At 43.7% G+C, this 71,872-nt stretch overlaps 1 protein-coding gene and 1 non-coding gene across 2 annotated transcripts; one reads left to right on the top strand and one right to left on the bottom strand.

Moving 5' to 3' along the window:
- Positions 1 to 16,849: 16,849 nt before the first annotated feature.
- PASD1 (PAS domain containing repressor 1) lies at positions 16,850 to 57,022 on the top strand. Its single transcript, XM_041000036.1, has 14 exons — positions 16,850 to 16,897; positions 17,790 to 17,876; positions 27,971 to 28,070; positions 28,430 to 28,549; positions 29,822 to 29,952; positions 31,280 to 31,473; positions 42,966 to 43,038; positions 45,101 to 45,278; positions 48,510 to 48,742; positions 52,149 to 52,325; positions 52,661 to 52,786; positions 53,183 to 53,466; positions 54,564 to 54,726; positions 56,897 to 57,022. The coding sequence occupies exons 1-14, from the start codon at positions 16,850 to 16,852 to the stop codon at positions 57,020 to 57,022; spliced, it is 2,040 nt and encodes a 679-aa protein (XP_040855970.1).
- LOC121169556 lies at positions 51,246 to 51,352 on the bottom strand. Its single transcript, XR_005885861.1, has one exon. It is a non-coding gene; the product is annotated as a U6 spliceosomal RNA (small nuclear RNA).
- Positions 57,023 to 71,872: the final 14,850 nt, after the last annotated feature.

Below are 71,872 nucleotides of genomic sequence, written 5' to 3'. Positions count from 1 at the left end.
GTGCTGTTATTACCGCCTTGTATGTAATCTCCCACCGAGAGAATGGAAGATATTTACTGAAGGTCAAGATGTGAATGAGAGCAAAGGGAAGTGGGTCCTGGTATCTTTGCTCCACAATGGAACACTGCAGTTGAGGAGTTAAGCTAAACAACTTTTTGCTTTATCACTTCCCAATTGCTTTCATATGTAATCTCATGCTGAAACTTTTACACTTCAATAATTAGAGTTTGTGATGCACGAAGGTTGGTGACAGAACTACAAATCAGAATGGCTATTTCAAATGACATTGATTTATTTGCTTGAAAGGCAGAATGGCATAGAGAGGGAAAGATAGAGAAAGAGGCATCTTTCATCTGCTGGTTCACTTCTCAAGCAGGTGCAGCTACCAGGACTAAGTCAGGATGAAGCCAGGAGTCTTGAATTCCATTTGGGTCACCCAAATGGGTGACAGGGAGTCAAACACTTGAACCGTTCTCTGAAGCTTTCCCAAGCCACAAGCAGAGAGCTGGATGTGATGTGGAGTGGCTGGGACACGAACCAATGCTCAGATGGGATGTTGGTGCCACAGGCCGAAACTTGAGTTACTGCCCAGCAACACCAGTCCCAGTTTCCAATTTTGACATGGAGAAAATAATATATTCAAAGCCTACCTTCAGAGTGGTCCAATTTTCAGTCTCAAGGACTGAGTAGGAGATTCAAAAGGTTAGGACTCTTTCTTCTGTATTCCCTCCTTGGCTGAGCAGGAAAGGCTTTTCACTGCTGTGAACCAAGCTTAACATTAAAGATATTAATATTTAGGTTTTTTATTTTGCCTTACATTTAGTGCTGGGGCATAACTAAATCAGTTTTGAATGTTTCAACTCTTTGAAGGTCTTTTCAATTTGTCACAAAATTGATCAGGTTGAGAAGCAACCTGTCCATTACATTTATTGCTCCCTGAGGATGCTTTACCTTGGGAATGATGGCTGAAGAAAGCTGGGAAGTAATTTGCCCATAAACCGTTGGAAGAGACTGGCAAAGTCGCGACGTGTATAATATAAGTAGCCAAGCGTAGCAACGTGTTTCCCGGAAAGGCAAGGTGGGGCAGTAGACGTGAGTGGCAGCTCTGGCCACTGGTTTTCTGTAATGGCCCTTCAGGGGCGCTTTGCGGTTGCCCTCCGCCCAAGGCTGGGGCTTCAGACACAACAGGACCCTGAGGGACAGGTTCCTGAACCAGCCCCCACCGCCCCATTCCCCAAGGCTGCCATGACCCTTTCAATGCGAAGTCCTTTGCCAGTTTCTTTCTCTCCTCAATAGAGACCAATTAGGACTCAAAAACAGTCCCATCTTGAGGGCGCCATACTATGCATCCTGTGCTGAGCAGACGGAGCTATTAGGCCTGGGGCCCAAGCCCGGAGGGAAGTGTAACTTTCTGCCTCTTACGGAGGCCTTTTTGTCACTCTCCTCTTCGTCCCCGGGCTGCAGCCCCCCCCCCCTTCGCCCCTTGGGCAATGCACGCTGGGAGTTGAGTTGCCAGACATTGCCTCTCAAGTCTTCCACAGGGGTCTGAGGAATCGGCAGCTTCAGGCTTCTTACACTCCCCCCGCCCCCTTCCCCAAGCCATCCTTGCTCACCCCCACCCTTAGTTTTCCCTGAAACTCCCGCTAAGGCTCACGTGAGAACTGCTGTGTTCCAGGCTGGTACGCGTCTGTGGACAACTCTTCTGAGGTAAAGGCCCATTAACGCAGGTTAGACCTTTGAGGTAAAGGTCTTTGGGTGACCACCGAGAACCCCTTTGCCTCTTCACGGGAGGCGTCCCAGGAGCCAGAGCTGGCGGAGGGCGGGGGGAGTCCGGTAACTGGTAAGTGTGAGGTGGACTGCCCTGGCATTTTGGAGGTCCTTGTTGGGAGCCATGAGGAGGTGCGCAGGAGGCACCGTTGACTCTTCTTGGGCAACTTCTAAATGTCCTGAGCTCTGTGTGGCCGGAGTTGGAAGCCAGGCAGGCAGCCATGGACGAGGCCAAGCACAGTGCATCCTGTGGCTGGCGTGCCTGCGGGGGTGGGGGTGGGAACGTTTTTTTCAGTGTTTAACGAATTGAACCGTTTGTACATGTTAAAATTCGAAATGTTGAAATTTTGAAATTCACTCCCCAATTAGATTTTGAGGTCTGCGCTTAATGTTTTCAGAATATTCATCGCCGTGAACTTCTCATAAACCCCATGTATTTGGCGGGTTTCAAAAAATTTCACACCAAGATAAACTCATCTTCCCATTCTGTTTTTGCCTGCGAACGCAGACAGATTCCCCGGGATGACTCCCAAGTTACCTCAAGAGAACTGCCAAAGGCAGCTGTTGAAGCGGCCCAGGGGCTGGCCTTTTGGAAAAGAGCTTTTTACGGCTGGTAGGGCACCTTACGGTTCCAGAAGCGATTGGGACACTGTTCTTTGAAGAACAGAAATATGGAGAGAAGGGAGGGGTGCGGTGTGGGCTTGTTGGGCAACGCGCCACGCATGGACTCTTCTGGACTTGGTTGGAGGGGTGCAGCGGCTGGCGTGGGCGAGGCGCGAGGGGCGGCCTTCGCAGACCCCGCCGTAGTTAACCGGGAGAGTTTGCTTGCACTACTTAGAACTCTGTTCAGCGAGGGAAATTTAGCGAATTGTTTTGCCAGCACTCCCCAGCGCTGCTTTGTTTCAGACAAGTATGTGCTGGCATTAATTTTCTATGTTATTTTTGCTTGGAAAGAGTTACGCAGTTGGGTCTCAGAAAAAACAGTTGCGAAGCCAGGTGCTCTAGGGGGCAAATGAAAACAGGGAAACGTGAATTCTGAAGTATTTTCAAATGTGGATGCTACTGTTACTACTGTGGTGAAGGTTAGTGGTAGCAAACTGAAAGACGACAAAAGACACCCAGGGATTGCAAGCTTGTGGGAGCAGTAGGAAAAGTCACTCTGTGTTTTTTTAATTACAAGGCATTTTCCTCCTTATTGAAAAGGAAAGAGCACAAATAGCCTTGGAAATGTTGCTCAGGTGGGAGCAGAACCTAAAAGGGCAAGCACGCGTGGCCAGGTCGCGTGGCATCCCCACACCTTTGTCTGGGTGGCTGGGGCGACGCTACTTGGCTCCTTTTCTGACCCCATTCGCGAGGAAGGGAATAGCAGGACAGCAATTTATTATTTAAGCAGGGGAAATTTGCATTTCTGTTTAATGAATTTTCTCTGAAATAAAATGGAGTGGTTCAAGTTTTCATATAGGGGCCTAGATAGTTTGAGAGGAAATAAAATGAAAGGGTAAAGCTTGCAATTACCAAAAAAGATAGGACCTTCCTCTGCTTTTGAAGCCCCTTGTGTGGAGATGAGCTCTCCAAGGGGTCGGAGTTTTCCTGTTTCTAGTTCAAGTAGCAGATGGGGAGCTCTCTGCTCACTCTCGTTGCAGTGTGAGCGGCCCGACCATTCAATCGCTGTGCTTTCTGGTCTGGCTGGAGAATTTGGTGCTACTACCTATGAAATCCACTTAGAATTAGGATGGCCTATACTAAGGCCCACAGTGGCTTTATATCTTCATAGATTATGCAGCACAATAATAAATTTGTCTTTGTGGAGTGAACTCCCACTTCAGCCCATAGTTATTATTTTCCCATATTTGACATCAGTTGCCCAGTTCTAAACAGAAAGACACGGACATTCCCAGGCGGCAGCTTAATCCACACAGGTGGAAGGGTCTCCTTTTCGCACACATGCTGTGAATGTATAAAGGGATCAGTTGATTTTCTGAGTAATCATCATCTGCTTTTGTTTTTAAAAAGTAAGCAGCTGCGGCCCGGTGCAGTGGCCCAGCAGCTTAAGTCCTCACCTTGCATGCGCTGGGTTCCCTTATGGCCGCCAGTTCTAACCCGGCGGCCCCGCTTCCCGTCCAGCTCCCTGCCTGTGGCCTGGGAAAGCAGTGGAGGACGGCCCAAAGGGACCCTGCACCCGTGTGGGAGACCTGGAAGAGCTCCCGGCTCCTGGCTTTGGAGTGGTGCAACTCCAGCTGTTGTGGCTGCTTGGGAGTGAATCAGTGAACGAAAGATCTTCCTTCTCTCTGTCTTTCCTCCTCTCTGTATCTGTGACTTTCCAATAAAAATAAAAATAAATCTTAAAAAAAAGTAAGCAGATAAGTAGGCAGTTTGTTTGAATTTCCCCAGAAGTCATTAGCATCCTTCTCTTTCAGAAAACTAAAATGTTTTCTCTAGGGGGGCAGCAAAAGCCCAACTGTGTCTGAAGTATAGGTCTGTTTTTTTTTTTTTTTCTAGTCTTAAAGAAAAGGGAGTGTTATAGGCGTTACAGCACTGAGACAGCAAAAGAAACACTTTTCTACTACAATTTGGGGGTTTCTGACAGTATCTAAGCCGGTGTGGGCACTGGGCTTAGTGGTAAGCCTTGTCCCTCATCTCAGTCCTTAAAGAGATTGGTGTGTATGCGCTTGGCTGAACACTTCACTGTGATGGAAGTGGGTGATGGAGGGGAGGCCACTGAAACCTTCCAACATCACCAGAGAACCCGTGTGGGGATTGTTCCTCCTCCCTTCCCACCGAGGCAGGAGGCAGCCTGGGGCGTGCGGAGTGGCCTTTTAACGGTTGACCTTTTTGTGAACTCTTGTTAGTGAAGCATTTTACGGGTGTTTAGACTTAAAAAAATATTGGCAAAGGCAGATATACAGAGAAGAAGAGAGACAGAGAGGAAGATCTTGCATGCATTGATTAATTCCCCAAGTGAGCCCAACGGCTGGAGATGAAATGTACTAGAAATCCTCCTACTCCACAATTAGCTTCAAGTTGATAATTGGAATTATGGGAGAGAAGTTGGGTAACGGCAGTAAAACACATCTGGGGTGAAAGTATAGTGTAATTTCTGGTTTTAGTCTCGGCATCTCATTCAACATGCGTTCACATCCGTTATAGGTGTGTCTGAGCTCACGTGGGGAAAAGCAGAGTACAATAAAGGAACGGGCAGGTGGAGATAAGTAGAATACAAGATTTAAACTTTTAGATCTCAGAGGCTCGTGCTGTGGCATAACAGGTTAAGTAAGCTTCCGCCTGTGGCATCCGCATCCCCTATGGGTGCAGGTTCGTGTCCCTGCTGCTCCCTGCTAATGGCCTGCAAAAAGCAGAAGATGGCGCAAGTGTGTGGGCACTTTTTACCCACGTGGGAGACCAGGAGGTAGCACCTGGCTCCCGGCTTCAGACCAGCCCAGCTCTGCCCACAGAGGCCATTTGAGAAGTGAAGCAGAAGATGAAAATGCTGTGAGTGTGTGTCCTTCTCTCTGTGTTCTGCTTTTCAAACAAAGAAGAAATCTTAAAATTTTGACTCCGTAAGAAAGTTACACACAAAGGGTTGTGGAAGTTAAAGGAAAGGCATAAAGCTGAGGAGCACAGCGGAACAAGAGCAGAGAGGCACAGGAGGCAGAATGTGGTGCTGCACACGGTGGGAGAGCACAAGCTGAAGTTACACGTTCTCTGTTTTAAGCTCTGAAGTCGGCCACAGTGGAGTTCAGGGCTCTCTGGCCAGTAGAAAGCTCGAGCTGTCTGGAATCATCGAAAAACAGTCACTGAACTACCGAGGGAAGGAAAGCAAACGTTCATAAAAGGCAGATTTTAGCTTTAATTAAATGTAGTTTAATATATAATTTCATTTAATAACATTTCCATTTCAATCCAGTGATGAAAACCAATGTGTGAAACCTTAGCTGTAATTAAAACTAACATGAAGTACTAAGAGTTTTCAACACTCTAGAATACTTTCAGCCAGTGGGGCGGGTGGGGGCAGGAAGTGTTTCAGGTAGTGCATGCCGCTGGAGATGCCTGGCGTGCGCAGCAGAGTTCCTGGATTCAGTCCCCAGCCCTGCCTCCCACTACCTTCCAGCTCTCCCATGTGGGAGCGGGGCCGTCAGCAAGGAACCAGACCGGAACTGGGACAGCTACAACATGTACTGGGACCCGTTAAGGATATTGGGACCGCAGGCAGAGGACTAGCCTCCTTTGCTACTGTGACAGCCCCGGTTCTCTCGTCATGTCTCAGCTGTTTCTTCTATCATAGCCTCCTCTGGGAAAAGTGCATCCTGCTCATAGTCCTTCACACTGTGTATTGCTATGACTAAGCTAAAGGCGAAGTATTAAGCCATTTACAGGCGATGATGTAACTGTCACAAACCTTTATAGTTGAAATAATTGAGACTCACAAGTTAAGGGATTCACCAAAGTTCACACAACTTGTGTCCATATTACTTTTTAATTTTGAATTTGCTAATTCTGACAAACCTTTTGGAAAGGGAGAAAAACAGTTTAATCTTGGATAGTTATATCAGCGAACTGTGAGCATTTTGCTTTGTTTCCAGTACTGTTTTCTGCACAGTAATTCATTTGTTCTTTGGTTTGTCATGATTTTCATGATTAGGCTTCTGTGGCATATTCAACATTGTAACTTTGTGTTTCCCTAACTGTGACAACAAGTACTTTTCATAGTACAGTTTTTCCCAAACGTGCCTTTAGGAAGTGTCTGCATGTCCTAAGACGCATATGAAAATCCGCTGAGGAGTGTCACAAATGCTGACACTTCACATGAAGTAGCAAGTGTAGTCTAGAGGGGCAGTGCAGAGGGGCATGGAGTTTGGGTCCCGGGGGGAGTGTTACTCTCGCAAACTGGACAATGCTGCAAGTGGACTTCGTGTGGAACGGCGGCAAATCCGACTTCACATGTCAAGCAGAGCAGCCAAAGGTGTTTAGCAGACTTTGCAGAGGAGCTGTTGGGAGGGGCATCAGCCCTGAGATCCGTGAGTAAGTTCCTTGAATGTCTCTTTCCTGTTCCTCCGGGTTTGCGTTTGGAGCAGCTTGCTCTTGCACAGCTGCTGAGTGTGGTAACTGCCTGGCACACTAACGTAGTCTAGCTAAAAGGGAAGATGTGGCAGTCTGGGCCTAACTGCTTTGTGAATGAGTCCCGTGCACACACAGACACAAACAGTACACTGTCTTTTTCCAGAGCCATATCCCCTACTATCTTCCAAACAGAGCAAGTCTTTCTGCGTCGGACTCTCTTAACCTTCATCTTCAGTGATAAAATCTGTTCAGATTTTAGATTATTTCCCACTGAATTTGGAAAGTGGCAGCACATAACTGCTATTCTCACAAACCTTGTTCGCACAGCAAGGCTGGCCGATCTCGACCTGCGAGCTTGACATTAGTCTTGTGGCCTTTATTCTTTTCATGTTCTTTTGTTCATCTGATTTCAAGTGTGTTACCTTAGACCAGGCTCCTTTACGCCTGTCTTGGAGCATGAGTGGGCATAAGGCTCAGCTCATCAGCACTGCGCTGCCGGCTCTGTGCAGGACCGGGGCTGTTGGAGGTGCCGGCGCCTGGAAGACCTGCCTGCTGTTTTTAAAAGCTTGGAAAGTAATTTCTCCAAAGTCCAGAAAGGTTGTATGAAACACACACACACACACACACACACACACACACACTCTTCCTGGTAATGACTTGAAATTAACAATGTCTCTTATGTCATAAACCAAACCGCGTTCTATACAGACATGTGTCTGGTGTCGTTTCTTTTGCCCTGGTAGTCTGTATGCATGTCTTACTGCAATTTTATAATGTTTTCAGTTTTAGTAGGAACATCCTTTTATACTGTTCCTCCAAATCATTGTAAATGTTTCTGGATCCTTACACACAGATTTTATAATGCATTTATAAAGTTTACATAGAAAAAAAGCAAAACAAAAGCCTACAAGTTGTCACTAGAATTAAATTACTGGGCCCGCTGTGGTAGCCTAGTGGCTTAAGTCCTCGCCTTACACACACTGGGATCCCAAATGGGCACAGATTCATGTCCTGGCTGCTCCACTTCCTTCCTTGACTGCTTTCCCCGGCCACATGCATGGAGCTAACATATGAGTACCAGTTCTAATCCCGGCAGCCCCACTCCCCATCCAGCTCCCTGCCTGTGGCCTGGGAAAGCAGTGGAGGACGGCCCAAAGCCTTGGGACCCTGCACCCGCGTGGGAGACCCGGACGAGCTCCTGGCAACTACCTGGGGAGTGAACCAGTGGATCTTTCTCTACATCTCCTTCTACCTGTATATCTGCCTTTCAAATAAAAATAATAAATCTTTAAACAAGGAATTACATTACTTTGTGCATTGATTTGGGGAATCTGACAAGTTTCTGATATTGGCAATTCCTATAGCTATTACATATATTTCTACTTATTTAGGCCCTGTTCTATGTATTCCAGGAAATCCTTATTGCTTCCCATTATGTTTCTGTACATCTATGTTAAATTAATTGCTAAGCAATGTACAGTTTCTCTATGTAGAAATCTCTGAATGTTGCAGAAGAACTTGAGGAAGATATTTGAATAGTTGGATACAGATTATCTTAATGGAACTAAATAAAACTGTAAAGCTATATGAAGCAATCGTAATAAGCTAAAATCAGACGATTTAAGTTTGGAGGTTTAAAAGAAATTTTCGTAAACATTGGAACTATTCTGTAATTTTCTTTGGAGTTTCTTCTTTGGCTCAGAAATTACTCAGTGGTCTATTTAATTTCCAAATATTTGGAGTTTTTTTGATATTTGTTTATTGATTTCAAATTTAATTCTGGAATGGTCAGAGAACATAATCTGTATGATTTTGATATTTTAAATTTATTGAAAGTGCTGTTTCGGTTCAGTGTCCATTGAGTCCTCAATGAGCGTTCCATGTTCTACAGTTGCCTGGCTGTCTTCTAGAAGCAGATATGGAGCCAAGCTGGTGGTGGTGTAAGTCTCCAGTGTCCTCCCTTATTTTTTGCTTGTTTCATCTGTTAATTACTGAGAGAGGAGTGTTGAACTCTCCACTCTTAATTAGGGGGTTTGTTGATTTATTCTTTGAGTTCTGTCAGTTTCCAACTCATTGTAAAGCTGTGTAATTAAGCTTGTAAGGTCTTCCTGATGGACTGGCCTCCTCCTTAAGAAGTAGCTCTTCTTTGCCTCCAGTAATGGTCTTTATCTGCTGACGGACACAGAGCCCTTATCATCAGAGCCATCTGGCCTATTTTTAACTGTTTTTGAATCATTTCTCGTAGACACATGTAGTTGGACCTCTATTTTTAAACTTAATCTCAACAATCCCATACTTTAAATGGCTTTAATGAGTCTGTTGACAGTCAATGTAATTATTAACCTTCTTGGTTTTAAGTCTCCTGGTTCTGTTTGATCTCTGTTCCCCTTGTCACCCCACCCCCTTTTTTGCCTTCTTTTGGGTTAAATGAGTATTTAATTAGTATATCTCTTCTTTTGATTTATAATCTGTGTCTCTGTCTTTTATTTGTTGCTCAAAGCAGTTTATAGCTTGCATTTTTAATTTATTAGTCTGTGATGAATTAATGCTGTGCCACTTCATGTATAATGTAACAGTCTTACCACAGTAGGTCATTTCCCACTGTTCTGTTGTTGTCACAGGTTTTGCTTCAGTTTATACTGTAAATCTTGTAGCATAAATTCAATTTATGATGGGGTCATGTCCTGATAGGCCCAGTGTGAACCACATATGCATTTATATAAACCTAATCGATCAAATACCATAGTAGAGCTTGCTTGCTCAGAACACTTACATTGTAAAGTCTAGCCAAAGCATCTGAAGTGTTGACTAGCTCATGTAATGCATAGAATACTGCACTGCCGATGAAATGGTCTCTGTTGGGTATGTGTCATTTTTGCAGCGTTATGAAGTAAACATTCTGATTCAAACTAGCCTAAGTCAAGCTTGGTTTTTGCACCAGTCATCATTTACACAGATTAGAGGAGAAATTCTTTTGTATTTGCCTACATAAATGCTGTTGCCTTCCATTCCTCCTTGCAGGTCTGAGTTCCTGCCTGCTCTTCCTTTCCAGCCTGAGCACCTGTTAGCATCTCTGCTACGTTAGCATGCGCTAATGCCTTCCTTCCAATTTTGTTCACCTGAAGATGTCTACCTCTTCTTCCTTCAGAAGGAGCTCTCGGTGGATTCCTTCACCTTTCTCTTAGCACCTTAAGGCCTTTGTTCTGATGAGAATCTTAGACGACAGTTTCTACTTACATTAAGTGTTCCTTTTACTTGCTTACTTTTAAGAATTTAAACAATTTGCTTTCAGCACTTTGTGTTTTCTTTTCCGTTTGTTTCTTGAGTTCATTGAGCTTCTTGAATATATAAGTATAGTCATTCCAGCAGAAAAACATAACTAGTGGATACCATTCATTTGCATTTTAAAGATTTATTTATTTTTATTGCAAAGTCAGATATATAGAGAGAGGAGGAGAGACAGAAGTATCTTCCATCTGATGGTTCACTCTCCAAATGGTCGCAATGGCCGGAACTGAGCTGATCCGAAGCCAGGAGCCAGGAGCCTCTTCTGGGTGTCCCATGCAGTTGCAGGGTCCCAAGGCTTTGGGCAGTCCTCGACTGCTTTCCCAGGCCACAAGCAGGGAGCTGGATGGGAAGTGGGGCTGCTGGGATTAGAACCGGTGCCCATATGGGATCCTGGTATGTGCAAAGTGAGGACTTTAGCCACTGCACTATTTGCATATTTTTGTTTACTACTTTTCAGAAGCAAGTTAAATATGGTTCATTTATGGGCACGTCCCTTTTGTTCCAAATGTGTGCCTTTACACGTTTATTTTTGTAATACTGCTTTCTTTTACTAGTTCTTTTTTGAGAAGTGGATTTTTAGCTAATACTTTTTTTTTTAATCAGAGTTTTTGATTCAGTCTTTGTTATCTTGCTTCTTTCTCTAGTTTTATTCTTACTTTAACTATTCTGTTGATTGCTTAGCTCATATATTGCATTTTCCCAATATGCATTTAAGGCTGTAAATCCTTCAGCACTGTCTTAGTGTCATAGATTGTATTGTGTAGTGTTCTTTTGAAAAATGTATTAGGGGACATAGGGGGACAGATAGGGGGACAGAGATATCTTCATTCTCTGAGTTACTTCCCCAATGGGTGCAATGTCTAAAGCTGGGCCAGGGAAAAGCCAGGAGACAGAAACTCCACCCAGGTATCAGATGTTTGGAGCATCTTCTGGTGCATCCCCAGGCGCATTGGCGGGGGCTGGAGCGGAAGTGGAACAGCCAGGACTATCGCTGGCGTGTTGATTTGGAATGTTGGAGTTGCAAGCAGCGGCTTAACTTGCTGGACACAATGCAAGACTGTGTAGTATTATTAAAATACTTTAGTTTTGAATTCTAAATATTTGATTCTGCATGGTTTTGTAATTTTTTTCCTGATTTCTAATTAAATTGCATTAGGGCCAGAGAATATATGTGATAAAATCCTTTGTATTTTTTGTGGTCTAGAATGACATAGCTGTATAATTTGTTTAAAATTTTTCACTATTTCTAGATGAGATTGGGTCACATTTTTCATTCTGAGAAAGTTCAGTTATCATTTCCTTAGTCCCCATCACTCCCTTTTGCTATCATTTTGTCCTTCATGTCTCAGTTCCTTTTCTGCATTTCCTATCTAATTTTCTCTCTGTAAAGAGAATGTGGTGCAATTATTCATGTCTCTAAGAGAACATTTGAGAAAGTTTGTGTGGAAAAATATTAGCAAAAGGGAATGTGTACTCTCCATGAACATTGTAGGCCCTGCCTATTCCACTTCATATTTTTCCCATCTCATATTTCTGATACATTGCCTAATGCACCATTTGAAATTGCTGTACTTGAGCATATCTTTACTTCTACAATGTCTAATTTGTTTGTTTTCACATCTGCCTAGTCTTTTCTCAAGGCTGCAGTCTCAAACATGCATTTTACACAAATGTTGTGAAGTTCTTTGTGTATGAGGGTCTCATATGTTAGGGGCTGCGATATGTCCCTTATCTCAAGCATATGCTGGATTACGCTCATATATTTCCTAAATCCTCAGTTGTGTCTTGCCTGTGTGGAAGCTGATTTAGAGAATGAGTTTGTCTTTGCTTCTCCCAGAGCTGCAAGGTTATTCAATGTGGTGACATTCCCCACAAACTCCAGAGCACACGCTAAGGCGGAGGAGCTTCCTATTTTTTCCCCACGGCTGGTGGGAAGAGTTTTCGTTGAGATGGCATCCTGTGGGAGTCCTAGCTATAATCAGATGGTAGGGAGCTATGAGTTTGAGTCCGTTTCTCTGCCTGGTTCTCCTTCACCCAAGAAGGCAAAGCTGCTTTGTTACACAGTTGGGCGTCACAGGTTCATGTTTTGGTTGTGGTATCTTTCTGTTATTTGGAACTTGAAACCATTTAAAATGGCATTTGCTCTGTTTTGATTTTTTTTTTTTCTTAGCACATGTATTCTAAAGTCACTGACTTCTACTTTGAGGCCTTGACCTTGATATGCTGTGTGAGTCATATTACAGATTCTACACAGACAACTAATGGCTTCAGTGCCACTGATTTATATGCCCAACATTTTGGTGATATAAATAGTAAATACAGTTTGTTTTTTTGTGGTGAACACATGCTGTGTGTGAAGTTTTCAGCCTGCTTGGTTTGCTTCCGTAAGTGTCCTGAGGCTACTGAAAATTAATTGAATTTAAGAGTATGGCCTTAAATTGGCAAATACTTGACTTTTGGCTTTAGTTGCGAAACTTAACATAGTATTTTTGTGACCTTTTCAAGTGTCACAATAATAACCTTTTCAATAATATTTACAATAATAACCTTTATTATAATAATATAACCTTTATTATTTACAATAATAACCTTTTCAATAATATTTACAATATTATTGTCAAAAATATTCATTGGTGATCACACCACAATGCAAAGTCTTCCACATCTACATAATATATTGGAACTTAATCAAATCCTGCCTTTAAAGGTACTTATTCCTTGAGGGAAATGTGTTATGCAAGTGAGAATTCTGATTAATCTTCCTGCTTTACCATGATTCACCATATGCTGATTTAATAAAATGTTGCTCTTTTGTTTCAGAGTTCTATGTTATTTGCTGAATAATGAATGAGGAAGAGAGAGAAGGAGATAACAGGTATGAATTCATAACTGGCTGATGTTTTTGTCGAAGGCTTCTCTCTGGTCTTTTTCTCTTATTTCGCATCTTGAAAAATCCTATTACCTTAGGCACGCCTCACTCACGCAGGAAAATTTGATTTCCCCAGTGAGTTTTTCCTAACCCCAGGCTCAGTTCTGTTGTATTACTAAACACATGAGTCATGTACCTGACATTCCCCTTCATCAAGCTCTGTCTTCCATGCCCAGGGCTGACACTAAATAAACAGTCAACTTCATTCACATTTCAAAACACAAGTCAACCTCTTTTCCAGAATCAAGCATCCAAAACATTTACCATGTTCTGTGGTTTTCAGAAGTTAAAAAAACTCAATTAGCAGGAGCTGGTGCCATAGTTTAACCGGTTAATCCTTTGCCTGTGGTGCCAGCATCCCATATGGGTGGCATTTCAAGTCCTGGCTGTTCCATCTCTACTGCACCTCCTTGTTTGTGGCCTGGGGAAGCAGCAGAGAATGGCCCGCGTTCTTGGGACCCTGCATCCATATGGGAACGTGGAAGAAGTTCCAGGCTCCTGGCTTTGGATCAGGCCAGCTCCACCATTTGCAGCATGAACCAGGAGACAGAAGATCTCTCTTTCTCTCTGTAACTTCGCCTTCCAAATAAAAATAAATCTTTAAGAAGCTCAATTAGCATTTCATTATGCTGTTTCTCTCGAAGATGCAGTATTGGCTTCAAGAGACTGTTAATAATTATAGACCACTTAAAATGAGTTTTCTTTAAATAAAAGCAAGACTGTGTTTGTATTTAAAGATACAATGGAACAAAGACTCACTAGTAAAGTCAAATTAATCAGATTTAATCTGTTTATTCAATTCCTAGGTCACTGGGCCAGGTCTTCTGCTGGCCTTTGCTCTAGAACATGTGGTGACAGATAGTCTCTACTCTTTAAAGCCTTGTGGTCTAATGGTGAAGTTGATGTTCGTTTCCTTATTTTAATAAAGATAGTTATTGTGCTGTGGGTAATCAAAGAACTGGATTTTTCTCAAATATTGATACTAATGTTTCTCTCTTCTTATCTCCCCATTTTATTGCTCTGCTGTTTGAATTCCTAATCCCATCTTTACCATTTACCATTAGTAATTCTACCTTTTTGTTCACCCAGTGATGCGCCTGGTAAATCCAGAAAGAAAGAGGGGTTTGGTTCCTTGTTTAGTGAACTACGTGCAATGCTGAAGAATCACGGCTATCCTGTAAAAGGTGACAAGTCTAGAGGGTACAAAATGAAGAGTGATACTACTGCCATGTCACAGAATAAAGGTGTGATTCATGCAACCTCATCTGTTTTTAGAATTGTTTGCTAAGCATGTTGCAAATTAGCTGTGCGTAGGACAGTGGAATCCCTCACTTTGCCTCAAAAACACTCTTCAGGAGGGATTAAGGATTAGAGGAGCTTGCTTATGATTGGGGCTTAAAATGCTACTGAGGTTCATGCAAAAGTGGAACAAAGAATGAAAATAGAAGCACATATGAGGAGTAATAATGCAGATTTTGGTATCTTAGGCACCTCTTTGTTGAAACAAAGTTCCTTCCTGTTGTACCTTGTAGCCACTGCGGTCTGCCTGGGGCGCTTTCCTCCTGTGTCTCCACCTTACTGTTACTGAGATTCTGCCTCAGATGTGTGCTTCTCAGGAAGACTTTCTTTGATCATCTTGTCTCAGGCATTCTACATGCAGGGATGTGGAGCAATCTGTTAGACTGTCCGCGTGTTCCCTAGCTGGACGTCTTGTCCCATCAGTTTGTAAGATACAAAGGGACCATGTTTTAGTCTGTTTTCTTTTGTTGCAAGAGAACACCTGATATTTAGTAATTTATAAGGAAAAGAAGTTCGTTTCAGCTCACAGTTCTTGGATGTCCAAGAGCATGGTGCTGGCCTCTGCCTGGCTTCTGTTGAGGGCCTTGTGCTACTCCAGCCTGGGCCGAAGAGGACTCGGTGGATTGTGCAGAGAAAAGGGAGACAAATTTCTACACTGCTTATCTATTCCTTAGAAAAACATTGGTTTATTCAGAAGGCAGGTCCCTCATGACCCTACATGCCTGTTAAGGGCCCTATCGCCTCCTGAGCCTATCAAATTGAGCATGAAACCTTAAAGTCAGTTTCAGCGAACATGAAGCACGGCAGAGACGCAGCTCATACTGCGTCTGGAGCCTCTGAAGTAGTCTGACACTTTACAGTTATATAAGTGTTTGTTAAATAAATGAAAAATAAAGTTTAATAAGAATGAAATAGTTACTACTGTGACTTAAGCATACGGTAGAGATTGGGGATTTAAGAGTTTGCTGTGGTGTACAAAATCAAGCTCATGGGTAACATCAGGTAGACAGGTCCTTTGTGATTTGTTGGCAAAATGTTTTGGCTTTCTTTTCTTAGAAACCTGTTGGTTCTTCTATGTATCTTTTGTAGTTTTTTTTTCTTCTTTGAGAAGTGTAGGTGATAGAAATCATAGGAGGAACTTGCAGGCAATGAGGAAGTAACCTTGGAAATTAATTGTGGAAGAATGTTGTGGATGTTTCTTGAGTTGAAGGAGCTGCGCCCAGAATTATTGAGCTATACCCAGAATTCAATTTCTTTACTGGGAGGCTGGTCTGGAACAAGCTCTTGAGGCAGTTGTGTAATTAGTGTGGCTTAACTGCCATGTGATTCCTACTTCCTCCCTAGCTGCACACCACTATGTCTTTCTCCCTTTTTGGGAGGACTGTGAAGCTCTTCTATTGATGTGTGACTTTTCTCGGACTAATGTATTCCTGGGGCAGGGTCTGAGGCTCATGCTCACTAACAAAATAACAGCTGCTGTCGGGATTGTGCCCAATTAGGGCCAAACTGATTACTGACATCAGCCATTAATATCACATGAGATTGGAGGCTTTTCTTGGCGAGTTCCCTGTTGCTAGTGGAGTAGGTGAGGTTGGAGGAGGTGGAGGGAGCAGATGCTGCTGGGAAAGGCTCTGAGTAAAGCAGAACAGCAGAACCACTGCCCTTTGGGGAAACCAGAAAACCTTGCAGAATGGACCGGGATGGATAGCAGATAGAACAGGTCAGCAGCTATGACAAGATATGAGATCATCTCAGTTAAGGACCTTTGCTTAAAACTTAATTAGATGGGCCCAGCACGGTAGCCTAGCGGCTAAAGTCCTCCCCTTGCATGCACTGGGATACCAAATGGTCAGTGGTTCTAATCTTGGCATCCCTGCTTCCCATCCTGTTCCCTGCTTGTGGCCTGGGAAAGCGGTCAAAGATGGCCCAAGGCCTCGGGACCCTGCATCTGTGTGGGAGACCTGGAGGAGGCTCCTGGCTTCTGGCTTCGGATCAGCTCAGCTCTGGTTGTTGCTGCTGCTTGGGGAGTAAATCAGCAGATGGAAGATCTTCCTCTCTGTCTTTCCTCCTTTCTGTATAGCTCACTTTCCAATAAATAAAAAATTAAATTTAAGAATGACATTCTATACTTTGAGCAGGAATTGGAAAATTTTTGGAGAAGGTTCTATTTAGAACCTGTGACCTTCTTTACCATTATTGTTGTCACTAGATTGACGAAAGAGTCAGAAAGCACTGAATGTTGAAAATTGTGAAGCCGTTGGAGTAGAAATTGAGTTGGATGAACTTCAAAATCTTCAACTTGCAAACATTTCTGTGATCGTGGTGATTTCGCTTCTATCCGACCCTTCATCAGCACACTATTTTCTCCAGAGAATCTTTCCTATAGGATTAATTTTAACTTGTAGAAATCTGGTATTTATGTCTAATCGCTTTAAGGTGACTTTGTCTTGTCTTACTTTTTCTAAAATTATGAACAAATGCAATCCAGAACATGCAAAACCAAGTTGGATGCCGAGATTCCGTGACTATGATGACTTCAACCAACTGTCGCTAACAGTAAGAGGGCTTTTGTTCTTTATCTCATGTGTAGAAAAAGTGGAGTTGAAGCTGAAGAGTAGTGTTCTTCACAAGGTGCCTAGGAGACCACGTTGATCAGAGTTGGTCAAAGAGCTTGCTGCTGAATGTACTTTCCTGAGCTTGAATTGCACCACGTGCAGCTGAGTCTCCTGTCCTGGCACTAGACGGCTGCCCTTCTCTCAGGCTCGAGCTGTCAGCTGAGTTTGAAGAAGCTCCGATCGCGGCAGGGGTTTAGCATGGTAGTGAAAACACTGCTTGTGGCTCCCACACCCCAAGCTGCTGTGCCTGGGTTCTGTCCTCGCTTCACTTTCCATTCTGTCAGCCCCAGTGAGTTCCCTGAGACCTGCTGAAGTGTGGCTTGCACCGAAGTTGTCCTGCAGCATCTCCTACTGTAGGTGTTGCTGGTGTGTGTTGAAGTTTGTCTTACAGCGAAAGGTTTCTCCACTCCTATTACATTCCCCTTATTGTACCAAGTAAGCTTGGTTCTGTTTTTAAAAAGAAGGTTTATATAATTTATTTTTATTCATCATTTTAGATATTTCATTCTGGTATATAGCCAGTGATGACAATATTCATATTTATAACTAAATGACCAAACTAAGCAGATATGAAAGTACTCTTAACATATTTCTAGCATCTTTGAAGTTAAGTGTATTTCAAGGGAGATAACTACACACAGAAAGGAGCCTCTTAGCTTGTGCTTGTGCTAATTGGGTGTACATTGAAACTTGTCAAAGTGACATGTGACATTATGTGATAAACATCCAGGCTTGAAGGACTGCAGTATGTTTTCAGTGTCCTATTATGATTCTATATGGAGTCATGAGTAAAACTCTCATCTCCCTGTTTCATTCTGTCCTTTCTCCGGTAGTCGTTGGATGGCTTCATGATTATACTGAGCACCGACGGCCTGATGATTTACATAGACGAAAACATCTCTCTCCTCGGATATGCACCTGTAAGTCCTGCCGGCTTTGGGAAAGTGGGCCATCCTCGCTTATTGCTTAGGGGTTCATTGTTACTATCATTGGGATCAAGTATTTCCAAAGAGAAGATGTTTTCTGTGTTACCAAAGTGTGCCCCTGTTTCATCTTCATCTCTAACACCTTCCCTTTTAAATCTCTACAAAACATTCTGATACGAGGTAATGAAACAGCTTTTTTCGTTTCTGGTTTCATAACTGCCCGGGAGACAAATGCTGAAGAACATGCACTTTTGCAAATGGCCGTCTCCTTGGAATCGGCAGACAGTCTCCAAGGTGACCGCTTTCCTGTGGGGATGCTGTTGCTAGGATAGACTGAGAGGGGATGAGTGTTTGATTTTGTACATTTCTTCAGAGTCAGTTTCATACTGATTAAACAAACTCATAACTTGTTTATGGCATCCACTCCGTGTACGATCTTTATTTATATTGAAGAACAACTTATGATCTAATTTACAAACAGAAGCATTTGTGTGGATTATTGGAATCAAAAGTTTTTTAAAATTAAAGATTTATTTTTATTGCAAAGGCAGATCTGCAGAGAGAAGGAAAGAGAGACAAAGATCTTGCATCCGCTCTTTCACTCCCTAAGTGGCCACAACAGATGGAGCTAAGCTGTTTCTAAGCCAGGAGCCTCTTCCAGGCCTCCCACGCGTGTGCCGGGTCCCAAGGCTTTGGGCCATCCTCTACTGCTTTCCCAGGCCACAGGCGGGGGAGCTGCATGGGAAGTGGAGCAGCTGAGACACAAACCAATGCCCACATGGGATCCCAATGCATGCAAGGCGAGGGCATTAACCATTAGGCTGTTGCATCAGGCCCAGAGCACAAGTTTTATTGGGAACAACTGCACATTGGTTTTGTTTAAGATCTCTGGTGTCCAAAATTTGCTCATTCCCAACTCTTTTGATGGAACTGTGCTTCTTTCAGGAAAGTTGCTACATGTTAATATTACTGGCAACTTGGAAGATATAATTTCCTAATGCTTTTTCGGCATTTTCAGGTTGCACATCTAAAAACTATTATTTAAACCCCAAAGTAGTGTGTCTTGGTACATTCAGACTGCTGTAACAGAGTGTCATAGACCGAGTGACTTCTAAGCAACAGAAGTTATTGCCTAGTTTTCAGGAGCTGCCGTTCTGACTCTGCCAAGCTCTTTGGGCCATCTTTCTGCTGTTTTTCCCAGCCCATTAAGAGGGCGTTTACTTGTATGTGTGGTAGCTGGGATATCCCAGACGGGATGCCACTGTCACAGACAATAACTACTCAGTCACAGTGCTGCAGCCTTCTCAGAGTTCACTTTGAAGAGGGTCTTTCATGTGTTAGCCATCTTACAGGCTGTCATCCCTGAGCTGTGGGCATGCTTACGTTGGTAACTGGAGCCAGTGCCATGACAAAGTAGGTTAAGCCTCTGCCTGTGGTGTCTACATTGCACATGGACTCCCATTTGAGTTCTGACTGCTCTGTTTCTAATTGAGCCCCCTGTTAATATTCCAGTGAAAGCATTGAAAGATGGGTCCCTGCAGCCACGTGGAAGACCCACAAGAAGCTTCTGGCTCCTGGACTGGGAACAGCCCAGCTCAGGCTGTTGTGGCCATGTGGGGATTCAGCCAGTGGATAGAAAGTTTATTTTTCTGTCTTTCCTTCTCTATATATCTGCCCTTTAAATAACAATAAGCACATCTTTTAAAAAAATAAAGTACTAACTTCTATCTATGTAAACATACAATGTGAGGGAAGCTTATTCATTTTTATGAGAATGTTGAAGAGGACTGTACATACAGCACAGTTTCACACATTCTCAAAAACTCAACTGCCCTTCATTTTTTTTACAATTATTTTCTAGGTTTTGCTTAAATTTTTATTGTATAAAGCACTCGTCTTAAATTGCTATTGAGAAAAAACATTTTAACATATTGGTGTGACTGCAGGAGTTTGCAGTTTGACTGTCAGGGTCCCTCTGTCTGCGGGCAACTCTAAGCCAAAAGCACCGTGGGTGGAAAGAACTTGGCCTTTAGAGTCAAATAGTCTGGAGGTAAAAATTTACCTTTTTCAAAAGATGGAATTCAAAATGCTGGTAGACACATGAAAAAGTGCTCAGGTTCCCTAGCTGTTAGGGAAATACGGATAAAAAGCACAATGAGGTTTCACCTCACTCTGCTTAAAATGTCTATGACACAGAAATCAGAGAATGATTGCTGACAAGGCTGCGGGGAAAGGTACCCTAAGCACTGTAGGTGGCCCTTGTAACTAGTACAGGCACTATGCTCAGACATTGAGAATGCCATCCCGTTCCTGGGAATGTGTCGAAGTGAAATCTGCATTCAAGAGAGCCACCTGCAACCCTATGCGTTTACCAGCATAAGGCACAGTAGCAGTAAAATGGAAACAGCCCAGGTGCCTATCAACAGATGAATGGATAAATACCACTCAGCCATAAATGAGTGAAATCTTAAGTCTTGCAACAAAATGCTTCCAACTGGAAACCATTATGCTTAGTGGAGTATGCCAGTCCCTCGAGGACAGATACTCTGTTCTCTGATGTAAGACAGCCAAAATGCAGAGAAAAAAATGTGTGTGTAAACAGGTATATATATATATATATATACATGTATATATGTATTTGCAACTGCCTATCTATACACACACAGATATATATGAACTGTATATGGAAGACTGCTATAGCAGGAAGTAAAGGTATTATGCATAATTCACATCTGCTCCCAAATAAAGCTTATACCCCCAATGAAAACTTGTACTCCCAATGAAACCTATACCTTCACAGTACATTACTTTGTCACCTTTGTATATAGTTGCATGTCATAATACATTTAAATGTCAGAAAGCTAAGCTTGTAACTTGTACTAAGGGACTGCTCCATTGTGATAACAAAGGGACAAATGTGGGGGAGGCGAGATGGGAAGGAGAAGAGGAGGGGGTAGGAGGAATCCCTATACATACAAAACGGTATCATGGAAAACAATTTAAAAAAAACATCAAACTTTTCCTTCATTAGCTGGAAGTCCTTTAGTTTCTTGTAACTGGGAAAGAGTACCACAGAGTGCCAGGAGGTGAGCTATGATAGTGTGGTTAGTGAAGGTCTGCCTGAACAGGTGACTTTTGGACAGAAACCAGGGTGCTCCAGCCAGCAGAGCCAGTAACGTGGACAGGGAGAGGGTCTGGGGATGAAGCACTGATCAGAGACCAGTGATGGTGGAAGTCTCTGCGAAGTCTCGCTCTATTGCTCCTTCACCTCTCTTTATATACTCTCCCCTCACACACACATCCTAATTTAGCCAGGATGTTGGATACAGTTGAATCCAGTTAGTCTAGCTCTTTTTAGCCACAAGCCCAGTTCCTGTCCAGACCAGTGAGCGCTAATCAACTCCTTAGCCCACAACAGGTCCCCTTTTTTTGTTTTAAAGCAGACTTGAATCACCTGTCTTAGGTTGTAGACTCTCAGGTTATCAGCCTTACCCGTCATCGGGAATCTCCGTAGCATGACGGAGCCCCTGTCTTAGGTTGGTCAGTGCCCGGTCCATCTTACCCGTCACTGGCTGCCATTCAACGCGCTGCCTGTTGCAGCTGTACAAACCATACTTGGGGAGGCTGGTAACCCTGTTCCATGGCTAGGAATATCTTTAGCTCGGTAGCAATAAGCAGACAGCAGTTCCCGGGCTTGGGAAAACATAGCACTACACAGGTGTAACACACATGAAGACATACAATGGGGAACAAGAGGCCTAGGCAACATCCCACAGCATCTGCTGCTCCTCTGCCAACAAACCAACCTGCTGTTACAGTGTAAGCATGCCCACCTGCACATGTTCATCAATAGAGTTCTGTTCCACAACTCAGGCAGTGAGTTCTGTGAGTTTGTTCACAGGCTCCGCAATTGCTGTAGGGTGTCCTAGGGTCACTGCTGATGTGGTGGTAGCTGCCAACGTCAGGGCAATGCTGGCTATGATGGTCAATGTTATGCCCAAGTCTCTTTTACACCTTATCAGGCCAACAGAGGCCTCTCGGTTAGCCCCGGCAGGCACAGGCAGGATTCCAGGCAGCTGCATGACAACAGCAGCATCACCATTGCCATTCCAACATGCTGTTAGGGTGCAGCTGACCTCGGTGCAATTCACTTCAGAGACATTTTCTGTATGTAAGAGAAAAACAGGGAGATAACACAGGCAGACACGGGCTTAAAATTGAAGGAACTGAGGTTCATCCACATGAGTGAGTCCTCAAATCCAGGAGTGATTGAACTAATAATTTCCATGGGAATAATTGCCTCCCTTAATAAGGAAAAATGGGGGCACATGCCAGTGCATGTCCATTCCCCACAAAGCTGCCACATAGAAAAGGCAGGAAATATCAGGACCTCGGTGCTCATAGGAGGAAGGAAAAAAGGGGGGGTACTTAACAAAATTCTAATATACTTATAATATATATAAAGGCCTAATATACTTGCTTGTCCCGTCGATCTTCTGACTCAAATGCCATCACCATGTACCCGAGCTTTCACAAGACTCCGCAGCAGGAGCTTGCCGGACAAGCCTCTCAGGAATCCACCTGGGACCATTTTCGTTTTCTGGGAAAACAAACTGATCCTCGCCCCCATATGAGGATGGGATCTTGGCCTTGCCACTGACCAGTCAGGGGATCCTTCCACATCATGTAACCCTTCTGCTACCGACACGAATTCCAATGACGATCTGCAGCAGACCGTCCTTCAGCATCCAATGTTAGTAGATTTAAGATAAATAATAAAAGGCTCAAATGATCTCGGGGAGTGCTATACTCCCCCCTTTTTTGTTTTAGTAAGATAATCCTTAATAGTACGGTTGGCACGTTCCATGATACCTTGTCCTTGAGGATTATAAGGAACGCCTGTAATTAGTTGTATATGGTGGGAAGCAGCAAAATCACAAAACTTATTGCTGATATAGCAGGGGCCATTATCAGTTTCAAGGAGACCAACCATGGGAATACTTCACGGACAGTTTCAATGCATTTCTGCGAGGCCTTAAGCTTAGTGCCGGTGCTTTGTGACTGGAGCAGATCTCAGATTCCCTTAAGCATCTGCACTTTAGCGAGTTCTTGCCCCATGATAAATTTTACTTATGCCTCTGCGAAATATTTAATGCTAAGCTTGCCTCCGGATTTCTGGGGTCCCTCAGATTGTCCCTTGTGCCCCAGAACAGGGAGAGGGTCTCGTGATGAAATCATTTATGCCCCTGCAAAGTTTTTAATTCTAAACTTACCTTTGTAGGTCCAGGGGTCCCTCAGATTGTCCCTTGTGCCGTGCCCCGCGTTAGGCACCATTTGCTCTGACCAGCAGAGACAGTAACGTGGATAGGGAGAGGGTCTGGGGATGAAGCACCAACAGGAGACCAGTGATGGTAGATGTCTCTGCGAAGTCTCTATTGCTCCTTCACCTCTCCTTATATACTCTTCCCCCCCATCCTAATTTAGCCAGGATATTGGATACAGATGAGTCCAATTAGTCTAGGTGTTTTTAGCCACAAGCCCAGTTCCTGTTCCTGCCCAGACCAGCGAGCGCTAATCAACTCCTTAGCCCACAACACCAGGGTGGGCACAAGGAAGCATGGGTAAAATCCTTAAGACAGGAATGTGTTTCATGTAAAAACCTGTAGCTGAGGCCTGTATGGCTGAAGTGCTGAGAGCAAAAGAAAAAGACAGTGATGCGGTTAAGAGCAGCAATAGGATTGCACACAGTTCAGGACTTTGCCTTTGCTCTGAGTCCTTTATCAGGACTTTGCCTTTTGCACTGAGGTTTGGAGCAGATGAGAACAATTATCTGAGCAACAATTATCTGACATCATTTGGGTGGCTTTTGCCATAGTCCAGGAAACACGTGGTGGTAAGTTCAACTAAATGCAAAGTGGAAATGTAACAGAAATTTTGCTGGGGCATTGGGAGCTGGGGCAGAAACCTGGGGCATGGACAGCCAAGCTACTATGCTGTAACACATGCCATGGGTGAGATTATATATTATCATCATCATGGAATTAGCTGGAAATCTGAACTCGGCCTTCATGTATTCTCAGTTGTTGCAAAGTCAGTGCCCTGTGCTCATAGCACCCTATTCCATCAGCTCTCCCCGCCAAAAGCTGAGGATTTCTGAAACCTGCAATTCCTCATGGAAGCTTTCTCAGCAGTGCATTTTTATAACAAGAAAATTTAATGGATTCTGAACACAGGTATATGGTTATTTTGTGTTAACTGCATTAAGATTTGCTCTATTCTTCCTGAATTCTCAGCCCACAAGAGAATTCTTACTGTGAAGTCTCATTTGATGTTGTTGGCAGCTGGAATCACTTGCAGAGGTTCTTACCCTATGACTAGCCTGGAGTTGAACGGCTTTCCAATGCATGTTTAATGTGAATGCTCTGGCTGGGAAAAAAAGGAACACTTCTTGACTATATGTGTCATGGAGCGGGGTAAATTCATTTATGCTTTTTTTGGCATGACTGAAACTATATTAATATTGGTGTGACAAATAATAGGTACTCAAACTTGGCTTTTGAAAGATTTCATTCATTATGTTTTGCTTCATTAAGCCTAATGTACCTTGATTGTTCTTGCTTGTGTGACAAGAGCAAATGCCAAAGATCTGTCTACAAAAGTTCCATGAGGTTGATAAGCTTTCAGGTTTCTGCCCTTGTTTGGTTTTATGACTTGAATCCATGTCACTAGGTGAATTTGTTGCTTCATTGTTTAATTGATGATTAATTAAGTCTCACTAGCAACATTCTCATCCCTGGAGAATCAATAAGAAACAAATGGGAATGTGAATTCCTTTAAGTGACTGTGATAGCCTTCATTCTGCTACGGATGAGAGAACTTACGAGATATAGCTCTTTGTATTTCTGATGGTACTTTTTATAGTTTGCTTTGTAATTGTGCATGTCCTATCTGTTTCACTGGGCTGTCAGCTTAATGGAATTAGAATTGTCAAGTTCATCTTTTTTGGGCCCTTATAAATATTCAGTATAAGCATAATTAAATTATTTCACCTGGGCTATCCAAAACTCAGGTCTGGACCTGATGCAGGTTGGACTTCAGGCACTCACAAGCAAGAAGCGATGCATGTGGAGTTGGATAGAGTTTTAATTTAAATCTTACATCTTTATTTCTAAATTGCCAACAATTGAGCAGATTTTAATTTCTCTGTAAAACAGAGGATACTTCTTTCCGTCACAGGATTAATGAGGTAGCCCATATAAACATATTGACAGCAATGTCTGGCGTGAAGGAATTGTTTGCTATGCGCTAGGTGAAGGAATGAGTGGTTCCCACTTATCCGAGATAACTTTGATATGTAAGTTGCATTTAGAATGAAACCAATGAAATGATTTTTATTAAAAAATAAACTTAAGTTTACTGACTAGAAACCTGCATCCTTTTGGAAGGCAGTATTTTGCTGTGTGAGTTTTACTGTCAAAATGTATTGCCTGATAACTGGTTTCTGTAAGTTAAGCCTTTTCAAGACCGAGACCCATCTGCTAAATTTGAGCATTGGCCAACTCAGAGACTGCTTATATAAATGGGCCATAAAGATGTATTTCTAAACATTTCTAAATACTGAATATTTTAATATTAATTAACTAAAAATCATCTGAGTTTGTAGTTCATCATCCACAGCCATTATTTTAACTATAAAAATATTTTGTTTATTGCTTTTTTCTTATCTCATTATAAACTCATTATTTCTTTGTCACACAATTTTTCCATTTGTCACCATGTTTCAGCTACATGATAGAGCATTGTTCATTCATTTGAATAATGCTTATTAGTCCTCATTTAGACCAAATTCTGTTCTGCATATTGAAGGCATAGTGTTGACTAAGACGGACAAGGGAGGGAAGATATATGCACAGACACCAGGAAGGACGGGGAGGGTGAGGGTGTTGGTGCTGCTTAGAATTTACGGCTGTTAGAAACCTGGATGAAGTAGGGGAATCAGCCGTATGGATTTCTGGAGATGAGTGTTTCACGTGGAATGAGGATTGAGTATCCATTTCATGTGGAGAATCAACGGTGGCAAAAGTGTGATAAGAGTCGCTGAAGGGATAGCAGTTAAGACAGAAAGGAGAGTGGAGAGCCGTGGAGCAGTTCTGTACAGATGTCTGAAGGCAGAGAGCGATGGCGTTTTCTGGCGGGCTGGATGCGGAGTCTGAGAGGTGGCAGTCGAGTCAGGGTAAATGACAGTACTCTTTACTGCAATGAGAGTCTGGGGGAGGAATATTTCTTTTCCTCAGGAGAAATAGTTGGAGCTCTGTTTAGTATGTCTTTTGAAATGGAAATATTTTTACTTAGCCTTCTGGATCCTAAGTCTAGAAGAATTCAGGGAGATGTCAGGACTACAAATGACAGTTTGGGAGTCATTAGCAAGAAGTTGGACCTAATGAGATGGAGCTGGAAGAGAGCAACTATGAAGAGAATAAGTAAGAGTTCCAGTCATTAGCCCAGGGGAACACCAATACTTTATCACTTCCTAAAGTCATGAATAAAAATGTAAGATTCAGCAAAGAAAATTGTAGAGTTAAGCATTAAGGTAAAAGTATATCTGTATGTGTGTCTAAGAAACTAAGTATGGGAAGTCTTTCAAGGAAGAAGGAAGAATCAACTGCATAAAATGTTGAAATGTTAAATAATGGGCTGGTGCTATGGCGGAGTAAGTCCAACTTCAACCTGTGGTTCCAGCAACCCATAGGGGCACAGCTTTGAGTTCCGGCTGCTGTCCTTTTGATCTAGCTCCCTGCTGATTTGCCTGGGAAAGCAGTGGAAAATGGCCCAAGTCTTTGGATTCCTGAACCCATGTGTGAAACTTTGAAGAAGCGCCTGGCATCGGACTGGCCCCATTAAGCCATTGCTGCTGCTTGGGGAATGAATCAATGGATGGAAGATCTCTTTTTCTCTCTCCTTTTCTCTCTTTAAATCTTTCAATTAAAAAAAAAACTTAAAAAAGAGAGAAACATGTAAAATGAGGGCTGAGACCTCCCTATTGGATTTGGCAATATAGTGGTTATTGGTGACTTCTTTTATTTAGTGAAGTTAGTTTTAAATGAGATTAAGAAGTGAAGATAAGGGAGACATCAAGCATAGTTAATTTCAAGCAATTTCGCCCCAAATTTGACCCTAGTAATAGAGTTACAGCTGAAACAGAGGAGATAGCACCAGGGAAGGTTTTGCAATGTTAGTATGTTATCATCTTCAAATCTCAAAAAAAATCTATGGGGTATTTGAGACAGCATTTGCGTGCTTATGGGAAGATTTAGTAGGGACACAGAGATGCGTGAGTAGGGGAGAGTTTTTAGAATGCTGCTTTTGAGAAGTCAAGAGAAAATAGGAAGCAGTGCATAAGGAAGGGAGTTCAACAGGTGGAGGAGACGGAGCTGGGAGCAAGCAGGGAGATTGTTTTTCAGTGAAATAAGAAATCAGGTCAGCTGGAAAAGGGATCTGTGGGTTTGGAGATTTGAAGGAGGAAGAAAAGTTAAACAAAAAAGCAAAAAAGAAAAAAAAATAGTCACATTGAAGAATAGCAGCTGTCTGAGAAGAGCTGAGTACCCATTTCAAATAGTATACTGCCTGACTGTGGGTTTTTTTCCCATCCACATTTGATTATTTAGATAAACATGTAGGATGGATGAAGAACTAGAAGTAACAGAGTTGAGATTTTCCCAGGAAAGCTTCGCAGAAGGCCGGAGCACATGAGGATGATTATGAAGTGACCGTGGAATCTGAGCTTGGTTTTCAGGGAGCTAATGCAGAGTAGAAACGCCTTAGAAATGGAGCACAGGTCTCAGTGGGTGGAATAATTGGTGGAGAGGTGGAGTGCTTGCAGGAGGGTAGTAGAGAGGGGAACATAATGGTCATAGAATGGGGTGGTGGTAACTGTGGTTTAAAAGGTGTGGCAAACGAAGCCATGCATGACTGAGTTTGAACAGAGGATTAGCTCTTGGGAGACAAGGAAGTCAAGGAACTGAAGCGTGCTACCACAGCTAACAAAGTTGTCTCCTTTCTCCTACCTGTTTCATCTCCTTCCTCCCCAGGATGAGGTTCGGGGCAAAAAATTACTGATGCTTCTCCCTGATGAAGAAAAGAATGAAGTCTACCAGAAGATAACTCTCAGACAACCCTTTTCAAACTCAGGTACATAAAAAGAAAGTCCTTGGGTTTTAAGAGACAAGAGGCAATCAGTAAAGAAAGTTCATAATATCAAACATTATTGTGTTAGAAAATCTCTCCTCCACTAAATCTTGTTTCTTTCATCCACAAACCCCAGTCATTCAGTAAATGCATGAGATTAGTAGTATAAAAATAGGGGAGTTTGTGCATAAGCCATCTGCTTGTGCCTTACCCTGCATATACAGTATAAACAGCCATGTAGGTACTAACATTCATGCAAAGAAAACACTTGAAACGTGATGTAAGACATGTCATATGAAATAATACAATAGAATATGGGAAAGAGAAAATAGAAACTTGTTTTTTGTATGTTCTCCTTGCAGTAGGAAGACATGTGGAATTTGGCTGTCATTTAAAGAGAGGCGATGCTGAACAAAATGGTAACCCTGCTTATGAATATGCAAAATTTCTTCTGAACATAAAAGATATTACTTTACAAAATGGTAAGGCACTCATGATATCTGGATGGTGTTGTTGAGTTATGCAGCCCTCTCATTACTAGCATTTAAGGATGTTAATTGGCATTTTTTTAAGTAATAGTAAAATTTACATGGTAAGGTCTTGGAAAAAATACGAGCTGATAACGATGCATTTCTCCTTTTCTGAAACAAGGAAATTATTGCTAAACTGTACTAAAAGTAGCTTAATGTGTAACAGAACTTGAAAGAAATGGAATTCTGGGACCACCTCTGTAACATAAAGAGTAAAACTGCCATTTGCAGTGTCAGCATTCCGTGTGGGCACGTGTTGTCTGCTGCTGCACTTCCCATACAGCTTCTTGCTGAGTGCCTCGGAAAGCAGCAGAGGATGGCCCCAGTACTTGAGAGACCCAGAAGAAGCTCTTGGCTCCTGACATAGGACAGGTCGCAGATAGGGCTGTTGCAGCCATTTGGGGAGCAACCCAGCAGGTAGAAAGCCTCTCTTGTCTTTTCCTCTTTCTCAGTCACTCCACTTTTCAAATAAATAAATCATTAAATGAAAGTAAAACAGTATCACAGTGGTAAAGAAGAAGCTGGTGTTTTGGTGTCCTAGGTGGATTTTAAATCAGGCATAGACAAAATTAGAAGTGTAATTAGTAACAAAATGTAAAGATATGAGAAACGAATAAATAAGTAAATAAGAGAACTAGCTCCTGGAAGATCAGTATTTATCATGTTTCTTGGAAATCAAGAGTCAGAAAAATTTCCCAAACTCTTGACTGTGTGCAAATACATATGAATGTATATGCAAACTATACACATACACGCACTTGATACCCATATATTGTTTATAAAAGAGAGGAACTCCTTTCCTTTGGAAGATTAGAACAGCCACCCGCAGGGTTGTGTTAGTGTACACAAACAAGGTGAGTTCGGCTTCTGTATTTCAAACTGTGGGCATCTCAGTAGAGATTCATGTGTATTTGAAAGAGATGCATAATTTACAATTAATTTTGATGTGATAATCTCTCTCTCTCTCTCACACACACACACATGTGATTGAAAACCAACATGAACTCATAGTGGTTGGTTCTCTGTAACGATTTCTTCATGTTTTTATAAGGACTACCTTGGGAAAGGGTGCTGGGAGAGAAGGAAGACAAGAAAAACCCTTTACTCAGAATTTTGAAAATTGTCAGTGGGCTGGCAAACAGTACCTGCCATGGCAGGTGTCTGCTTTCTTGCTTAACTGGTGTGCCTTTCCGTTCAAGTGACATGTGTCCCTGTCTCTTCTAGAGCCTTTTATATTATTTGGTGCCAACATACCCAGCAGCTTCTACTGTGCACCAACGGACTCAATTCTTCCTTGGGAGGATCGGTTTTATCTCGTGGGGATGGTTTGTATAATCAGGAGTCACATCCTTAAGGTGAGTATGCTCCGTGCACATTGCACTCCCATTGTGGCTCCGCCAGAGCACAGTGTTGTTAAAGCACTTGGTGTGTGCAGTATGGTGAGCTAGAACGTGTGAGTAGGGTCAGCTCGCATTGCACACTGTGAGCGTTGCAGTGGAGAGTTGCACATTTGAAAGCTATGCACATTCACAAGTGCTTTTGATATAATATATAATAGACACATATGATCTGATGGTGGCTGGAATATACTAAAAGATTTTCTGACAAGCAGATAAAGTAAAAATTCTTTCCTAAAGTGAGTTTCGAGGCAGCATGTTTCCCCCCCAATTATCACTTGTTCAAAAGGCTATTTGGGTTCTTTGGATTTGTCAGTCATAGATACTGTCCCTGAAACGAAGAAGGAGTTTTTAGACTTCATCTGAGATATATGAGGTCAATTTATTTACTCATTCAGCAATACAGATAGTATTTCTTGTGATCCAAGTACTACTATGCTGGTGGCCTAGGACATACACCGGAGTGGTTGGGAGAAGAGGGAAACGTCTGAAGGATGAATCTTTGCTGTTGGCCTGAGGAAGTCACTGAGTAGAATGCCCATTAACTGATTTGAACAAGATGAACAGTATGGATTTGTCATTGTTGGGACAGAGCTCATACTATTATTGTGATGACATTGCGACATTCAACCCATCCAATCCTTTAAGAAGGGGAGCTGGATCAAGACCACTCGAATTGTTTCCCTGCCATCTGTGTGACCTTACACATGTACATTATTTATATTTAGTTTCTTTTTAATGAAAGATTATAGTGCTTTATTTTAGGGTTGGTGTGTCTTTGATATGGTAAACTTGATGAAAATTTTCCTGTCATTATCATGCTCATTAGCATTGTTACTTATCTTTAGCATCTGGTAACCCTCTGGAATTTAACCTCCATGTTCACCATGAGATTGCAGACATGTGATTTTGGAAGTTAAGCCCAGTATCTACTTCCTGTCCTGATAAACATGGAAAGTCTTACTTGACCTACCCTCTAGACCCCCTCATGGCCCAAGGAGCTCTGTTTTTGCCTACTCTGATTTCTCTCTGGGCCTCTAGGATATGTGTGCTATACTAATGAATAATTTTGACAAAGTCATCATGGAAGCAGAGTATTAGGGTGCACGTTTCTTTTTACAATATGACTGTGTAGCACAGTAGGAAGGACGTTGAACTCAGAATTCAAGCCTTTTGAAATTCTGATACTGGATCTACTGTCTTTGTGTCTTGGGAAAAATTGATGCATGTCTGTGAAACCCCAGTTTTTCCCGTCTGTGAAATCCAATGCCTTTCTCACATTCAGAGGGAGATCAGTTGCGACATTGAATATAAGCATGCCTCAAAAGTTAATAAATGCTCCACAAATATGAATACTTACCAAATGATATATTGTAAGTGTCTAAACATGCCAATATTTCTGCAGGAGATTTATACTAAAAGAGAAGCCGATAGAGATGCTCAAAATTCAAGTGATGACCATGCGACTTGCAGCGTCAGGTAAGAGTGTAATACAGACTCAGAATACATTTCTGTTAAAAAAAAAAAGTAAAATGAGAGAGAATTCTGTAGCTTTTTCATCAGAAATTTAAAAAAATCGAGTTAATTAAGATGACCAATACACTTGTCTGAACTCCCTGTACAAGTTAATAAAATTCATATTTTTTCCAACACAATATTAATATAAGTGATTGACTTTTTTATTAAAATGAACTCAAGTATTAAGTAGAGTGAATTTAACTTAGACATTTAATGACTTTCAAATTAATCTAGTACATGTAATATGATAGTTAATTTTTAGTTAAAAACATTTTTTATGGGATAGAAGCTAACATTCCACTATTTTAGATGGGGAAAATAAAAATGCATTTCTAACCCACAGGAAGGTATTGATCAGTTTGTAGGTATCACCAAAACACCCTTATATTCCTATTTAACTGCCTCCCAAGGTTTTCTGTAAAACAGAACATTTTTTGTAATGATTTGGATTTAGTTACTTAATACTTGATGAACTTACTAATTGGTTTGTTGATATGCAGTGAGCACAGTATTGTACAGTATACAGTGTATGGGAGCGTTTTCCTTTTACATGATCATTTACATATACTGGTAAATACATGATGAAATTGTGAATTAAAGATGTTCTTTATATGCCATCAGTAATATTTAGCAAAATATAATAGGTAAATTAGAACTTTGTATGATTTGTATCATTGGTGGTCATCTAGAAATGAGATGATGGTGAGAAGAGGGAACTTGAGGCTATGATGACTCCTGCTCTTTTAAAAAATGTGTTTATTTTTATTGGAAAGGCAGATGTGCAGAAAGAAGGACTAAGAGAAAGATTTTCTGCCCTACTGATTCATTCCCCAAGTGGCTATAATGGCCAGAGCTGAGCTGATCTGAAGCCAGGAAGCAGGAACGTTTTCCTGGTCTCCCACACAGGTGCAGGGTCCCAAAGCTTTGGGCCGTCCTCGATTGCTTTCCTGGGCCACAAGCAGGGAGCTGGGTGGGAAGTGGGGCCACCAGGACATGAACTGGCGCCCATATGTGATCCTGGATCTTTCAGGTTAAAGATTTAGCCACTGAACCATTGCACCGGGCCCAATGACTCCTGCTCTTTCAGACCAGGAGGAAGTAAAGGAAACCATATTGATGAAGGAACCATTAACCAGGAAATGCATGAAGTCCGTGCATGTTTAGATTTGAGGGAGGACAGGAGCCTTCAGAAGTGATTGGTTCCGAACCATTGTCTGAATCTGCATAAACCAAAGGGATGAAAGACACAACTCACGCCGCTGGCTGTTTGCATCCTCTTTGCTTGGGTAAACATAGCTCCTGCTAATCTGAGTGTGCATTTTTTTCCTTTTAAGATTTTTACTTATCAGTTTGAAACAATGAGGGGGAAAGAGACACACAGAGATCTTTATCCACGGGTTCACTCCCCAAATGGTTGCAACAGTCATCTGGTCCTCCTATGTGGTTGCAGGGGCCCAAACAGTTGGGTCATTCTCCATTGTTTTTATCAGGAATTTGAACCAAAAGTGGAGCAGGTGAGACTTGAACTGGTGGCCATTCAGGATGCTGGTGTCGGCAGGTGGTAGCTTTATGTGTTATGTTGCAACACCCGACTGCTGAGGGTGCATTTGTAAATGGATGTCAAATGTACAATATTTGTTCATGTCGTGCTCACATTCATTTGGATCAATGAGCTTTTTCTTTGTAGAAACCATGAAAGTCTGTACATCTTCATCATTTCGTTCATGCTTTGGAAGAGTTGAGACCAGCTAAATTCCTTGCAGTCTTAGCTACTTTCTCCATTGGTTACTTTTCTTACAAAATTTTTACTGGACAACTTGGGGAAGAGGATAGCTACAAGACATAAAATGTTTAAATAATGTGGACTCAAGACACTATCCTCAAAGCTGCAGGAGCAGTACACTTCATAGCCTTTTGCCTAGCCTGGCAGGACTTAATTCATCTGTGCCACCTAAAATGGCTTTATTGAGAAGATTTTGATAGTGCATTTGTGTAAAAAAAGTTGGCCCATCATGTTGGAAGTGAGAGTTCAGAGACAAAGAAATCCCAAAGAAAAAGATCTTATTTTAAAGATAATTGTAATTAGATGAAAATGTTCTGATGTACAAAGGAATCCATTTATTATATTTATGCCACCAGTGTTCATAGAATATATAGGAAAAGTTTTGCCTGAAGGCTAACAATCACCTGTAAGAAATTACTACTTCAGTGTGGATGAATACTATCATTTTATACATTATATACTTTCATAAAAATACTGTAGTTCATAGACTAGGCAATTTTCTGTTTATTGGAAAATGACACATAGGAAAAAATATGTTGTATTCATTGAAGAAAAATAAATTCAATTCCACGCATATTTCCTTGTCATATCCCTTCCCTTTCCTCATGTTCCACAGTCACTGGTCCAGCTCCATCGTCTTAGTTCTCACCTTATGGGTTATAGGTGCACCGCCTTACCCCACTAGCCTGAATTGTGTAAGGTAGGGCCTGTTCCTGTCATCCATGACTAGCACAGTCTCTTGAGTAGGCAGAAGTGAAGCCTGCTGCTTATTGATGGCTGATTGATGATATTTCAGTGATAATCCAGTCCATAAATCCAGATCTTGTAGATGTCGTGCGGTATTGTCATAAGGAAGCTCTGCTTCCCACCCAGCTCCCTGCTTGTGGCCTGAGAGAGCGGTAGAGGACAGCCCAAAGCCTTGGGACCTTGCACGCGTGTAGGAGACCTGGAGGAGCAGGCTCCTGGCTCCTGGCTTCAGGTAGGTTTAGCTCCGGCCATTGCAGCTACTTGAGAAGTGAACCAGTGGATGGAAGATCTTTCTGTCTGTATCTTGTCTGTGATTCTGCCTTTTCAATAAAAATGAGTAAATCTTAAAAAAAAAAAAAAGAACCTTTCTTCCAGGACATGTGTAGAACTCAGTAGCTGAGGTGTTTAGCCTTAAGGCACTGGGGGGAAATGGGGCTGCTTGATTGGATCACTGAAATGCAGAAAGAAGGAAGCGCTGCGTGAGAATCATTGAGGGGCAGTTGAAGAAGCATATAGACTGAGTGGATGCATGCTAGCCTCTGATCCTCAAGTCAGAAGTGATCAAGGAGCTGCTTTTTAGTTTTCCCAATTTTATGAGTCGGTAAGACCCAAATCCTTCTGATAGCATCAATTTTTCTAAAGATTTATTTTTTATTTGAAAGGCATAATTAAAGGTGTATATATAGAAAGCGGTCTTCCATCAGCTTTTTCACTCCTTAAGTGGTCCAGCATTCAGAGTTGAGCCAGTCTGAAGCCAGGAACTTCCTCTGGGTCTCCCACCTGAGTGAAGGGACCCAAAGATTTGACCATATTACACTGCTTTCCCAGGTGCATTGGCAAAAAGCTTGATCAGAAGCAGCCGGGACACAAACTGGTACTGGTGTCCATATGGGATGCCCATGCCTGCAGGCAGAGGCTTATCCTACTACACCAAGGTGCCAGCCCCTCATAGCAGCATCTTAGCATAAGTGAGCTTAATCTGTTATACTTCATGATGTGATTTCATGTTCATTAACAGTGTTTTGATATGTTTGCAAAGTGTAGAAGCATTGCACAAGAAAAACTTAATTGTAAAGAGGATGTGTGAATCACCTACATTTTCGTGGTTGGATGGACACTTGAGACATAAATAAGACCCAGAATACCCTGGGCTTATTCCCCTGAGGTCAGGTTTAGGAACTATGGCTGTGATTCAAATGCTTCTTGGAGAAACACATGATTGCGTGTGATTTCACATGAAATGAATGGAATATTCTTCACATGAAAATATTCCCATTTGAACTTTATCCATTGTAAAACAGCTAAATGTATGAGGATCAGAGCATTGCTGAGTCTTGTTCCTCTTTCAAGTCTTTTACCACGTAATTAATGCAGGAACTGAGCTTTATCAGTTATGTGACAAAAGCAATTAACCTACTAAAGGGTTTTAAAAGGAATTCAATAATCCAACTAGTTAAAACTCAGTTTGTTTTAAGTCTTCATTTGTCTGCATGTGTAAAACCATCTGAATGAATCTGTATGATGCAGATTCAGTTATGTGTTAGCTTCAGATATATCAGATATAAATCAAGTACTGATGTATGTATTATATGTATAAAACCACATAAAGTCATGCATCTCTACTTCCAAATCGAAGATGGATTCCCAATGAAATTGCTAAATATGTGTTGACAATAGGATGCCATTGTCCATATCTACAATGTCAGGCTACACTTAAATAGCAGAATGGACTTGTGACTGCTGTTGAAGGACTGCACTATTGTTATAATATAGGGGGAAACAGTGGGGTGAGGAGAGTGGAAGGGGAAATTCCTGAGCCTAAGCAGCAATACCATGAGAAATAAAGAATTAATAAATACTCAAACAAACAAAAGGAAAGTAAAGAATCTGTATCTGTGGCTTGAGCAAAAAGAAAAAATTTGGAAATAGAAGCATTACATTGATAAATTTGATTTATACTCACTGTGTTACCTTGTCATGGGTACCAGTCCTCTTTGTATTGTGCCCTGGAAGCAGTAAGGAGTGAAGTACTTAGAGTAGGAAAATGGAGAGAAGACTTCATTACTTCGCTAGCCATCCTGTCTTATTTTTCTGCCAGTCTCCTCCCCATCCGGGTACATGGCACAGGCACACACAAAAACATGCATGCAATTTATTTTCTTTGTCCTTTTTGGCCCTGGAGTAATGGCAAAAAAGAATTTATGGTCATTTTTGCAAAAACTTGCCGCTAAAGAATTGTCAAAATTTTAACATAGCTAGTGGTATAAGTAACTGGAAATAAATAGAAGTTCAAGTAGCATCCTCCTTGCATTCAGAGTATCTGAATAATATATTTTATCTACTCTATCAAAGACACTAAAGGACTAAACATGATCACTTAAATTTAAAAACTGTCTGGAAATAGCAAGCATTTCCCTGTTTAAATGCTGCACTGATAACCAATGGAAGTTGTATTGTTGTTAACAGAAAACTATGATTTTGAGCAACTTGATGTCCAGGAAACAGGTTTTTTTTCTTAATCAGTGTATTTGGCAACCCAAGAAGCTGATACTCTGTATTATTGGTCATTCAGTCAATTGCTCTTCTAGAAATTTAGCTTTCGGTAAATTTGATGTTAGTGAATTGACTTGATGAGTTGATCTCCCTCCATCATGAAAAACAAATGTTTTCCAAAATCAAAGCTAAGAAGGAGCAAAGAATGTGTCAAGTTTGCATCCTTTCCGGAAAGTGCGGCAAGCACAGTGGTGCATACAATGTATTTGTTAGAACTGGTAACAGGTCAGTTTGTTTGCAGCTCATTTATTTTGTGGTATGATTATAAGGTGATGCATGTGATTTTAACATGTTGACTAGTTGATTTATAGGATGTGCACATGTTGATAATAGTCACAAAAAGAATGAGATTCTGACATTTGCAGAAAAGTCAATGCAATTGGAGATCATTAGATTCATAGCTAGATGAAATATGCCAGCCTCAGGAAGAAAATGCCTCATTTTTTCCTTCTTATGTGGGAGTTAATGCACATACACACACAAATCACTGTGTATTTATAATATGTATTTAGAAGCGTGATTACTGAATGGATGATGATTAACTAAACTCAGTCAGGCAAAGGCAATAGGTTTGGTGTTACATACAACGCTGGAGTAGACAGATCAGTATAAAGGAAATAGTAGGGCCAGTTGTTTGGTCTGATTGGTTTATGCTGTGTTTATGAATTGAGAAATTCAGTGCACTCCATAAATATGTATAATTTTTCATGTTTATTCAAAATTTAAAGAAATCTGAAGATGAAGGCTTATTAATAAATACGTTTGTGACAAAACCAAGATGTTTCTCGGTGACATTGACAAATACTAGAAATTACTTAATTTCCATGATACCCTTGTGATGACATAGCTGTTTACCTCTCCCAGTATAACCTGCATTGGCAAGGTAGTGCATGTGCTGGATTTGTCACTAGTTATGACTTTCCATGTTCTTCACCTTGTGAAGTTTGGTCTCCTTCTTCTGTAATGTGGGGATGACTGTGGAACATACGTCATTTAATTACTACAATGTTCAAAATGATGACATGGATGAACGGCCACAGGATAGGAGCTCAGTAAATCCTCTCTCTGTTGTTAAAGGTGAGATTGGTTGTAAATAAGGAGTACAAATATTTTATCAGCTACCTGCTCATAATTGGCAGTGCTGATGAGACAGTCTTAAGTTTGAGATTTGTGAGCCGATCGAAAGGATGCATGTCCCTTGCCTGTCTTGGGACTAGATTTCTAAATGAACTAATTACATCTTTAGTTATGGAAATCTGTTAAGATGTCATTCTCCAATGACTTATTTAATATGCTGTTCAGCTGCTATATTGAAAGTGAGGGCCTTAAACAGCAGGGAGGAAACAGGGTTTGTATATTCATTCACGGGATATTTGCAAATATGTGCTGTTCACCCACTTTGTCCTGTTCTCTTCCCTTCCTTCCTCCTCCATAAAAGAAGATACTAATTCAGATAATCTGTGGCAATAGTAACTCTGGCTTTTAGTTCCCAGTCTGCTCATCAATTTTTAGAAAGATTTATTTATCCACTCATTTATTGGAAAAACAGTATATATATATTTAATACAGAGAAGATGAAACAGAGAGAAAGATCTTCCATGCAGTGATTCACTCCACAAATGATCGCCAGAGCTGAGCCAATCTGAATCCAGGAGCCAGGAGGTTCCTCTGGATCTTCCATATGGGTGCAGGGATTCAAGGCTTTGAGCCATTATCCTCTGCCTTCCCAGGCCACAAGCAAGAATCTGGGATGGAAATGGTGTTGCCAGGGCATGAACTGGCATTCATATTGAATCCTGGCACTTGCAAGGGGAGGATTAACTAGTTGACCCATTGTGCTGGCCTGTCCCACCCCGCGGCCCCCTCCCTTCACCTGCTCATCTTAAACTGAAGAATCTTTCTTGTCTCTGAATAAATGGTAGAGCATGCAGAATTCGTCTCTGAGAACACATATTTCTAGGAGAGAGAATTAAAATCTTGAAAGAACAATTGCAAAGCAAATTGCATCATCATACCTCTCAGTATATTTCAGTGTATAGAAACTTTTAAGGACTAGAGTGAGCGAAGAGAAGATCACTTATAAGGGCACTTGAGATAATCACCTTTCTGCAAGACTGCACATATTATGGAGCCCTTTCTTTTTGTGTTAATTTGCAAAAACTTTGATTTTGTGTTTGCACATGAGGTTAGAATGATCTTTCTTCAATGTTTCCGAGGTGTAGCTGATCACTGAAGTTGCATGCGTTTATCGTGACTCTAATTATAATGACACCAACTTCCGTCCACTTTCCCTGGCATCTCTGGTGTGCTGGATACAGTAGTGGGCTTGGGGCACGATCCTCAGGGAATCATTTAACAAAAGTCCTCTCCTGAGAGCTTAAGTGACTCCAGGGGAGTCAAGCTTTGGAGGTGCTAGTACCAATCTTGTTGCCAAGGATTACTGAGATGCAGTTGGTCCTAAAGGAGTTGAGGATGCCTGCTACTTGATCAGAGATTCACATCTCCAGCAGCACATCATAGTGTGTTTCCTCTCTGTGCCTGTAGTCTTAGAGTCTTCTTCGAAATTGGTCCTTAAACTTTGTTCATAATCCCCAACCAAGAAGGGAGCTCTGATTTTTTTTTTCAAACCAGATGGTTTTTGTTACATTAAGACATTTAGTATTCTATTGGACTGTCATCAGTTTTCTGACCCTTAGTCTGTAGTATTTTCAGTTATGAAAGGACAGTATTCATTCAGTGTCTTTTTCATAGTTACAATTTTGTTTATATAGCAAGTAGAAGAAGCTTTTCAGAACTGAGAACAACCTTACATTAAAGTAATTCATTCAGTGTCAAGTACTTTAGCAGCTAAGAGCAAACCTGAGTAAGAGCTTTAAAGTGTGAAGGAGTAAGAAGCTTCAGGTACTCAGTTCAGAGTAGTATTTTGGGGCCCAGTGCAGTAGCCTAGTGCCTAAGTCCTCACCTGGCACTTGCCAGGATCCCATATGGGCACCGGTTCTAATCCTAGCAGCCTGACTTCCCATCCAGCTCCCTGCTTGTGGCCTGGGAAAGCAGTGGACGACGGCCCAAAACCTTGGGACCCTGCACCTGCGTGGGAGACCTGGAGGACGTTCCTGGCTCCTGGCTTCAGATTGGCTCATCTCCAGCCATTGCGGCCACTTGGGGAGTGAACCATCGGACAGAAGATCTTCCTCTCTGTGTCTCCTCCTCTCTGTATATCTGACTTTGCAATAAAAACGAATAAATCTTTTTTAAAAGAGAAGTATTAGGAAATTTTTAAATGATGAAATACAGGCACTTTTTGTTTTCCAGAATTATGGTCTACTTTTTATGTAGCTGCAGCTGGGAAAGTGTTCTTTAATTATTCCTCTTCTTTTTGAAGATGAAGGAATACAGTTTGGGCAATGAAAGCTGCCAAAAGCCTGCAGTGGATGTAGTTGCAAACTGCATGTTACACGTTGTACTCGTCCTGAGTGCATCATTTCAATGAAAAATACTTATTTGCTTACTTTTCCTTTAAAATGTATGTGTTTATTTCTGGCTTTGATATTATGGTTATAAATTAAATATTTTCCATCTGTATTGATTTCATAAGTCTGAAACTTAAGTTTACTAAATGCTTTGGGAAACAGTTTATTATTAATTGAATTAACATTTTATAAATTATTTTAATCATTTTACAATTTCATCTATTGAAGCCAGTGGACCTAAAGGAATACTTAATTGCTTTTATCAAGTAAAACTCAATGCCTGCTCTGACCCACAGAGTACAGTACAGCTTTCCATTTTGGCAGAAATGCTGTGTCCTCTATATTTTCCTATACAGCAGCCATTAGCCACATGAAGCTACCAAAGATTTGAACTGTGACTACTGTGGCTGAGTAACTGCATTTAAAATTTAATTTTATAAACTTTTAATGCAGTTAAACATGTGGCTAATACTACCATGTTGGACAGTGCAATAAGACATTCATATACTTTCTCAGGTATAAAAGCACTTACTGTTTGGAAGGCAATATGAAAGTACTCAGTTGCTTTTAAGAAACTGAAATAAAATCTCATTTTGTCTTTTAAGAAAGCAGATGATAGTACCAAATCAAGCAAACAAGGGGTGAATTTTGATTGAAATGACTGCTAAGTTTATATGTTTATTCTTTATTCACTCAGTAAATATTTGCAGAGTACCTAGTCAGTGCTCTGTGTTGTGATCCATGCTTGGGATGTGGGATGGTCGAAGCACATTTGCCGCCTTCAGCACATTCACTAGGCAGACAGTAATAAGTTTTATACAAAACAGAATTGAGAAAGAGGTAGTCACGCTGACTTGCTTGTTGCAGTGTTAGATGACGCGATGCAGGGCAACGCTACTCATCAACCTGCCAGACATACAGATCTTTTTAAAAAATATTTTATTTGAAAATTAACAGACAGGATTTTAACCCTCTGCTTCAACAGCTGAATTGGGCCCGGCAGAAGGAAGCCAGGAACTTCCTCTGGGTCTCCCTCATGGGTGTAGGGGCCAAAGTACTTGGACTATCCTCCACTGCTTTCCCTGGTGGAGTAACAGAGAGCCGATTCAGAAGTGGGAGAGCTGGAGCTCAAACCCACTTTGCCACAACACTGGTCCCAGGATATATGCATCTTAGGGAGAACTCTTGAGATAATAGGAGAGTCACTTCAGTTACAGTTAAGGAATATGATGTGGCTTGCAATGGTGATAATGATGGAAGAATAGAAAATCAGAAATAGCCCAAAGAAGTACCAGCGTTTGTTAAGTGAGAAAACTTTCTGTTAGATGAAACTAGCTTATAAATTATAGATTGAATAAAATTAGGCACAATAATATTTTTAGGAATTTATTTTAAGTGATAATTGAACACATAAATGAGTGATTTCATTTATGTTTAACAGACACTAAAATCAAATCAGTAATATATAATAGAAATTTTACTGTTTAATCATGTACACTGCAAGTTTACCTTGCAGTTCCTGGGGAGGAGATGTGACTGAAAAGAAATGGGGGGACAGTGCTGTCTTGGGCAACTGACAAAGTTGATTTCCAGGGTTCCCGTTCTCATATACTTAGTAAAACAACTGTTCAGACACAAGTCAGAATTAGATCATGTCTGAGAGCCGAGCGTTCAAAAAGGCTAACAAGATGACTTGGTCCAAGCATTATTGAAGTTGGGAGTAGATAAGGAGCGCTGTCTGTCCTTGGTTGACTAGACAGAGCACAGATGTTCGCCTATCATCAAGCAGAGCATGAATGCACATCCAAGGACTCCCTGGGACAAGAGTGCGCTCTGGGCAAGAGGCCCCCCTCCTCCTCTTTCCTGGAGCCTCTTCTCAGCAGGCTCCCACGGGCCTCTGCTGCCCCAGCTATCCTGCCTGATGTATCCTGACAGTACACAACTGACTGAATTAAGTCATTAACCAGCTGTTTTGTGCTATGTAAATCAGTATTACCTAACATTATGTACTTTGAAAATGCAAACTAAATTTTTGAAGGCCTCAAATGTCTTGTATTAGAAGTGAATGATATAAATAAAAGTGTGTTTTTGGCTGTGTAATATATAATTTAGAATGGAGATTTTCTCTTCCTTGTGAAAGCATTTTGATATCATATGGAATAGCCATATGAATTTTGTCTCTTCTCATTGTACTTCAGAGTACTTCATAGATATGATTTTTGCTGCCATGCTGCTGCTCCAAAATTTGCTTTTTAGCTGTGTTTATTATCAGATTCTGAGACTTCCTCATTTTGCTTGGGTGATAGAGACTTTTCAATTTTTGGTCTTTAAGTGAAAATTTATTGAAAACAAACGAGTTCAATTTCAGAGTTCCAGTTATGAAAAAAATTAAAGTCTGAAACAATAATATTAATATTAAAATAAGATATTCATTTATTCATGTTCTGCTCACTCCTCACCTCTTTGTCTATTTCTCCATCCTACTTAATCGATAGAAAGCTAGTATTTAGTTTGAAATGTGCCACAAAACTTGGGGGTTTGATTCTTATTTTGATTGAAATGAATTGTTGATGAGTCAGAGAATTTCTCTAATTACAGGAAACTAACTGTTCTTATTTTTTGAAGCCAACTATAATTACAAAAATAGCTTTGGGCCACATTTAGTTTTCTCATTCACCTTGACTTTTTAAAATCTTGCTTTCCTCACCACTATTAAAAGGAGACATTGAGACCTGCAGCAGCTGTCATCCATCCAAGGGGCTAGATGACATATTTTGTACCTGTTGTGCAGAATGAGTGGTTCTGTAGAAAAATGATATTTCAAAGATTGATTAATCTAAACTTTAGTTGTAAATGGCAAGTGAGATATGCTTACCATTTCTCTTTTCACCTGTTTATAGAACTGTTCAAGGTGAAATAAGAAGTTCCAGATTGGAAAACCTGCGTGATAAAGCTACTGCTACTACCTCAAATGTATGTACATTGAAAGCTCTTGACTGTGTGTTGCCCACATAGATAGAATTTAACTTCGAGAAGTGTCTTCTATGGGCAGGACACATGAACAAGTTTCCATAGTTGTCATTTTGTGAAAACCTTTTTTTTTTTTTTTTTTAATCGGGAGCCACTAGCTGCCACGCTTTGAATGGTCCTGACAGTATTTTTAAAAAAGAATCAAACTAACCTCTATCCCAAACATTGTTGAAGGTACCTGTCCTGCACATGCATTTCATAATGAGAATTTATTGCCCAGCCTGCTGCAGAAGGTAAGTAAGTGGATTTGTCAGATTGCAGCATCCTTTCATAAGCAGGAGTCAGTTCCTAATCAGTCTGTGTTGTACTCATTCTTCCCCTAACACATTCACATTGTCATCCATGTGCTAGTTTACCAAATGTTACTGGAGACATTTTTAAGGGGTATGTACAAATAGAAACCAAGAAACCTGAGACTTTCCTCAATGACTAGAAACATTATTTTGTATGATTTTGCACATTTATCTGATTTTTATCCTCCTCCAGCCCTCTAACTTTTTCCAGCTTCTAGCAATTACAATTATAGGTTCATATCCATGTTTTTTAAAGCTTGCACATATAGGACAGAAGGTGTGGTATTCATCTTTCTGATATATTTCACTTAACCCAGTGCCCTCCAGTTTTCATCCATGTTCCTACACATTGTAGCAAGTACCACAGCACAGAGTGTTTAGCTTTTGTAATTCCACAGGCTAGTGGGTGATTAGTTCGCAATAGGCTGTTAGATATTTTATGAGGAACTGGAAGAAAAGAGTTGGAAGGCCCCAAGCATAAAGCAGTGATAAAAAGGTGGAAAAGTTAACTACTATAGCTTAATCATATATTATATCATGAGGTGAAATATCACAGGATATCTCATAAACTTATGCAATTATTGTATGTTTATTTTAAAAAGGATATGCAGATGTTAAGCAATCTGGATTACTCATTACACACAGACTGTACCCCTCAAGTGCAAAACTACACAGAAAAGTAATGGAAACAGATTTAAAAGTTTTGTTTTGGTGAAAACTCTTTCTGAAATTTACACATAGTTTTTCCATAATATACATTTTCCATGAACTTTGGGGTGCTTTCTGGCACACATAAATAAAATAGTAATAGTAAAAAAAATAGCAAATAAAACCAGAAGGAAAAAGGTATAGAAGAAGAGACATTCCAAAGTGGAAAAATGGCCAGGTCTTCCTTCATCTTCCTGCTGCTGTGTTGACAGGTCTAGCACAGGTGACAGATTGGGTCACTACAAATTAAAAATGACTGAGTCGTCAGAAGGGCTTGATTCCCAGTCCTTCTACTTACCAGTTATGTGACCTGAGGGAAATCTTTACAAAATAAAAAAAAAAGACAGTTTGGCAGTCCTTCACCTATAAATTGGAAAGGAAGAGAGAACAATCACTGCTAGGCTACCTCATGGGGGCATGTTGATGTTCAAAAAATAAAACAAACTTAGGAGTGTATTTTCCGTATTCCTGCAATGGAAGCAGCATATATATGTTGGACAGCATATATCCAGCATCTTAAACAGGTTTGGCACACACAGTAGGCAGTCATATGCATCCAATGTGCACATGAGTGTGTACTGTGGAAAAATAGCTTCATCAGTGATGGTGCAGCATTCCCAAAACTGTCCCGTGTGTTTTTGAGCAAGTAATTTGAGGCTGATAATCATACATGGAAAATGAGGTGGTCTCCATCATTGGCTGCTGCCATGACAGCATCCTACCAACTCCACTGAAACATGTAATTTCTTTGTCAACACTTTGATACAGGGGCATTTTTAAAAATTCTTCTGCTGATAGCATATGTGTATATTGTGTTTCCCTTCTTGAGTTTGGCAGCGTGTACCTCCTGACTTCCATAATCTCAGCTTGGTGCTGTCCTCAGGAACACTTTGCAAGGACACAGTGGGTTTTTTGTATTATGTTTTCAGATGATTGAAACAGTATTAGGATTTTGGGTGTGAAATATGGCACAATACATTCTGCGTTTGCTTCCTGTTGTGTAGATCCATCTGCTAAATGAAAGAGCAGCTCCTTTCTCTTTTGAAAATTCACAGGATCAGTCTGATGTGGTGGCTGTTGAAGAATATGGACCACAAGAAGCCACTGATGTGATTAAGATAGAATCTGACTCATCTTGTAACTCTGATTCATCTTCCCTGGAAACTATGTTTGATTCTCCAGGTAAGTAAATTTGGGCATTTGGGTAGAAGATGATCAGAAGAAAAACAGTGGATCTATTAGTTGGTTGCAGCTTTTGAAATGAAACTAATGTTATTTTTCTAATGGAATTCAGTCTCAGGAGGGAATTCTAGCTTGCTTTATCTTCTGTGAATTTACTGAGATGATGATTAGAGAGAAGTGAAAAATGAATATCTCATTCCAAGTTCAAGTGATTGCGAATAGTATCATTTTCTCCCATTTAAGTTTACTTTTCTAAAGCGCTGGAGCTCAGTCATGGGAAGAATAGTGCTTTATCTTTTGCTACTGCTGCAGTTTGTTCTGCTGTGGGAAGGGTTTGACGGGAGCAAAAGGGGAAAGGGTGTCTCCAAGAGCAGTGGCACTTCCACATGAGTGTTAAATGCTTTGTGCGACTCTGCTGATAGAAGCACAAAACCTTCGGATGTGCATAGTCCACATCATGACTCTAATTAGCTGAATTGTATCATAGACAGCTTTTTAGGGGGGGTGGAATCTCCATTTATAGAATTCATGCTGCCATTTTAAATTTTAAAATGCTACATTTACTATTCCTAAGGATTTGCTTATTTAATTTTTATTTGAAAGGCAGAATTTTGCTTTTGGAGGGTGGAGAGGGAGAGTGCAGATGCCTCCTCAGCAGCAGGAACTGTTGCAATCCCCTCCTTCACTTCACATGGTGACCAATAAAGGCCATTCATACTGCGGGGGCGGGGGGGGGGGAGGCAGAATTTTACAGAGAGAGTAGAGACAGAAAAGTCTCCTAGAGAAAAGTCCACTTGGTTCACTCCCCAAGTGGATACAATGGGCAGAGCTGAGCCAATCTGAAGCCAGGAGCTAGGAGCCAGGAAATTCTTGTGGGTCTCCGATGTGGGTGCAGAGGCCCAGGAACTTGAGCCATCCTCCACTGCTGTTCCATGCCATAAACAGGAAGCTGGATTGTAAGTGGAGCAGCCAGGCATAAAGTGGTGTCCAGATGGAATGCTGGCACCACGGGCAGAGGATTAACTTGCTATGCCAGCATACCAGCCCCTATTTTTCGTATTTTTACACTTTTGCTTTTTAAAATATGAGATTATCTCAGTAAGTTTTTGAAAATGGAATTAAAAGAAAACATTTAATTTTCATTCCATATAAATTTGAGAGCCATGCATATGAGCAGTCCTTCCATGCATGGCTTTAAAAATATTCCAACCAAAATTAACTTCTAGTAATACCATTTACCATGAACTTCTTAGAATACTCTGATGCTGTTGGTTAACAAACCTTTCATTATTGCTGTAAGTCTCAAAGCTTTGTTCCGAAAGTAAGTACTTTTACAATGATGGATTTTTGGATGGAGGGGACAAAGCTCATCAATTCACAACTGTAATTTGCAAAATTTGTAAGCTCAGTGATTTCCTAAGCATACACTTCCCTTGTAAGCCATCACTGTTCAAGTGCTTCTGACTCTTCACAGCTGGCTTTCCACTGAAATGGCCACATTGCAACAACTAGCAATAACAGATGGCATTGCTGCATAAATTAAGTAGTTAATAGATTTCTCACTATCATTTATTAATAATTCATTGCTTAAAATTTAGAATCAGAAAGCCATAAGTGAGCTGTTAACATGCTAAACTGAGAAAGTGACTGACAGTGGCAAAAGAAGTAAAACAGTTTGGCCAAGGTTGTACTAAACAAAAAGTAGAGATGTTCAGAAGGCAGTTTTCCAAATATTTAAAGTGCTTATTCAAAACTCCTGTCCTGAGCCTGGCGTGATGGCCTAGTGGCTAAAGTCCTCATCTGGCATTTGCCAGGATCCCATATGGGCACTGGTTCTAATCCTGGCAGTCCAGCTTCCCATCCAACTCCCTGCTTGTGGCCTGGGAAAGCAGTCAAGGATGGCCCAGAGCCTTGGGACCCTGCATCCACATGGCAGGCCTGCAGGAGGTTCCTGGCCCCTGGCTTTAGATTGGCTCAGCTCCGGCTGTTGAGGTCACTTGGGGAGTGAATCATTGGACAGAAGATCTTTCTCTGTGTCTCCTCCTCTCTGTATATCTGACTTTCCAATAAAAATAAATAAATCTTAAAAAAGATACAAACAAAAAATTCTTATGTGCTGTGGTGAAGGACAGTTTGGTCATGTCCTTAGCATGTGGTAGGATGCACAATACAATGTTGGTTTGCTCATTGCACAAAATTTTATACAAAGTAGTTTCATGATTGGCAATCCACAATTCTGTAAGGAAAAAAAAAAGTATTGTTGATTGTTAAGCTGTGTGTGCACTTCTTTTTTCTTCCTTTTGATTTCTAATACCCAAGCAAGCCATTGTTTTCTGAAGCTATTTAGCTGATTTGCCTTTTTCCTCATCCCCTTCACCGTAGATATGACATTTTGTTTGTAATGTGGTTAAATTCATTTGTGATAGTCTGCATTCCAAGCGGTGTGTCCTCACACTGCAATCAGTTTATTTTTAAACTTAGGTTTATCAAAATTCACTGTTGTGGGTGTATAGTGCTATGCATTTGGATAAAGGCAGAAACTCATGTAGCCGTCACCACACTACACTGCCTCTTGTACGTATCAACCCTTGTGTCCGACACTCTGAGCATCACGGGCTGCATTCTGTCTTTGCAGGTTTCCCTGCTGTCATGTTGATGGACTTAAGCGATATCTAGCTCTTTTGATATTGTGTCTTTGGCTTTGTCAAAAGCAGCTAACATCCAGCCATGTTGTCGCAATCATCAGTTCATTGCTTTTTTGTTGCTGAGTTGTATTGTGTCTTGTGAATGTACTATATATTTCAATTCATTCACTTAAAGTAGGAAGTCTGGTTTATTTCCTTTTTTGTTGATTATGAATAAATCTACTATGAATATTTACATAGAGATTTTAGTGGAAATACATTTCCACTTCACTAGGCACGTTGCAAATATAAGGGAAGTGTGTATTCAACTCTTAGTATCATGTGCTTATGAGTAGCGATTGAGAACAACCAGAACGACAGGCACCAGTTTATGCTGGACGGATGGATAGAAATTCAGCTCTCTCCCTCTGCTGCATTTTCAAGCATGCCAAGATTTTAAAAAATCACAGTATTGTTGTGATTCCTGGTGCCAGGCATGTCTCTTCCTTAATGTGATTAAGCTGGATTTCACTGTTGTATAATACCTTTGAGATCTCTAATACTTATGCTTTTTTCAGTCGTGAACTTGCTATATTTTCTTCTGCAGTGGGATCCTTGCAGAGCTTTGGATATGAACCTGAAGTGGATCCGGAGAAGCTGAAGGATCCAATTGACATAGAGTTTTCAGTGAGCTCAGATGAGCTGGAGGATTCTGTGAATTCAGTGAGTCTGGACAATTCACCAGCAGCGTCCTCAGTGCATCCAGACGAGCCAGACTTTGAGGAAGGCTCACCAAACTCAGAGGGCCCCGTGCTGCAGGAGGTCCTGTCCTCCGCAACCGTATCCGCTAGCCTCAGTGCTCAAGTACGTGTATGACTCCGACACCTGTGTGCGCCCCTCAAACCTTGCCAACACTGAACGGTCACTCTCGTGCCCGGTTTCACTCTGGTAGAAAGCACACTTCTTTTTTTTTTTTTTTTTTTTTTTTACTTTAAAGACTTAGTTATTTGGAAAGATAAATTTTACAGAGATAGGACAGACAGAAAGATCTTCCTTCCACTGGTTCATTGCCTGAGTGGCCACAATGACCCTAGCTGAGCCGATCTGAAACCAGGAGCCCAGAGCTTCTTCTGGGTCTCCCATGCGGGTGCAGGGTCCCAAGACTTTAGGCCATCCTCGACTGCTTTCCCAGGCCACAAGCAGGGAGCTGGATGGGAAGCAGGGCTGCCGGGACATGAACTGGCTTCCATATGGGATCCTGGTATGTGCGAGGCGAGGATTTAGCTACTGCTTGATTGTGCCGGGCCTGGAAACACACCTGTAAAAGCAAGCAAGCAAAATTCTATCCCTGCTTCTGTTGTAGTGGATTTCCAGATGCCGCCTAGAAGCCAGAGATAGTTCTTGCCAACAGAAAGGTTGGAGGCTGACTGCTTGAGAACGGATTTCTCTTTCTGTGGAATGCCCAAGCAGGTTGAGGCAAATTGAATACTTGAATACTAAGAAAAGTCGATGTTTGCAAGAGCCGTGCTGGCTCCTTACCAGTGTGTGCAGAGTAGGAGCCATCCTGCAGGGACCACCTGCCTTGCCTGCCCATACCAGCTCTTCCTTCAGGCTGGTATTTCCATGTGCTGTTCTGTGAGGTTAGATTGAACATTTCACTGTTACATGTATTCAGTCTTCAACAAAACATTTGAATTAGCCATTCTATAGTTCATCTGTTACCAAATGTGTACATAAATGCAGATTAGGATAATCATCTTGTGCATTAGAGATGATTATTAAAATCTGAATCAGCAGCCAAGACAATATGTTTATGGTCAGTTTTGGTGAATTATGTACATCAGTCACTGAGTTTAAGTTGAATCACTCCATTCCTAATGCCAAAAGCATCTTTATCTGATGAAAAGAGTTGAAGACTAAAAGACAGTTGTTGGAATTTACTGCAGTGCAACCTTGGCAAGCCTGTGGTCTGTTCCTCCATCGTGAAGTGATCTTAACCTTGCAAGGGCGTTATGTACTGCTGTGAACATTATTTCAATTATTTAAAAGGAAATATCTGTGGAAATCCATTTTGTGCTTACTTATATTTTTATTATGTGAAAATCTATTTTCCCTTTTGCTGTTGCCAGATTTCTTTTCTTGTGAATATATTTCTAGCTCCTGCCCAAGCATAGTTTCTGATTGAAGTCACTGGACTGACAACAATGGATGTTGTATAGCCTGGCTTTGTAGGTAGCCATGCCGAGTGCCATGGAATGACACCCCCGAGCTAGAGCCCAAGATCAAGAAGGAACTGGGAAACATTGCAGGGGCAGCAAAGATTCTGATAAAGACCCAGGGGGATGAATAGGGAAGCTGTATCCGTATGGCTGAAGGGCTGCCACGCTTATGAGAATCAAATGCAAGTTGATGCTAGAGCATGGGGAAAGGGCGGGGCAGGAAGCCATGTGCCATTGCTACTCCTCCTCCCACAACAGGGAGCCCCTTCCTGTCAGTGGAAAATGTTTAGGTCTAAGGTTTGATAGCTGATTTTCCAGGGACAACAAAAAGAAGACTCCTGTCAGGAGAGGTTGTTTAAGATGTATTAACGTGTAAAGTTTGTCTCTTCCTGTCCTTCTGAGTTTAGGAGAGTTTTATGTTTTGTTTTCATGATCTGATAAATGCTTACTTTCATGTAGACCAAAAGGATAACTGGCAGTTCTTAATGGGCCAAATATTTTTGTTCCATTGAGGAGGAGAATAAAATTATATGGATCTCTCTCTTTCTTTCACACTTTCTCCTTCCCATCTCTGCATCTCCCCACATCATTACCCCCTCAACTAGTTATCTTCACCATGAAAGATATTGACAGACCATAATGTGATATAATAGCCTATTTATTTTGACACTAGAAATTTCAGGTCCATGTATTTTTCCCCAATTGTTAATTTAAAAAAATTATAAATCAAGACATGGACTCCTTGTGTTCTTGATACACATGGTGTCTGCACAGTTTACAGCAAGCAAAAGTTCTTTCCAGATCCTGTTTCTGATCTATTTTTCTTTAAATTTTTTTTTAATTTTTAATTTGTTAAATTTTTATTTTGAATTTTGGAATTTTATGGTACAATTTCATAGACACTGGGATTCCCCGCCACCCCAATATCCCACCCTGACAAGATTTTCCCCACATTGCTATAATCGTATAATCCTTCGTAAGGAGTCATGAGTCTGTTATTTAAGTGTGCCCCAGCATTGCTAGTACAGACAATGTCAGACAGTCCAGCATCCCATTATCTACACATGTCCAACAGTTTCATCTGGAGTCTGTCTTTGATTTGGGAGCAGGGATACATATTGCAAAAAACTATGGAATGCTTTATAAATTTATATGTCATCCTTGCTCAGGGGCCATGCTAATCTTCTCTGTATCATTCCATTTGTAGTATATGTGCTGCTGAAGCGAGCACCTGATCTATTTTTTTTTTAAGATTTAATTTACTTATTTGAAAGACAGGGTTACACACACACACACACACAAAGAGAGAGAGAGAGAGTCTTGCATCCACTGGTTCACTCCTGAGCTAGCTGCAATGGCCAGAGTTGGACTAGGCTGACACCAAGAGCCGGGAGCTTCATGCAGGTCTCCCACATGGGTGCAGGGGCTGAGGTACTTGGATTGTCTTCCACCGCTTTCCCCAGGCACATTAGCAGGAGACTGGATCTGAGGTGCAGCTGCCAGGTCTCAAGCTAGAGCCCATATGGGATGCCAGAATTACGAGTGGCAGCTTAGTCTGTTATGCCACAGTGCCAGCCCCAGAAGTCCACTTTTTTAAATTCTCTCATATGAGTTCCTTCCTTTGCATTTCTTCCTCTGGCCTATTTTACATCCCTGTTTTAACTTTAATTCATCCTACTAGCTTCTTCCTGACTCTGACTCTGACAGTCTGACCTAAGAGTGCACCACTTTGGCTCCACTCTTTCATTCTTCCACTGGTGACTGTGCACTTCATGTCTCTGGCCCAATTCCATATCTTCCTTTTTAGGAAAAAAAATCAGACTAAATTATCTGTGAGTCCATTTCTAATGTAGAATTATCAGATTCTTATAATTATCCTCAGTTCATCTTTCTGTAAATGAATTAAATATGGATTGGAGTGCTATTATTTCTAAGTCTTAGTCTGAAAAATGTAAAGTAAAACAACATGGTGAGATTTGAAGAACGTAGTGTTCCTGTATGTGAATCATAATGATTCCTTCCCACAGCTGTCATCATTTCCTTTTGCTTCCAACACCGGTGGCCATGAACTGAACCTGATGCAGAAGTTCAAGGAACAGCTGCAAGTCCGAACTCAGGTGCTAGAGGCTGACATAACAAGCCAGCAAGATGCTCTGGAAATGATGAAGGAGCAACTCCAGACAATGCAGAGGTCTGCGTATCAGGTCCGAGACTGGCTCTGTATAAGTGGTAGGAGGGAGAGCGGAGAGGGACCTTGACGCCCTTCAAGGAGTTAGTCGATAGGCCTGGTGGTAGAAGCAGCTGCTCTTCACAGAGAGGCACGGCACAGCTGCTGCTTGGGATTTTCTCCTTCTGCTCTTAGCTGCAGGAGCTGCGATGGGCCCCAAGGCACCTGATGGTGAAAGGCATGGCTTGTGTGCAGACAAGACTTCCTTTGGGTTTTTTTTTTTTTTTTTTTGTGGACGATCCTGCTGCATTCTTGTTCCCTAAGAAAAGGTGTGAAACCTGAATAAGGCTTTGCGACTTTGTGTCTTTACAGATGCTGACATCCACACCAGAGCACACTGTGAGTCCTGAACTCAAGCCTGAATGCTCTGGCCAACGGAAGAGGTCCTTCTCGGATGTACATGAGGCCAAACGCTTCTGTGGCCCATCTCGCTCTTCGGTATTCCCTAATACGTTTGAGAATCATCCCACTGCTTCCACCCAGGTGTGGAAAGCCCATCTGAAATGTGGAACTGAAGTGGGATTTTATTTTCATGAGGATTTGAACTCACTTTGTTTGTTTAGTTCATTTATACAAGATAGTTAAAAAGTCTTGTGCAAGCTAGACCCAAACACATGCTATCCCATGCTTACATACATGTGTATATGTGCTGCAGTAGTACACTCTCTGAGCAGCATGATACCAGCTGGTGCCCTGTCAAACCAGGACACAGTCGCACTGAGCCTGTGAGCAGAGGCAGGAGCCCATGGGCGTCAGCTTTGTGGGGGATGCAGTGGGTGGTCTTCATGCTTTCCTGTGAGGCCTGAGCTGTGGTGCTCTCATCTTTTGCTGTAGCGCTACCTGCAGGAGCAGGAGCAGTACTTGCAGGAACAGCAGATGCTGCTGCAGCAGCAGATGGAACAGCTACAGGAGCAGAAGAAGCAGCAACAGCAGCATGATGCCATGCTGGGGAATCAGACGATGAAGCTGTGCTTGCCGAGCCAAACTCTGCCGGTCTATAATAAACACGTTACATATGTGCAGACTCCACCCATTGTTGTTCCACTACAAATAATAACTGAGCAGAAGCCCACTGGTTTCTACCAACATGCAGATACTGACGGCCTGGAAGATTCCAGGTAAGGAGTGCATGCAATGGCCATATGGTTAAAAATCACCATTTTCTTCTTAGGGACATGGGATACCAACAGCTCTCTCTGTAAGCCAAGGGTGGGGAGTGTTTTTTTTTTTTTCTGCCAAGGGCCATATGGAAAGTTATAATATCCATTTGTGTGCTATACAAAGTTATCAGCTTAAAAGGTAGCCTGCTATACAGACTCACTAAACTTTGAGTCCCATCTGCAGTTGCTTTTGCAGAGGCAGACCTGCACACTAGAAGTTCCTCACTCCTGCTCTAAACAGTAGAAACTCGCTCTCATATCACCTTTCTCTGTGGACACTGTGGACGCTGGCCACACTGCCTCTGCATGCACGGTGCACGGCCAAGCATTCACTGATGGAACAGAGGAGTCCTCGTGTACAAAAGGAACAGACTAGGAAGCCTCACAACTAGGGTCTACACAACTAGGGTCTACACCCTCACAACTAGGGTCTACTAGCTTGTAGACCAAGATGACCACTTGGTTTGATTCCTTAAGCCTAGTCTCAGCACAGATCATCTGTAGAGAAGTGGTCAAGCAGAGTATCTGGGCTTCCAGAATCAAGCTCCAACTTCCCTGGTATCTGTTGATCACAGTAGAGCAAGTGAAAGGATTTCCATGGCCTTGACAGTCAGTACGAGGTAACTGAGGAGTGTGTTGAAACAGTAGCTACGGAGTCTGGGCTGGGATTGTATACTTACCACAAGATCTCCAGGCTTATGATATTGGAGAGAACACTGATTTTGAGGGTAAGGACACGACTTGTCTAAGGCATATTTTTGGCAGCCCCAGGTATGACCAAGTAATGAATAAGAAAATATAAAACAAATAGTAAGGCACATAATTTCTTACTGTACCTCCATTTACTTTACTTGGGAAGATTAGGTGTTGCCCGCAATGTGCCGGAAGCACCTGTGAGTAGGAGCATGTCTCTGAGCCATAATCTCTAGGTCTGCCTCACTGCAGCAGCTTTATTCTCTTACAGTTTTGTTCTTGGGCAGCAACCACTTGACCTCTGTGGCTCAGCTGCTCTTGGTGCATAGCCCAAATTCTGAAATGATTTTTGTGTATTCCAGAAGTGTTGAATCAACTCTGACAACCTTGGAGACACCTCAAGACTACCTCAAACTTTGGCGTCAGCCTACTCCTCCTCCTCAGCTCCATGCTGTCTATGGAGTTAATCCTTGGATTGCCAATGAGCAGAAGACTGGCGTACAGGTGCAGCCCTTGTGGCACCAGGTATGCTGCAGCCTTCTCCTTTTCCCTACAGCACATGTTGAGAGGAACTTGGGCTTCTTCCCACCAGCAGACCCCAGGCATGAAATTCAGACTTCAAACTTATGTATTTACCTACTTGAAATGAGGGAGAAAGAAAAGAGAGAGAGAAATCTGTGTTCTGGTTTATTCCACAAGTGGATAAAGCAACCAGGGATGAACCAGACCAAAGCTCTGCCCTGGTCTCCCATGTGGATGGCAGGGTTCCAAGCAGTTGGGCCATCCTCTGCTACTTTCCCAAACAAATCAGCAGGGAACTCTATCAGAAGCGGAGCAGCTGGGCTTCAACTGGTGCTGATATGCTATGGCAGTGTCATAGGCAGCGACTTAGTCTACCACACCACAGCTCGAGTTCCAAAGCTAAACATATAACAGAATGATTATCCAGATGATGCTTGTGCTCGGTGCTGCGCAGGGGTTCTTCAAAAAAAGTGAGTTTTCATAGTGGATCTTAAGTGTACTCTTTGAAACTTTGCAAAAATATGTTAGTTGGTTAGCTTGAGCCATGCTATACTTTTAATGCTAAGGGCATTGCCTGGGCCCAAGGCCCCTTTCTGTACTTATAATCTTTAGTTCTGCTACTGAGTCTATGGCTCACGGTGGATTTTTTTTTCCTTGTGCTGAAAAGAAAACAAAGGTACCTACTGAAAGAGCCTGCTGTCCTCTGTCAGATGCCCCGTATTTGGAAGAGCAGCCCACTTGGGCATGCCAGCTACATTAACCATATTTCTAAGATAGAATGTGGACAGATGGCAGCTAAACAGTGGGTTTTGCTCCCTGCTAAGCTCCTAGCAGGTCCTGTGGGGGCTGTAGGCACAATCTGAGGAATAGCACTTTTAGCAAAATGCTGATTTTTAGATTTCCTTAATATAGCCTTTCTTTTCTTTTAAGTGACTGCAACAAAAATGCCAGTACACCAAGGTGCAGTGAAGGAATTTAGATACTTTAAATGGCTGAAGATGTGATTACACTCAAATAGTTTGACCAACCTATCCACCGAAGCTCCCAGAAAACTGGTCCCTTATAGAGTCTTCTCATATGTGAAATGTGTAGATTCAGTGATTCCACTATGAATGCCAGACTCTGGTGAGATTCTTCATGCCTGATTATTTTATTTATTAAAAGATATGTATTTCAAAATTATAGGGAGAGAGAGAAATACTTTTTATCCACTGATTCACCTGCTAAATAGTAACAACAGCTATGGCTGGGCCTAGCCAAAACTAGGAGACTGGAACTCCATCCAGGTCTTCCATGTGGGTGGCAGGGTCCCAAGCACTTGGGCCATCTGTCACTGCTTTCCCAGGCTCTTTAGCAAGGGATTACATTAAAAGAGAGTAGACCAAGGTCAACTGTAGCTACAATATAGGGTACTGGTATCTCAGGCAGTGGTTTAACCTGCCACAACACAATGCCAACCCCTTGTGCTTGGGTTTGAGACCCTTAATCTCCGGATGAGATCCTGCGAAGCAGAGCAAGCACAAAGCTGAGTACATAGCCCAGGGAGGTGGAAAAGGTGGATTCTGGAAGATTTCTCTGTTGAGAAACAGCAGTGGAGCAACCCAAGGTAGTGGTTGTGTGGCAGCTTCACTAGCCACAAAACCTCAAGGGCCCGCCTGCCCTGAGCTCTCCAGACACCTCTGGTAGTTTCACCTCTGGTAGTTTCGCCAAGATCCCAGCTTGCCTCCTTGTGCTTGCTCTGGCTTCTCTTCTGGCCTCCTTTTTTCCCCACTAATTGAAATCCTGTATCACCTCAACATAAGCCCAAAGGAATCCCTCATTATCAAACAGAAGAGGCCCCAACAACCCACTCTCTGTCAAACCATTTCTGTGGCCATCTTTCTTCCCACCTGCGCACCCCCAGGGTGGGCTGGCACCTCTTCTGGATCTAAAGCCACATGGAAATGACCACGTAAGGCCTCCCCAGTGAGCTCACACACAGCTGGGAGCTGTACAAGTGACTTTGGCAAGCCCCAGGTCTGCTTGTGCTGACTGCTAAGCCAGCACAGTGCTGAGAGCGGAAAAGCAGAGGCAGCTCGCTGTCCCCAGCTCCTCATCTCTCCCGGCACTCCGTAGATTTCATGGCTGAGGGGTCAAGCAAAGGATTCTACCTTGACTCTTTTTATGCCAGCAGGTGCAACTTACTGATGCAGGAACCCAGCAGCCTCCCAATGAAGAAGGTTTCCAGGCCTCTGCCACAGACCAAAGGGCCCCTTCTGCCGGTCAGCGGAACAGGAAGCACTTCCATCCGAAGCCATGAGCAGAAGACGGGTGGAGCAGGCCAACGAGGCCTGCAAATTCAGGGGATCTACCAAGTGCAAGGTGCACAGAGTACCTTGGTGGGGGGCTTAGGGGGTTAACACTTCCTTTTCTTTCTTGATACACTCTGTTATTGTTTATTAAGCATAACCTGTGTTTTTGAAACCCTGCTGCAAAGATAGCCTGTGGCTCTTTGTGTCTTAGTGTATGACAGCAACCAGGCGATAGCAGGATCCTGCTGTCTTTGGTGTGCCCTTGCCAGCTGGGCATACACACATTCCACTATGGGCAGCAGGTCTGTTCAAGTTGGAATGCCTTTTTTCCTGCCAGAAAAAAACATCGGCAGAATGGTTTGCAGTCTGTTGAGCCCTTATTCTTAACCATCAGAATTCTGAGGTCCTGGCCTTTATGGTCAGATGGGCCTCTCCGTCATTTTGGAGAAACTCAGAGGCTTGGGATTCCAACTGTTGGTATGCCAAATTATTTCATCAAAAGCACTCACACAGGAGCTAAAGTGATTACAGCCTTGTTGCTTAATAAACATTTTCTCTCACTGCAGCTGGCCATGAATTTGTGATTTCTTTTTGGAACCTTAGAAGTGGTGTTGACTTAAGTTAAATGGTGCCAGGAGTGCGAGGGAAGGGCTTTCCCACCAGATTATTTGGAGCCCTTGTGCAGGACCTGCAGCCTCCATGCCATACTGGCAGAGGCAGCTGATAGCTGCCATCCCATCTCACTGTGTGTCCAGGCCCAGTTGGTAGCTCAGTTGTGCCGACTCCTCCATTGATACCAAAGGCAGCCACAGGCCCACCAGGCCTTGAAGCAGTCAACCTAATGAGTACTGGGTCATTGGTTGTGTCCATGGCTGTGCCTCGCACTTCTCAGACATCAGCTATATACTAAAGGGCTGTGTGCCAACCAGTTACCATCTTTGGCATCTACAGCCGTTTTCCATTCCTTAGAGGATTTTGGAGTATGCTCACCAGTGGAGCTCGAATGGGAGCATCTTCCCACCTGCTGCCTGGGGTGTGTGCTTGAGGGGCTTGGCTAGCCCTTCCTGAACTTGTTTGCCTTTTTAAGGCAGTCAGCCATTCCTGGAAGAGATAAAGGGCAGACGTGGTGCCTCACACAGGAGGAAGCTAGCAGCTTTCCAGCAGTGTCATCTCCATCCAGTGTGTAAACTTAATTTGTGTCCAGCCAAATTCCTGTATAGACATGCTAATCCCCAGTGTGATGGCAGTGGTGTTTCTTAGGATCTGCGGAGGGCTGGTTCTAGAGGGCTGGTTATAAGAGCCTCCCTCACGGAAACCACAGTTCACACATACTCAGGTGTCCAGTATGAAATGGTGTTGTGTTTAGATAGAACTCACACAGCCACCCATGGCTTTTTCAAGTGCCTGTAGCTGATTTGTAACGCTTAACACAATGTAAATGCTGTGCAGATAGCTATTCCACTGTATTGTGTGGGGAATAACGACAAAGACAAATCCGCATGTTTAGTGCAGATGAAATTTTTTTCCAAGCTTTTCTGAACTTTTCTTTGTGCAGAATGTTAGATATAGAAATGAAACCTTTGATAGATGATTGGGTTTCAGTGAGACAACGAGAGCGCACCCCTGATGCTACTAGCAGTGTTCTCAGTGGGAGAACAGGAGAGGCAGGTGCTTCTGCCAGAACCCTTCTGTGTGTGTGTGCACACTCCCATCAGAGGGCCTGAGACCATCCTGAGGATGGCCACTTACAAACCAAGACAGTGTGCCTCGCAGGAAGCTGGCCTTATTGTGCTGCCTCCCTTTCTGAACTGTGGGAAATCAATGTCTATTGCTGTAGCCATCTCACTTGTGGCCTGTGGCAAAGGAGTTGACTAGGAACCCACAAACTTAGTGCACCACTCCCCTTCTCTTAGTGCATGTGGAACTGTTGTTAAGGTTGTACACTTGAGCTAGTCATCTCGCAGCCTTGCTGCAAGCTTCTTCCTCTGAGATGGACTCTTCCTGGGGCTGTGTGGACCGGCTGGGTTGCCAGGCAGGACAGGAGCCCCACTCTCTCCTTATATGTATATGACCTGCTTGAGGGGTGGAGTTACAGATAGATGTCCTCTAGCCAGTACTGTACTACACAGATGTCTGCAACAGCTGGAGCTGGTCTGGTCCAAAGCCAGGAGCCAGGAATTGGAAGCTTCTTTCGGGTCTCCAGCATGAGTATAGGAGCCAAAATCTTAGACCATCCTCTGCTGCCTTCCAAGGTCATTAGCAGGGAGCTGGATTGGAAGCAGAGCAGCTGAAATCCAACTGACACTGCTATGGGATGCTTAGATCACCACTTTGCTATGGGGCATGTAGGATGAAGGGACTTGCTGGATGACAGAGTAAGTTGCCACACATCCCTGTTGGTGGCTCCAATGAGCCCTGATTAACTTCTGTAGTGTACACAAGTTGGAACACTGCAGGTAGATGGAGGCGGGGCAGGCTGGACTGGAGAGAATTTGATAATTAAATGCCAAGAGGCCTGAAACTCCTGGAGCCATGAATGTTTCCTGACCAGATGGAGACCCTGACCCCACAGGTCACAGGGTAATTAACCACATGTTCACCTTGTTGATGAAACAAAACCCACAACCCTGTAGAATGAAAACATGTCAAATGCGGGGAGGCAAAGGTCAGGCCGGCAGGACAGACAAATTGCAGTATTTAGAAGAGTGCAGTCAAGTGTTTGTGTAAGCCAAGGTCTAGCCCACGGGCAGGTAGGTGGCAGAGGGGCTGCAGCAGGCCGGAACTCACAGGCTGATGTTCACAGCAGTTTTGGTGTGAATGATCAGCTAGGAAAGCCAATGGAGGCTGCTTGGGTGGGGGTTGTCTGTGGACATTCGAAGAGCCAAGCTGGGAGGAGGCCACTCAGCTGAGGGCTGCTTTTTCCTTCTGTTCTTACCTGCCAGTAGGTGGTGCCCTCTGCCCAGATGCCGAACCGGCAGTGGCACTGAGGGAGGCAAGGCCAGGCCTCGTGGGCTTGTACCTTCAGCTGCCTGCTATAAAACCAGGGCCACGGCCTTTGCCTTTCAGCATCTACCAACCCCCGGAACGGTGAGCGAAGACTCACATGCTTCACAGTCAGCGAGTGGTAGTCTGTCTCCCTGCGGCTCTGAGTTGTGTGGCCTGCTAGGTTCCGCTGCAGTCACTGAGATGGCTGCTCCCCGACGCAGCGGATGCATTGCAGAAACTACTTCTCTCCTTGCAGCATTCACTTGCCCCTCTCTCATATCCATCAGCACGGGTCTCCCCCTCCTCAGCCTTTCTCCTTTAACTGCTGCACTTGCTTTCATGGAAACAGAGAGCTGCATTCCCAAAGGCATGAAGTCTACATTGTTGTGTGTTCCCAGGGTCAGCATGGGTCAGGCATGCAGGAGGTATCACAAAAGATCTGTTGATCGGTGCCCTCGCTCCACCAGAATCCTCCCTTCCTACGGCCCAAGTCTTTGTTTTCAGGCTCTTGGCAATGGACCCCAGCGGCCCTCTGGCTTGCAGCCAGCCTGTGAGGTACATACTATGGCACTAGCCTCGGGAAAGAGGGCATGGAATAGGACCTCTTAAGACCACATCCCCACACCTTCTGGTGCCCAAGAACATCCAGAATTTCCTTCTGTGGTTGCTTGAGGCCAGAGCATTTTCCAGAGGCCAGATATGGAGCAGGATTACCGGATGAAGGCACTAAAAGCAGGTTCTCTGAACTCCTAGGGCTGATGGCGTCCTCTGCCCTTGTCCCCCACGCCCTAGCGTCCCACATTTAGAGGTACCTACAGTGGCTCCAGTTCATGTAGTCAGCATCTGCCACCCCCCGCCCCCGCCACCCAGGTGCCATGGGGAAATGTAGAGCAGGTACAAGGACCAATGGCTCTCAGGGAAGTCACCAAACCTTAGGTGGAGCGGAGTTGGGCTCATTTCTTGTTTTCTCTTGCCCCCTGGTGCATGACCTCAGTATTTCAGTTTTCCAGTGGCCTTCCTTGGGACTGCTTCAGGTGACCTTTCCTGACTACTTGATCTGGGCCAAGACCCAGCTCTGTTTCAATGCAGCCCTAGTTGAATTTCCATTCTCTCTTCTTCTCAAGGGCATGCAAATCCATGGAACAGTCATCCCCATTTATCATCTTGGCCTCCCTCAAGATCCCCAATCTTGACTGAATCCAAGTATCGGTACTCTGTGTGTTTGCACTTAAGATTTTCATCCCCCTAGAGAGAGCCACCTAAGCTGGTAGACTGCTCTGAGATTTCCCAAGGCACAACTCTCCATTCAGAAGCATTCTCAGAATGGTGATGTGCTCGCTGCTCACCCCCACCTCCATGTCTTGCAGACTGCACTTGCAAACTGGAAGATGTGGGATGAACATTCTCTCATCATTCCATCTCTAAGCCTTCCTCTGTGCTTAGCCTTTCCTCCTTTGCACAGGCTAAAATGGAAGGATTCCCTGTTGCCAAGGTTGCTGTTTCCACCTGTGTTCTGGGTCCCCTCTCATCCACGTGTCCTCTTTCCACTTCACCTATCCTGTTGCCATGTAAACATTATTCCTTGTTAAAAAACAATCGTCACTTGACTCCCACATCCTTCTCCAGCAAGTGCCCCGAGTCTTAAAAGCATTTGTCTGGGTGTACAGTTACCATTTGCTGTCTCTCCAGTGTACTCAAATATGTGCTTGAGTCTGCCTTAGCTCCCAGCATTGCACTGAAAGATCTCTTCTCAAAGTGCCCGATGAGCTCTGGCTTGTGGAATCCACTAGTCTTTTCTCCCTCCTTCTGCAATTCACTGCAGTCAGCAGTGACTACTCACTTAGGATAAAGGTGCTGATTTATGTGAAATTGTCTTGAATCCATTTGGCTTACTAAAAACATTTCTTACTTAATCTTTAGTTTTCTAAGCAGGCAAGCATGCATCATTTTCAATATGTCTGCCCCTCGTTTCTTCTTCAAATTTCACTTCATTATTTAAAGAAAGATTTCTACCTCTGTTGTAAGCTCTTCTAACAACAGAATGGATCACAATTTACTTATGTACTGTTTTGCTGAATAAAACAAGTGAATAGATGCACTTAGACCGAATAAGCAATTGTTCAACTTCCATTTCCTGTAAATGACATCATAAAGTGAGGGCATGGCTGAGTCCCTCTTCTTTCTCCACTCTAGATAATAGGGTGAGCAATTATTAAACATTTATTGAAAGAATAAATGGAGAGTGCAGGTAAGTCTGAGCAGCAGGCAGGTATCTGGATCTCCCAGCTACAGCCTTGTGCCAGGCCAGGTTTCCTGCTGAAAATCTTAGCTTCCCATCCACCTCTGCTAGGTGGGAGGAGGATCCTGGGCTTGCCCAAGCCTGAGGTTCAAGAATTTCCTCCATTGACAGCGATCATGCTGGGTGCAGATCTCAGACAGTTCTGGGCATGCTCAGTATCATAGCTCGGCCCACCACTGCCATGTTGGTGAGTGGAGTCCAGGTAAGTCTGAGCAGCAGATGGGTGTCTGGATCTCCCAGCCATGTGGCTGTGGCTGGGTAACCCGTGCTGAGCCAGGCTTTCTGCTGGGAATCCTGGCTCCCCATCCAACTCTGCTAAGGTGGGAGGGTCCTGGGCTTGTGGGTGGCAGAGCCTAAACCAGCACCGGGCTTTGGCTGCTGGCCACCTGGCAGTGAGCTCTGGGATCTTAGGGGTGTGGAATTATTGCCTAGGGACATCCATGGATAAGGCAACTATATGTGTAGGTGAGGAACAAATCCTGAGGGACATCCTAAGACAGGGCCACTGTACTTGCAGGTAAGCGAGGGGACTGAGACCTGGTGGTTTGGAGGGGAGAGACTTGAAGATCTTTATGGATCAGACTGATGCACCAGCCCACATGGGAATCCTGGGTTGGGCCTGTTAGCACGGAACATGGTGACTACCACGTGCCAGTGTACACGCAAGCTATGGCTGGGGGCCTGTCTGGCAGGACTAGATCCCAGTACCTGACAGTGAGGGGATGGATCACATTAGACTGGGTCATGACACTAACCAACACATAAGAGAACCAGGTCTCAGGGTGGATTCTGTGGGGGATATGTGTGCCCAACCCTATTGAACTACAAGTCTCACTGGTTAGCTTGAGAGTTGTGATGGTGATGGGCTGAGCTATATGTGACCATGGAACTTGCTGATGCTGACTGTATTGGGGCTGGGAACCAGCAGAGCACTGGTCTAGACATTCCTCTACACTTTGACAGAGCAGTTAGCCAAAGGGACCCCGATTCCTCAGTGAGTGGGAGAAAATTGTGCTGTGCAGAGCAGAAGAGCTGAGGGAAAGTCTCTGCTACTGAGCAATCTTCTTGTTTCTTCTTGAGTCAGAATCAGCCACCAGTTCAGATCCTGGCTCCCAGAGCAGCATGTAGGACAGTCCCTCAGCAGCTGGGCAGACAGAAGCTAGCCTGAAAATACAGCCCTGAAGCCTGCACAGCACAGCCATGGGACTTGACTCCTCCTGGTCAAAAGAACTGTGGGGTTTACTACAGCATCACAAAGCCAGGAAGCATGTGAAGGTCACTGTCATGCTCATGCTGGGTGTGGGTAAGGAGAGGATGGAGCTCAGGAGTGGGGCCAACAGTGGCTGTCTAGAACAGAGAGCCTTTGGATGGCAGCCAATGAAGCCTAAAGACAAAGCTTTGTTGAGGGCTGAGCAATGGATGAAATTCAGGGATGGTGTAAGGGTGTTTGGACTATCCCACAATATACATCAATTTGAAAATATCATGTGAGAAGGAAGACTTGTGACGGAGATGAAGCTATACAGTAAGGTAGATGAGATGATCATACATGTGATGGTCATATCCGCATTGTTAATCCAATCTTGTTCACTTTTTCCCTTAGCCTACTCTCCACCAATGCTCTTATCCTTTCTGTCCCAATTACCCATTTCTGTAATCCTGTGCTGAGGCTCTGTTAACATCTTGAACCACTACCCCACAGTTCGCTTCTTTCTTTCTCTCCCTTTCTCCCTCCTCCTCCCTTCTTTCTTTCTTCTTTTTCTTTCTTTTCTTTTTTCTTTTTTTCTTTCTTTCTTTCTTTTCTTTCTTTCTTTCTTCTCTCTTTCTCTTTCAAAAGATTTGTTTATTTGAAAGAGTTCGACACAGAGAGAGGGAGAGACACAAAGACTTCCATATGCATCTTCCATAACCTGGCTTTCTCCTTAGATTGAAACAACAGCCAGTGCTAGGCTAGGCTGAAACCAAAAGCCAGAAGCCAGGAGCTTCATCCAGGTGTCCCATGTAGGTACAAAACCCAAAGACTTGGGCCATTTTCTGCTGCTTTCCTAGACAATCATCAGGGAAGTGCACTGGAAGGAAAGTAGCTGGGGATCAAACCAAAGACCATTTGGGATGCTGGCATCACAGACAGAAGCTTTATGTGCTATACAACAACAGTTGCTCCACTCCACTATAATTTCTATCTCTTGCATCCGGCTCTCCAACCACCAAATCACTCCTTCTAGCACTAGAACAATTCTTGTACCCCTACTGGAACTTTCAACTCAAAAACCACAATGTTATTTCTCCTCCACCAAATCCTGACCTGTCTTTACTTTCCTCCTGATCAAACCTGAAATCCATAATCATTTGTCATAGTTTTTCCATTGAGTCCTTACATAACACCATGTCCCACCATCATTTTCTCATTATCTGTTGAAACTCAAGCCTTGGAACCAGCATGGTGGTATAGTGTGTAAAGCTGCTGCCCACAGTGCTAGCAACCCAAATGGATGCCAGATTAAGTCCTAGTGCTCCACTTCTGATTCAGCTCCCTGCTAATGCACTTGAGAAAGCAATGGAGGAGTGCCCAAGTACTTGTTAGGGGGGGGAAACCTGAACCCACGTGGGAGACCTAGAAGAAGCTCCTGACTGCTGGTTTCAACCTGGCTGAGCCCTGATCATTTCAGCCATTTGAAGGAGTGGACCAGTGAATGAAAGATCTCTCCTTTTCTCTCTGTCTTTTTTCTGTAAATCTGCCTTTCAAATAAATAATTCTTTTATATTAGACTTCTGAAATTATTGCCCTACACGGACCAAAAAGAGATGGGATTCTTAGAAAACATCTGTGAAGGTTGTAAATAGAAGCCCAGCAATATGGCCTAGCAGAGTAAGATGCTGACTACAATGCCGGCATTCCATATGTGTGCCAGTTTGTGTCCTGGCTGCTTCAGTTTTGATTCAGCATCCTGTTTAGGCTTCTGGGAAAGCAGCAGAAGATGGCCCAAGTGTTTGGGCTCCTGCAGCCATGTGAGAGACCCAGATGAAGCTCCTGGATTTGGCTTGGCTCAGCCCTGACAGTTGTGGCCATTTGGAAAATGAACCATAGTTGGAAAATCTCTCTCTGTCCCCTCCTACTTTTTGTGTAACTATGCCTTTCAAATCAATTACTATTAAACGAAACAAAAAACAAACAGACCTCCAGCCTTGGGGCAAATGTCGTAATGCAATGTGTTGAGCCCGTCTGCAACACCTTCATCACATATCAAAGTGCTAGTTCAGTTTTTGGCTGCTTAATGCACCTGATAAAGCACTGGAAGATAGTTTAAGATGGTCCCTGCCACCCTTGTGGAAATCTAGATGGCATTCTAGGCTCCTGGTTTCAGCCTGGCTCAGCCCTGGCCACTGTAGCTATTTGGGAGGTAAATCAATCAATGGAAGCCTTCTCTTTGTTTCTCCCTTCCTCACCCCAGCACCGATGTAACCTGAATCTGTATCTAGTCCGGGTTTGTACCTGCTGCTTCACTGGCACAGGGCCATTACTGCTGCACAGCCCTCATGTTCCATGTGCCTCCCATCTCCCAGGAGACTATGCAGTGCCTTGTGCCTTCATAGCCACAGCATGCTTCTGCCCATCTTAGAGACTAGCCTGTATTTGTGATGGACTGAGAACTTTTATAAGTGCTATCATTGCCCCTGCCATTTGTCTCCCGCACCTTCCTGCCTCAATTGCACACAAGCAATGCTTAATTTAAATCATATTAAAAAAAAACAATTCTATGTCACCCTTTATGTCCCCGCAGCCTTTCTACTTCTCTCTTCTTTGCAGCAAAACCCCTTGAAGAAGTTGTCTCTCAGTACTCACTGTAGTGATTCTTTCCCACTCTTGGTGGTAACACTCCGATGTGTCCTTTTCGCTCAGACTTCCTTAGAAATCGCATTGGTTGGGTCACTCAGGGCCCCCACGTGAACAAACGTGACAGTCAGTCCTTTGTGTTCGTCTGCCTTTACCCCTGTCGTGGAGACGCTTCTTCTGCGTTCTTCGGGTTGCCCACATACTGCCCTGCCACTCCTTCCCTGGCCTGACTTTTGGGGCTGAACTGCTTTCTCGACATTCATGGGCTCATTGATCCCAAACACTCACAAGATTTGTAATGCCAACTAAATGTTACTCATTCTGCAATCAGAGGCTCAGATCCGATGCTAGTCCTGCCTGTTGGACTCCTCTGTTAGGCCCGTCTTCTGCTGTATGCCTCATCTCACCTCCCATTTCCTGTTCCTCTGACTGAAAACCCAAGAGACACCAATCCAGCTGGCATTGTGATCAAATCCTAATGACCCTGCCCTGCAAAGCCCTCCACAATCGGCCTGCTCCTTGCTACCATTGTCTCTTACGTGGGTTCTTTTGAGAATCTCCTAGTCTCCCAGCTTCCACCTTGGCCATATCTTCTCACAAAGCACTCAGACTGACTTCTGTTACATTCCAGTAGAAATGAGGCTGTGTTGTCCTTTGTCTTAGAGTTCTCTGTGTCTTTCCACATCACTCGACAGGCCACAGTTCTTATAAAGGCCCACAGGGCCCTGTACCGTCTCCTGCTATCCCCATCTGGACATCTCTCATACCTTTCCCTCCAAGTATCCTCTCTTGTTCACTCTCCATAAAGACAGCAGCCTCCTGGGTGGCCCTAGACATGCTGAATGTGGCTCTGCATTCAGGGCTCCTGCATCCGGACCTCTGTCCACCAAGACCAGTTATATTCAAACCCTATTGTCACTGCAGTGGCTTTCCTGGCAACTTTATTTAAAGCTGCTACTCCATTTTTCTCATAGTGCCAAATACCAACCCCTATTCTTGTTTCCTGTATTTTTGCCTTTTTGTTTAATATCCATGAGGGTAGGAGTTCTGTTTGGTTTGTTGGCTTTTGCAACCCCAGGTCCTAGCTCAGAGGATAGCGCCACTGAGTAAATACTTGAAGTATGAGTTTGCTCATGCTGGCATGCCGAAGGACCACAAACCAAGTGTCTGAAAGAGCGGAAGTGTGTTATCTTGCAGTCCTGGGGGTTGGAAGCCCAAGCTCTGTGTGTTTTCTGGTCTGGTTCTTTCTCAAGACTTACCAATGTTCTTCCCCTGGATCCTCACACCGCGTTTCTTCCAGGTGTGTCTGTGTCCTGATGAGCTCTTCATAGAAGGACACCACTGGCAGTGAATTAGGGCCCGCCGCTAGCTCTTCATTTTTTCTTGGGTGCTTACTTAAAGGTCTTATATTCAAATAAAGTCACATTGTGAGGAACTGAGAATTAGGACGTAAAGATTTTAGAGGATGCAATTCAATTCATAACACCGGATTAGTTGCTTAATCAGTATGTGGAGATGGTATGAATTTAAGAATCACTGGGTAGAGTCAGGGACAGAGTGAGACTCCACAAGAACCTATGGGTATGGGTAGACCTGAGAGACAGGTGTTAGGGAAAGAGGGAATCTCTTGGAATGGCTGAAACTCCAGAGAACACTCATCTCAGCCAAAAGAAGTGTGGCAGAGGGGCTGGGGATAGAAAATATGGCCGGAGCTGATGGAACTGGTATAGACAAGGTATGAGGAAAGGATTAGGCTGGAGTCAGAGGAGCAATGGACAATTCAGGGAGCAAAGCTGTTAGGGACATCATCCATAGGAATTACCTACACACTCTGCAGCGCTCAACACAACATGAAAATGACATATCTTGTTCACAAATTATTGAAGACTTGAAGATAGCAACAACAAAGCCACATAGCACGTGTATGGTGGTGGTGGGGGAACCCTTCTAGGCATATGGGTTGCTTGGCTCTGCTGGTTATACATCCATACAGCTGGCTCTGCCACATGAGCTCTGCATAAGAGGCAGAGATGAAGGTTAGATCAAGTTCAGCTTGAAAGGGCTGTCCTCTTGCCATGCACTGAGGATTTTAACTGAAGTATGATCTATATTTTGCCATCTTAAAAACTGTTTTTAAAGCAACTATACCTCAAACTATTTTGGAATAGTGTCTGCTCACAATCCTTTTACAAAGGTACTCAGAAAACGGGAGTGGTTTTTGAATGCCAAGCTATATTTGGAGATATCTCCAATACAGGGGTAAGAGAGGGATGACTGTTGGGTTGACGGAGGTAAGGAGAGAGGTCTCATGAGGGTTTCTCGGATGACTAGGACCTCCGTTCAGCATGTAGATTTATTTGGAGCCATGCCACTCTCCTAAAAAAGCTAAAGCATCTATGGCAATCTGTCGGGAAAAGGAAAACATGCTGTCCAATTCCTGGCCCAAGCATGGAGCCAGTTGACAGACTCTTTTCATTCCTATACAAGGGGGCACTGTTTAGCCCCAGCTCTGAGATCAAGGGTGGGAGGGAGAGACTTCAGGTGTCCTTTGCCACTCCCTGCTGAGGGGGTGGGGGTGGGGTGGGGGGGGGGGGAAATCCCCTGGACCCAGAGAAAGAGTGTGGTGGAAGCTGATCCCCGGAGACTCAGGTGCCCTACCAGTGGGAAGCAGGGGCAAGAGCTGCCTTTGGCATATCTCAGAGGTGCTTTGAGGGTTCACCTTGTTCCAGCCCTCACTTCAGCCTAGCCCCTCTGGGCTCAGCTCTACACAAACCTAGTAGGAGAGTGCCTGCTAAGGATGAAGCTCTGTGCTGGCTGCTTGCCGGAGACCCAGGAAGAGACAAGGCTCCTGGCAGCAGCTCAGGAGGCAATGCGCAGCCTAAGTGAGTCATCGGATGGATGATTTGTGATTGAACGTATACCAAGGCTGACGTGTACAAAGCTTGTACTTAAGCCTCAGGCACATTATACAGAATTATTTCACTGTCTTGGCAATCTGCTTGGCAGGTATCATAGCACCATTCCCACTTGACAGATAAGAAAACTGAGATGCAGAGAAATGAAGTCAGTTGCTGAACATCACAGAGTCAATATGTAGTGACGCCAAGAGCGACAGCTCCTCCTCACTGCTCCCCTCTCTTGGCAGGGTCAGATGGGTGGGGGTGGAGGATCCCACGAGATCTCATAGCAGAGATGTTATCTGCACTGTGTGGGAAGAATGAATGCAACTGCTCAGGAAAGCAAGTGCCCAGTGGGAGGAGAGGCATTCCAGGCACAGAGGGAACTTGAAGTAGGCTGGTGTTACTGGAGCCAGAAGCTCGAGTGTGGGTACACAGAGGAGGGAAGAAGTCATGGTCCTTGTGTGCACCCCAAAAGCGGCACTTTTTTTAAAACAGCTATGTGCATAGGTGTATATGGATGACATCTGGTGACAATATGTTAACCTCCCCTGAAGAGCCCAGATGGTTTCACCCAGCAACCGTGACCCCAGCTCTGTCTCCCAGGGAACTGAATTCCCTTCTAAACATACCCAGGCCTTTGGACACCATAGGCCATTCCCATCCTCGGGTGATTTTATTTATTTTTTCCCTGTGGAAACTCGCCCTGGGACCTGATGCTTCTTGCCTGTAGTTGCAGAGGAGCAACAGAAGGTCAGTCACAGGTGAGGAGGACCCTGTAAGCCCTGGAAGAGCAAGCAAGTCAGCGAACAACTGGCTTGGAAGTGGAAGGGCAAGTGCAGTAAGGGGAAGGGCAGTGAAAAAGAAAACGGTAGGCCAGGGCTGAAGCTGCCAGAGGGAGAGTGGCTCTGAGGTAATGGAGGTCCACCCCAGCCATCTCCCACCTGGGGCAGCACAGGTTGGCATTCCTATGCTTGGCATGGGCTTGGGGGCAGTTCACAGGCAGCCTTCTCATGCTCAGTCCCATGCAGCCAGCATTGAGGGCAGGGCTGCAGGAGCAGGGGTTGAGGAAGGGCCAGGATGCCGGGGAGTGCAGAGACTACAAGGAGTCCTGCAAACCCTGGAGGCACCACCCGCCCCCAGCTTCCGGAGAGCAGCAAGCTCCCTGGACATCTCTAGGCCGGATCTTAGCACTTAACCCTGTCCTGTGATTGTTCTTGGCTCTTCTGCCTTTGAGCCTTGCACAACGTGCCCCCTCCCGCTCCCGCCACCAGTGTTCTTGGCAGGCTCAGAGGATTTCTTCCTCTCTCCTCTCTGTGACTTAGGCTTTCCCAAGGCCATTTCATTTTCCAGGTCGTTGCATTCCTGAAAAGGAAGCAAGATTCTCCCCGTTTCTCAGATTTCATGGGACAGAAAGCCTCCTGTCCCAAGGCAGGGTTGGAGAAGAAACCCGAGGAAGTCAAGGTCATCCAGTCATTGGCAGGACTCTGCCTCCACCTTTCCCTAGGGGCCAGTGGAGCCTTGCGAGGCGGGGCTCCCTTACTGGCAGGGGTCCCTCTCTTCTTGGCGGGCCATCTGACCAGCCCCAATGGTAGGTGAACCTGGGTGGGGGACAAGAGGCGGGGCTGGGCTTAGCGGGGACGCCTGACGTGCTGGACCTAGGAGCGGCCAACGGAGTCTGCTGGCAAGCCAGGTCTTCCAGGGGCCCGCGCCTCGGTCACTGCTGGGCCAGCAGTGGCCAAGGGTCCCTGCTGCGCCCCTGGCCCGCGGGCCAGGCCCCGCCTCCCGGCCGCAAAGGCGGGGGCAGGGGCGGCGCTGGTGGAATGGGGCGCCGGCGCGCCGGTGCTTGGTGCGCGCTGCCGCCCCTCCGGCCCGGCTTGCGGGCCCGCCCTCCCTACCCCCCAACTCCGGCCTGCTCTCGTCGCCCCCATGCCTCCAGTCTCTCCCTAGTCCGGCTGCCAGGTGCATCCCCACGATCGCGGCCTGGCGATCGGGGCACGGCGGTCGTGGCGCTCGAGGGTGGCTCGCAAGGCGCGGGGCGCGAAGCCAGACCTGCCGGGCGCGGCGGTTGGGGGGAGGGCAGTTGAGGACGGGCATCGGCGGAGCCCCTAGAGGAGAGCAGGGGTGGGCAGGGGGTCGCCGAGGTAATGGACAGGGCCTGGGCACACGACTGCGAAAGGCGGGGGCTCCAGGCGCACTTTGGCCCTGGCGGGGCTCGCGGCTGGACGCCGGAGGCGGCTGGAGAGCAGCTGGGCGGGGAGGGAGAGAGGGAGGAGACGGCTGGGCTGGGCCGGGGGCTTGGCCGACGGGGAGCAGGTGGGCGGGGACAGGGGCCCTGCTGGAGGAGACGCAGCAGCAGCAGCAACGAGGTGGCGGGCTGCGTGAGCAAACAGGGCGGCCGCTCCTGGGCCCTGAGAACGGTGAGGCAGTTTGGGTTGGGTGCACCAGCCCCGAGGGCACGGTTCCGTGTCCAAGGCCTCGGAGTTGGGTGCGGGGCACTGTTGGGGTGGGTGGGGGGTAATGGCTCTGGAGGCCCGATTGAGCCAAGCAGTCCCAGGAGAAGAGAGGTGTTGGGCCCAAAGTAGGAGTTGTTGGCCAGGGCGCTGGCATTGGGCAAAGGTGGGTGAGGCCAGGCCCTTGCAAGGCTGGCACTGAGTGGAAGGGGAGAAGGTGGTCCCAGAGTTTGGGAGTTTGCGCGTAATTTGGGAGTTGCCTTGTCACTGGGCGGGTGGATGAGTCATTCGAGTTTGGAGATCCCAGAGCCCGTTCCAGGCTATCCGTTGTGAGTGATGAAAATCCAAGGGCCGGGATGTTGGGGAAAGGGGCTCCGAGGTCCCGCGTG

Source organism: Ochotona curzoniae, unplaced genomic scaffold (assembly GCF_017591425.1).
Source record: "Ochotona curzoniae isolate NIBS_2020 unplaced genomic scaffold, NIBS_Ocur_1.0 scaffold_1852, whole genome shotgun sequence".
NCBI classification, from domain to species: domain Eukaryota; kingdom Metazoa; phylum Chordata; class Mammalia; order Lagomorpha; family Ochotonidae; genus Ochotona; species Ochotona curzoniae.
The sequence above is the reverse complement of the archived record's forward strand: the minus strand, read 5'-3'. Positions and strand labels throughout refer to the sequence as shown.

Coding starts and splice junctions, on each gene's coding strand:
- PASD1 (XM_041000036.1), top strand. CDS start 16,850: ATGCCGAGATTCCGTGACTATGATGACTTCAACCAACTGTCGCTAACA. Junction 31,474..42,965: donor CATGCGACTTGCAGCGTCAG/GTAAGAGTGTAA, acceptor ACCTGTTTATAG/AACTGTTCAAGGTGAAATAA. Junction 43,039..45,100: donor CTACTGCTACTACCTCAAAT/GTATGTACATTG, acceptor CCTGTTGTGTAG/ATCCATCTGCTAAATGAAAG.